General features: G+C 40.3%; 1 protein-coding gene across 2 annotated transcripts; it reads right to left on the bottom strand.

Annotated features, from left to right (window-relative positions):
• Positions 1-12,703: 12,703 nt before the first annotated feature.
• NET1 (neuroepithelial cell transforming 1) lies at positions 12,704-67,158 on the bottom strand. Of its 2 annotated transcripts, XM_059056802.2 has the most exons (12): positions 66,888-67,158; positions 52,377-52,443; positions 47,515-47,574; positions 19,717-19,824; positions 19,143-19,310; positions 18,684-18,746; positions 18,256-18,352; positions 17,817-17,893; positions 16,720-16,977; positions 16,106-16,276; positions 14,930-15,116; positions 12,704-14,619 (listed from the first exon to the last, which is right to left on the bottom strand). In XM_059056802.2, the coding sequence occupies exons 1-12, from the start codon at positions 67,013-67,015 to the stop codon at positions 14,213-14,215; spliced, it is 1,791 nt and encodes a 596-aa protein (XP_058912785.1). In that variant the 5' UTR covers positions 67,016-67,158; the 3' UTR covers positions 12,704-14,212. The 2 variants fall into 2 exon arrangements, with proteins under 2 accessions (XP_058912785.1, XP_058912786.1); XM_059056803.2 differs by lacking the exons at positions 47,515-47,574; positions 52,377-52,443; positions 66,888-67,158 and adding an exon at positions 24,879-25,343.
• Between the last annotated feature and the right edge of the window lie 4,931 nt (positions 67,159-72,089).

The raw sequence follows: 72,089 nt of genomic DNA, 5'->3' as shown, positions 1-72,089 counted from the left end.
GGGACCTTTTTAAAGAGTCAGCTTTCAAAACTTCTGATTCATTTCCAAAGGTTTGCAAAAACTCCCCGAGGTCTCAGGGAAGATGAGTTTTTGCTCATCAAGAAGAGCACCAGGGATCACTTCCTGCCTCGTGACCTGTAGGTTTCTATCCAACCCAAAGGGAGGCGGAGAAGCAGGGGCTGGGAGGGGGATGGGCACTGTTTGGCCTGAAGTGAGGAGAGGAGAGGGCTAGTTCTTCGGGGCCAGGGGAGGCGGAGAACGAAGGTTTGGTTCAGTAACTCCAGGAGGGAGTTAGGAAGGCATCCAGAAAATGTTCTCAATACAAATGAATAGGTGACAGCCGGCAGGTCATCTGGTCAACCTGCTCAAGCTCTGAAGCCAGGGGCTCGGCCAAGTCACTGCTGGAAGCTTCTAGTGTACACAGAAGTCTGGATGGAAGTATAGTGTGGACTGCCCTGCAGGCTCTCCTCTGCATCTCATTCTCCTGCTGAGCCTACCAGCACGATGGGGACATGGCTGCAGAGGCTGGGAGACAGCCCTGCTTCTGAGGAAAGGGTCTCTCCGGCCGGAGACTGGAGAAAGGACGTCTCCAGGGACTGGGTGGCAAGAGTCCTGCCCGGGCCTGGGGGTGGGTGGGAAGCTCTGTAGCTGAGTTTAAGGGGTCTCCTGGGGACCACCAGGTGGAACCCGGGGAAGATTGCAGACACCACCCAGGCTGGATGTTGAGTTACCTCCGCAATGAGGTGCAAGAGCCACCAGCAGCGTGAAGGACAGGCTGTTGGGGGAGTGACTACCATCTTATCCAGTAGGCGGGGGCAGGTGAGGCGTGGGTGAGGGAGGCAGTCGGCCTTGAAGCCAGTCCGTGGGGCAGTGCAGCCCGGAGCAGCTCGGCTGGAGTCAGAGGGACGGGGCGCAGCTCTCAACCCCGCGGACCAGTCAGTCCTCCGCTGTAAAGTCAAGAGATTGAGTAAGACCGGGGCTTTCAAGGTCAGCTTGTTTGCCTTGTTCAGTGGGATGCAGGATTCAGGGACAGAGGGCAGCAGGCCTTAGACCACAGCTGCGTCTGGTTGATGTTTATGACCTACTCCCCTATTTGGGGCCCTGGGAGACGAGCCTTGGTTTCTCTTCCTGAGATTTGGACTAACTTGCTCCCTCTGGTTTGGTCCAAACCCCAGGGCCTACGAGGCCCCTCGGACCGGGCTCTCCCCAGGTCTCCCCACGACAGCTCCAACCCAGCTCACCTATCAGAGTCTGTACTTACCTATCACTACGGTAAGAAATTCCGTAAAAACTGTTACTAAACCAGGCTCAGCCTGCGTTGCAGCCAGACACCGAAGCACTGAGGTTTGCAGCCGAGAAAGGGCAGAGGCAGCCAGGCGAGGAAACTGGAGAACAAACCTCAAATCCACCTCCCTGAACGGCGAGGGCCTGGGGTATTTATGGGGTAAGGAAGCAGCGTGGTCTGAGGCGTGGGGAGGGGCGGAAAGGTGATTGGAAATAAGAAAAAGGTGAGTTTCATTGTTGTTCTGAGCAGGTGTTAAGCTGCAGGCTTTTCCGCCGGAGCTTGTTCAGAAGATGGAGGAGTTAGCAGTTCTGAAGGTGGCATTTTGGGCTCCTGATGACAAAAGGTCACCAAGCAGATACTTGTGCATGCCCAGTCGGAGGGCCAGTGGTCCTAAGCAGCCTTAAGTGGCTGGGGCTTGAACTAGACACAGCTGACTCCAAGTTCCTGGAAAACAGCTCGGGTAAACCTCTGATTGTTTGGGCTCTGTGACATGTAGAGGACATTCAAGTCTTTCGTGGCAGCAATGAAAGCGAGCTTCATAGGTGAGGGCAGGTACAGGTGCAATGGACTTAACTGGCTGTCACCCTCGGCCCCAAAACCTTCAACACACACAATCTCGCAATTTCTCCAGGAGCAAATTAAAGAGCGGTTCTGGCCCAGCATCTCTGATGAGGTTGCAATCGATAAGCCAGTAGCTGAGGCTGCCTCATCCAAAAGCTTGGCTTGGGGCGTGAGGTCTGCCCCCCACCCCATGTCTCCCTCACGCTGTGGGCAAGCTGGTGTTGGCTGTGGGCACAAGGCGTCAGTTCCTCCGCCCGGGGGCCTATCCACAGGCCAGCGTGAGCGTCCTCAGAGCATAGTGTCTGGCTTCCTCCAGGACCGAGTAAGGCAGAAGTGGCTTCAAAGTCACATGCTGTCATGTGCATCTTATTCTGTTGGTCATGCAGACCAGCCCGGATGCATTGCAGGAAGGGGCTGGAGAAGGTCTGAATTCCAGGACCGGGGCTCATCGGAGGCCTGGCTGCCACAGGGCCCTCGCGGGGCTGGAAGTCTTCAACCAGATGGTTTCCTGTAACACTGACTCTTGCTGAGGCAGAGCTGAGATAAGTTAGCCTTCCTGGTTCATTCAGCAAACACGTCCGAGCACTTTCTCTACATCAGGAGAACTGGTGGGTAGGACACAAAGACCAGTAATCTTACAGACGAGTAGAGAAGGTGACGCTCACACTGGAAAGTGTTAAATGTCACAGGGGCAGCCATAGACCCCCGGTGGTGGGGACGTAGCGGGGGGATGGGTCTACAGGGGCGTCAGAGGCAGCTGCCTGCAACAGGGGAGGCCTAGCTGGGTCTGAAGGATCAAAACCGAGGGTGATCATTAACTAACTCCATCGCACCTGCCTTTACTAATCAAAGTTGTTTTAATTGTTGCTACAAAAAAACTTGCTTGTCCTCCAGACAGCATGGAGCCTAAACAATAAGATGCTTGCTCCAGTTTTTTTCCAGAAAGTTGGAGTCAGCTGCGTCTAGTTCAGCTGAGCAAGAGTCAGCTGTGTCCAGTTCGAACTGAGCTGGTCAAGACTGGGTGGGACCACTGACCCTTCAACTGGGCAGGGCGCGTGTCCACGTGGTGGGTGGAGAGGCCTGGAGCTTAGTTACGCCTGCACACAACGACCATCATCACACATTTTCCCAATCAGCTCTCCCCATGCCTCAGACCACCCTGCTTCTTGAGTCCTCATCCCTTAAGTGTCCTGGCCACTTGCCTTCGGGGAGCCAGATTGGAGATTTGTTTTCCTATCTCCTCGCCTGGCTGCCTTGCGAATCATCTCTCTCTTTGCTGCAAACCGTGGCGTCTCAGCATTTTGGGTTGCTGTACAGGGGGTAAAACAAGCCTGATTCAGGATGAGTAGGAGGTCACTAGACAGAGGGAAGGAGAGAGAGGGGGAGGGAGGGGCGAACAGCTTCCCAGGTTGGGGGAGCCAGCCTGGCTGCTGCAGGGGAGGGAGGCTCAAGGTGCCGGCATTGCAGGGTTACGGTGTCACTTTTCACTGCTCTGATTTCACACCTTATTTCTCATCCCTTGGACCCACGCTGTTCAGCAGGCATTCGCCAACAGCTGCGCTTGTTTGTTACTGCAACAAAGAAACTCACTGGAAAGTTCTCAGAGACCCAGCCCCGGAGGACCTAGCCGGTAAGTTAGAGCAGCAGAGAATGACTGCGGAAATAGTTTCCTCTTGTGGAAAAGATTGTTTCACGCCCCTGCCGTGCAGGCAAACATCATTTCGTGTTGCGGGGACTCTGCCCAGTTGCTCTCAGATGGGAGGTGCGGGAGTGTGTGTTTACTTGCCTGTGTGTCATTTTCCTTTGTTTTGGGCAAGTGCGCTGCCCGCTGGGATCAGGCATGCGTAGGTCCGAGGGAAACACACCTGACTCAGGCCTGCCGGTCCCCGGACCGCATGAAGGCTGTGCTGGGTTTCCAGCTACCTCCGCTGCCCTGTAAAAGGCAAGTACGCTACGGAAACATCACCTACTGGCTATTCGTCTATCCCTGGGGTTTGTGACGTTTGTCCCGTGTGGGTTTCATTGCTGGCTGTCTTGGGCCACACGTTCCTTTGGGACAGAGACTCTGTGAAGGTGCCCCTGCCCCTGTCCCTTGCCTGGAGGGCACTGAGTGCAGGCCCTGGAAACGGTAGAGGAGCAGGAAGAAAGTGGGGGCGAGGGCTCCACCCTACACCTCATTCGCCTGTATCTGCAGCGTGGACCTCGGGGAACCTCCTGCCCTTCCCCCTCCCTCTCTTCCCTGTCATCACAGCTTCCACGTGTTTTCTCTGATGATTGGGTGAAGAGCCGAGGGCTGAGCATCACACCTCGTGGTGGCCCGAGATGAGCATCCAGGTGGGCCCACGGGGGTGCCTGGTAGGGAGAAGGCGGACCAGCCTGAACTCGATGCTCGACGGTTGGCAAAGGTGCGCGATGTCAGATAACAGCCTTTTTCCAGTCCTGGGGCAGTTTCTAGGAGCGGAGGGGGGCCTGGTGCCAGCCTCTCAAGTCACGTTCAACGGGCAGCTATAGCCTGAGCAGCTGGAGGGGAGAGAATTACTTCAACCAGAGGGCTGCAGCCTGCTCCTTCCTCATCCCGTCCCCCAGCGCTGCCGGAGAGGGGGTGACTGGCAGCCCTGGGCCTCTGTCCACGGGGCACGGAGGAGAGGCCCCGCCTGGACTCCAGGCAGAGAGACAGAAGAGGCAAGGGCCTCTGCCCGGGGCTGGTCCACCCCTGCTCAGCTGGAACAGAGGCGGCTCCAGCCCAGACTCGACAGGGGTGGACAAAGGGCAGTTTGGAGCCCCTCCCACCCAGACTGCGGGCACCCCGGGCACGTGCCTGCCTTAGATCCTGACCCTTCAGGAGCTGGAGGTGCGGCTGCCCTGGGTGGGCGGGGCCTGCGATTAGAGCCTGAGACCTGGCGTCTGGGTGCACAATGTCCCCAAGCAGCCGTGGGCTGAGAGCGAGGGCTCTGGCCCGGTCACCCAGGCGGACGGGCCTGAATCACTGTGCTAGGTGCTCGCCGGCAATGTGTGTAGAACGTGTGCTCTGTCACTCCAGTTTTGATCTCTGTAGACAGTCCTTGAAGGTTGTGTGCTCCTAGTGGCACACTGGGTCTGGGTAATTTTTTTCTTTCTCTTAAAAAAAAAAAGACTCTATTTTCTTAGAGCAGCTTTAGGTTCATGGCCAAATGAGGTGGGAAGTGTAGAGTTCCTGCATCCCTTGTCCCTCATACCCACGGCCTCCCCCACCATCACCATCCCCACCAGACGGCACATTTGTTATAACTGAGGAACCTGCATGGACACGTCATCCTCACCCAGAGTCTATTGTTGACATTAGGGTTCACTCTTGTGTTGTATATTCTGTGGGTTTGGACAAATGTATGATGACGTGTATCCATCATTACAGTATCATTCAGAGTAGTTTCACTGCCCTAAAAACCCTCTGTGCCTCACCTATTTATCCCTCCCTCTCCACTAACCCCTCAAAATCAATGATCTTTTTACTGTTTGCATAGTTTTGCCTTTTCCATAACATCAGTATAGTTGGAATCATACAGCACGTAGCCTTTAAATTTCCTCCATGTCTTTTTCATGGCTTGACAGCTCATTTGTTTTTAGCATTGAATGATATCCCACTGTCTGGATGCACCGTAGTTTATCCATTCATCTACTGCAGCACATCTTGCTTGTTTCCAAGTTTTGGCAGTCATGAATAAAGATGCTGTAAAAGCATCCATGTGCAAGTTTTTGTGTAGACATAAGCTTTTAACTTCTTTGGGTAAATGCCGAAAAGCATGATTGCTAGATCACGTGGTAGGTTTTGTGGTTTGTAGTTTGGTTAGACTGCCAGAACTGTCTTCCAAAGTGGTTGCACAATTTTGCCTTCCTGCCAGCAATGAATGAAGGGTTCCTGTTGCTCCACAGCCTCGTCAGCATTTGGTGTTGTCAGCGTTTTGAATTTGGGCCATTATGATGTTGAATATCTTTTCATATGTTTGCCACCCATGTATCTTCTTTGGTGAGGTGTCTACTCAAGTCTTTTGAAACTGGTTTGTTCATTTTCTTATTGCTGAGTTTTAAGAGGTTCTTTCTAAGAGGTTTTTTTGTTTGTTTTTTTGGTATAGTTTTGGGTAATAGTCCTTTATCAGATGTGTCTTTTACAAATACTTTCTTCCAGTCTGTGGAGCCTGTGGGGTCTGAGATGAGGGTCTTCTCATTCTCTAGAGGCAATTTCTTTTTTATACTTTCCTGAGTTATCGAAATTTTCCATGATGAAAATGTATGATTTTATTCATTTATTTATTTTAGTTTGGGCTGCGTTGGTTGTTCGTTGCTGTGCTCGGGCTTTCTCTAGTTGCGGCGAGCGGGGGCTGCTCTTCATTGCAGTGCACGGGCTTCTCATTGCGGTGGCTTCTCTTGTTGTGGAGCATGGGCTCTAGGTGTGCGGGCTTCGGTAGTTGTGGCTCGTGGGCTCCAGAGCAGGCTCAGTAGTTGTGGCGCACGGGCTTAGTTGCTCCGTGGCATGTGGGATCTTCCTGGACCAGGGCTCGAACCCGTGTCCCCTGCACTGGCAGGCAGATTCCTAACCACTGCACCACCAGGGAAGCCTGAAAATGTATGATTTTTAACAACAGAAAAAATTATTTTTAGAGCTCTAACATTTTGCTTTGATATATATATATATATATATAAATATATATTTTTTGAAGAGCAAATATCAATTCTCAGAGGAAATAGTTAAATCTTCTGGATTGAAATAAGGACTATGCCACTTGAAACTAAATGTGAAAACAAGAGCAAGGAGTTAAAAAAAAAAAAAAAAGAGGATGTTTGTGCCTTACAAATAAAAACCACCCAGAGGAAGACCAGGAACGAACAGGAGAGCAAACATAAGGACTAGGATATACAGCTGGCATAGACTATCACTGACCTATTTAAAGAAGACTATTATTGTTATCTAGGGTAGAAACATGACCTTTACATTTATTATAAGACTAAGAAGAGAGCCTTATGTAGGAAATATACAGTTCAGCCCATCTCCAATTTTCCTTTCTTCAGGTACCATTCTAGCAAGTTGCTAAGATGTTTTGAAGGTGCATTTTAAAGGTTTCCCTTAAAGACTTAGTGTTTAGGATAATGGCCGTGTTGTTTTCATGAAGTGGAGTACACAAAACCAAGACATGTGGTAACTTATCATGATCTAATTCTTTAGAAAGATCATTCTGGTTGCTGTATGGAGAGTGGATTGAGAGTGGCGAGGACTGGAAACTAGGGGCCAGAGCTTACTGCAGCTCACCCCGGGTAGGATTCTGAATGTGATGTGAAGTCAAGGTGACGTGGCTCAGAGAGTGAGTGGTCATGGTGTGTGAGTGAAGTAGAGGAATCAAGGGTGGATGGAATCAAGGGTCATCTACTGAGATGGGGGAAGGTTCAGGGTGGCGGGGGAGAGGACTAGGGGTGGACAAGCAGTGGTCCTCTTGGGTCACATCAAATGTGAGATCTTAGATTTCCAAGTGGGCACATGGGAGAGGCTGCCATGCCAGGTGGTGAGTCTGGAGCTCACGGGAGGGGTGAGGGCTGGAGGTGTCCTTTGGGCACTGTCAGGCACTGGTGACAGTCAAGTCATAGGAATGGATCAGGTTTCCCAGGAGCATAGAAGAAGAGGTCTGGGGACCGAGCCCTGTGGCTCTCTGCCATTTCAGGTCTGGAAGAGAAGGGCCCAGAGGAGAGAAGATGTGAGGGAGGAAGGAGGACTAGGGGAATCTGCCGGCACGGCAGCTGGAGGATGAGGGCCTTCAGGAAGGAAGGTGGCACCTGCTCCCAGGGACCAAATCTGGAGAATTAACCCAGAGGGCAAGGCCTACCGGGGATGGGAGGGATGGTGGGTTTAAGTCGGCTCTTCTTAGAGGAAGCTGAGCAGTAAGGCACATGCTGCTTGGGGCCACATGGGTCGCAGTGCAAGCTCCAGGTGCTCAGGGCCAGCGTGAAGGGCGGACGAGCCCAGCCCGGAGGGGACTCCGGACAGTGGGAGCCGTGGGGACAGATGCATATGGTCCTCGAGCTGTGCCCGCTGGTCTGCTGGGGGCGTGGGGCTGATTTTGCAGAGTGCTCGGAGCACAGCAAGAACGAAGACTCTCAGGTCCCGTGTTTGGGATTTGGCAGAGTGGGGTGGGGGAGGCACTGGAGACACTCTCCACCAGGAGCGGCTTGTGTCCCGGAGGGAGCAGGCTGGGGAAAGGCAGGTTGGGCAGGATGGCGGTGGCCCATGGAGGCTGGGCAGGGGCGGGCGGGCACCAGGCAGCAAGTTGGGCCTGTATTCAGAGGGACGAGGGAGCCACCTGATCACATAGGTTGTGGGTAACACAGAGAATGACACCAGGCGCTGGTCAAACCTGAGGGTGCGGGTCTCTAAACGCACAGAGAAGCCGGTGTTTGAGGGGAAAGAAAGGGAGACAGAATGTCCAGTTAAGCCTCTGTTTCCTAGTTTAGGGGAGGCAGCACCCTGGTTGGAGGGCTGGGACCAACAGGCCTTGAGGCCTCGGCACAAGCAGAGAGCTCAGAGGCTGGGGCCGTGGAGCCCAGGTCAACCCACCCCCCATTTTCTACACCAGGGAAACGGGGTCACATCTTTTCTTCCCCTTCACTCCCAACACTTCTGCCAGCCCTGCGCCACCCTCTTCCCTTTCAAACTGAAAGAGCACCTGGGTGGGGGGACAGCGACAGGCCACCCTCTGCCACCCCTTCCCCGCACCCCAGCTTTAACATCCCCCACCCCCAGACCTCCTGGGATGGGAAGTTGTGAACACAGTGAGTGGAGTCAACAGCACCAGCAGCCTGAGCCCAGTTTCCAGCTCCATCTTTGTCACCTGCCAGCTACGAGGCCCTGGGTGATGCTTTGACTCTGAGCCTGCACCTGCATAACAAGGAAGATGGCACTGAGTCTGAGAAGTATAAGGCCTCAAGGCTGGAGACAGCTCCGGTTTTTGGTTTCCAATTTGAGAACAGTGTCAGCTCCTGGGAACAGAATGAAACCAGTTTCTGCAGGGCTGTGTGAACAGGCGAACTGACCAGGGTCGTACCTGCTGCCTATTCGAGCCAGACACGAACGAACCTCTGCTGTGGTCACTACTCATGACACACTCGTTTCCAAGGTCTGTGGGAGTCCTCCCAGGCGGGTCCTCTGCGCCTCCGTGGGCTGGCTGCAGAGGCGGCATCTTCAGGGGACACACACAGGCCGGCACAGGCCTTTAACCTCAGCTCTGCCACACACCCGCCGGGTGATCCCGGGCGAGTCATGTGATGTCTCCAGATCTCAGATGCCTCAGCCGGCGAAGAGGGGATCAGACTAAACTCTCTGTGTGAGGTTCCAGGCCTGACCTTATTGATTTGTCTCTCCTGGCCCTGCCCAGAGAAGGAGGGGAACAAGACCCCCACCCCTGCCCCCAGCAGCAGCTACAAAGAAATCTGTATTCCGTGGAAGGTTAGCTGAATTCTTCGAAGGTAGCTGATTTTGTCTCACCTTCTGGGCTACTCAGCAGCACAAACATTACCAGAGACTGTAATGCTGTCTCCTCTCTTAAGGGGCAGGGATGAAGTTAACCGACTGGTCCTTGCTGGAAATTCTCAGGGTCGGGCCGCATGGAATGGCTTCACTGGGGACCTGGGAACATCTTTCTCACTGCCTCAGCTCAGGGTGGAAAACACATTCGTGTGCCTGGGAAAGATGGCAAGTGAAGGAAGCAGATGATACATACAGGGAAAGGAAAGTAGAAGGAGGAAAAGGCTGTGTGGATTAAACCAGAATCCAGATTAGTCCGATCCTGTCGCCAAACTGTAACAGAGGACACAAATGTTGAATTTACGCAAAAGGTTTGTGTATCTGTGAGGGTAGAGAGCAAATCATCTATATTTGATAAACATTCTGCCTTTATTTTGAAAAGTGAAGACTGGGGGCTCAGAGTGGGTTAAGAGATTGAGAAGTCTGAAACATTAGGATCCTGGAATTTCATTAAGTTTTTTCTTTTTAACTTCTGCTTTTTTAGTGAAAACTTTCACTTATCTTCAAAAAGATATGCAAAGAATATAATGAATTCTCATGATCTCTCATCCTGCTTCAGCAGTTCTCAACTGCTGGCCAATTTGGTTTCATTTTTATCCCTAACCATGCTCCTGCCCTGTAATTTTGAAGGAAATCTCAGACCTCATACAATTTTATGGGTGCAGTGGCTAAGAATCCTCCTGCCTACGCAGGAGACACGGGTTCGAGCCCTGGTCCGGGAAGATCCACGTGCTGCAGAGCAACCAAGCCCGTGCGCCACAACTACTGAGCCTGTGCTCTAGAGCCCACGAGCCACAACTACTGAGCCCACGCACCAACAGCCTGTGCTCCTCAATAAGAGAAGCCCCCACTCGCCACAACTAGAGAAAGCCCGCGTGCAGCAATGAAGACCCAACACAGCCAAATATAAATAAATTTATATACCCCCCCCATATCTAGGGGACTTTAAATATCCAGTCTATCCTGGATATTTCGGATTGTCTTATTTAAAAACAATTTGATTTAGGATCCAAGTAAGTCCATACATTGCAGTGCTTTGACATGTCTCTAAAGTCAGAGATACCTCCATCTTTCTCTTTCAATTTTATTTTGTTGAAGAAACTGTCATTTGTCTTAATTTCCTGCAGATGCAACTCAGGCTGATTTTCTTGGCAAGACTGCTTAGGTGGTGGGGGGCACCGCTGTCAGGAGGTATCCCGTGTCTGGTGGTCTTTATTAATGGCTGAAATCTAGATCCATCAATCTACCAGGGCTTACAAAATGATGATATTCTATCATGCCTTCTTCATTGATTAGCTGGGCTACTGCTATAAAGAAAATCTTCCCTTCCTCAGCTGTTCAGTTACCCTGAGATACAGTTTGTAGAGGAAAGGGCAGAATAAATGCTTGATTTTTTTTATCAGTTCTCAAAGGAGTAGGTTGGTTTCATGAGATACTCCAAAGGCAATTTAAAAGGTTGTGCTTTTTCTTACAGAATCATTTTGAAGCCATAGATTTAAACATTTATTTGTTACCCTAGTGGATGCTCCCATTGTCTCAAAGCACGCATGCTAATAAATAAGATTACGTACCATGAGACTTGAGGAAACCACCATATCTGGTAAGTTCCTCAGACTTGCAGTTGGTTCTGGAGTTGCTCAAATATGCAAGCAAAACCCCAAACTCCTCTATCTAGGAAGTTCTAGACTCTAGGACTGAGGGAGATTTTCTTTGCTAGGTATTCCTCTCACAGGTATTAGCTTCAATGGACAAAGGAATGTGATTCTTTCAAGGGTGGTTCACTAGTGCTGATTAAGAAAAGCCCAAGTTTTCAGGTTGAGGTATCACCTACTTTGAATCCCAGGACTTCTACAGGCAATACTACCCACCAGCTTCCCCTTTAGGGACAGGCAGGAGTTCTAATAAGGAAGAGAACTGGAGAGATGCCCACTTTGGTCTGTACCTCAGTCATCAAGACCGACGGACGGGAGCTTTAGCCAGGCATTTGCAGGCGGCTGTAAAATGAATTCAGCAGCATTAGCGTTAGCCATGCATATACTGTAGAAAACCAAGTACTGTGCTGGGTCTGCATGTTTACTCAAGCACTAAACATAAAGTAGAGCTAAGCCAGCCCAAGAGTGGCGAGTCGCCTCCTGGATCAGCTGAGGAAATGCCAGTCTGAATAGATTCAAGGGTGATTTAGTGACACTGGCGTCCCACTGGCTGACAGTTAATCCAGATGCCCGAGCTTCCCCTCCCACCTGTGTGCACACATCCCAGGTTGAGCCCTCAGTTTAGAGAGACTACCCTTTGCTCAAAATATACAAACACACTCATGGAAAGAAGTTAAAAGAAAAACTGTACTTACTTTAACTCAGACTCTGAAGAGTTTAAAGGCAAACTGAGAAGCTAATAGATATATGTCAGTACTTACTATATAGCATTTACATAATGGCTACTGGCTAGATCAGTGATTACTAAGTGCTGACCTAAGGAATTCACTGTTATCAGAATCACTAGCGGGGAGTGTTTACAAATATAAATTATCAGCCCTCCCACCCCCCCAGATACTGACTCAGTGAAACAGGTGTGGGAATTGCGGGAGGGGAGCTAGGGGGTGAGGCCCAGTTACCTTTATTTTTTTCAAAGTACCCCCTCATGACTCTGATGCCCAAACAGGCTTGAGAACTACTAGGCTAAATCATCACATGTTCTCAAATATAGATGCAATTTATGAAGAGTGTTCATTCTATACAATTATTCAGTTTCTGGGTCTTATTTTTTCCCTTGAGTGAACCCAAGCAAGCTAGAGATTTCAGTAAAACATCATTTCATTAACAATATTAGAACTACTATTGTTTCTACAACTTGAGGCTGATCAAGGTAATTCTGGAAGAGACTGTCTGTATCTTATAACATCTCTAGAAATGATTAGAAATCTTGCTGATTTTTCAGATCACAACCACTGGTATAAGCTACACTAACTTTGAATTTCCAGAGTTAGAAACCTGAAATACCTAAGTTAAAATCTGAAATTAATCAAATTAATGAGGATGCTTTGCTAACAGCTTTACTATTGTATCCAGAAAGTGGCCAGGTGTTCAGCTGTCTTCAATTGCTATTTCTGATTATAATGTGTTCTAAATGGTTTAATAAGATTCAAAAAACTTGATCTAATTGAATCTTTCTCTTACTTTTCGATGAATTTCAAAGGTGTAAGTATTTATGACTTTTTAAAGAACTTTGTGAGGCTTGCCATCACCTCCTTTGCTATACCAACGCATTTTGGCAAACGTCCCCCAAACATCCACCAGCCAAGAAACCTTTAAGGGTGATTATGTGTGTGACTTTCTTTTTTTAATTGTATAATTCATTTATACAGAGAAATCATTTGGATGTAACTATTTACAGTCTTTTTCAATTTTCATTTCCACTGGCCAAATATAGTTCACATAATAGTCAACATTTACTTGAGCTGATCACCATTATAAATCTGCCATGACACAGGGCTTTTAGCCGCCCCCCCCGCCCGCCTTAAAGACTACAATCTCATTTGAACAGAAACATTTCATAGTAAAAGATTCACCAGTCTTTTATGAATACATCTGCCAAAACTGATCTCATATGGTCAAATTTTCAACACATTTTCTTTTCAAACCCATTATTTGCAAGTATTGTAAACCAAGGCAAATACAGTTCACTTCCCTCAAGCCTTCTACAACTTACTACACACTCTCAAGTTTAGCTTTTACTATCTTTCATAAATGTCTGACACAACCAGACATTTTTTACTTTAAGACAAAACTACACTCTTTTTCCCTCTTTTTTTTTTTTTTAAATACTTATTACCAGCCAACTTCCTTCCCTCTTGCTTTTCAGACAATATTAACTTTCCATGAAATCCTTAAGGTGGTTTTCTTTCAGTAGTCCAGAATATACTGAGTCATTTCATGTATGTTCTAACCCTGAAATACTACACTTTAAAAACTGCAATTTTCTTAACTGGCTCAAAAACAGTATGGCTTGATTTCACTTGGTAAAGTTAATATGATTTAAAAATACACACACACACACACACACACACACACACACACACACACACACACAAACACACACACAATTTTTAATCAAGGAAGAAAAATACTTTAAAGACATGCCAATTTGAAAAAGCATCAAAGTAAAAAAAAAAAAAAAAGCAAATACTAAAAACTACTTTACAATGAAAAATTAAATAACTGGCAGGTTAAATCAATGAAAAATGAGGAATGTGCAGTGAAAAACAAACTAATAAAAAGCATTCCAGTTGGGAGAATGGAAAACCTATTAAGTTTTGTTTTTCCAAGGAACTTATGTTTCAACATAAATTCTGAAATATTACAAACATATTCCAAGTAGATCTTAGATGCCGATGTTAAAATTTCAAATTCTGTATGCAAAGTTTATCAAATAAACACTGGTAAAATCCTGGTATTTGCAAAATTTTAAGCTTTGGCCAATATTATAAATATCACAATTGGTATTTAAAAGTCATGATGAATGCAGAATGAAGAGAAAACCCATTTCATAAGTATTTCATTTGATTAAAAATACCAGACTTACATGTTCTAGATGATCTGAGAAAAAAAAAAAAGACTGCAGTTTAACAGTAATCTGTATATATATCTCTAGCTGCCATTTAAAAAAATTAAAAAATAAAAAACAACCACCAAAACCCAACCAAAAACACAGAAAATGTGAAGACTGGTATTAAGTAACCTGCAACGCTCTCATACTCACATTACAAGAAAGAACAACTGTACACAGTTATAAATAAAGTCTCTCCCCTGGTCACCACAGAGCTTCCTTTACACCAGTGTCTCTTTCCGCTTGCCACCGACCTGGGCTTTGTCCCTGGCTTTTCGGACGCCAGCCTGCGCTCGGGGCGCTTTCGTGCCCTTAGTGTCGTCTGCTGTGTGCACCAGCGCGCCACTTTCGGAAGCATCTCCATTAACTTCCACCTGAGTCATGCTGGATGCCGTGGATGCCCGTCTCTGGGCCCTGGCATTGCTGGCAGGGGGGCAGTTCTCTCCGTACTCCTCGTGGGGCTCCGGCAAGCCCTGGAGCTCGGAGGGGCTGGTGGCCTGCCGGGAAGGGGCCATGGCAGCTCGGATACAATTGAACCACTGCTGCTTGTGGAACACATCATTGGCTTGTAGAGTGTGGGACTGGCCTGGAGAGGGGTCTTGGAAGCGAACTCGAAAGATATTTTTAGCTAGAAAAAAAAAAATTTAAAAATGGAAATCAGACTTAAAAAGTTTATTCTAGATAAAGTGAATATGAGTGCTGGTATTTATACAGCGTGCACATCTGTTAGGCAGATACATTACATAGTGCCTAGATGTTACTTATTAGGTACTTGTGCTGATGTCAGAGCAGAACAGCACCTGCCAACTCAAGGAGTGTAATAGGTATAGGATGATGGAACCCATTTCATTTTTAGTTTTTTTGTGTGGGGACAGAATTCTTAAAGATTAAAACTGAGTTTATGATTATTGAAACTATTTTAAAGCATGTATTTTTACCTTTATCTGAATTGCTGAAAGCCCCTCGAAAGGACCCTCCCATCCTCACATCTCCATCCTGCAGGTCTTCCAAGACCAGCTCCTGGATTGGGATTGGCTGCCGGTAAACCTGGTAGGAGTGACGCTCGTTTCGTGTAACAGGCCGAGTCAAAACCAAGATGTCTTGAAACAGGAAAATGTAGAGTTTCTGGAGAAATGAGAAATAAAAATGTTTCCTAAATATGGAACTTTGTGACTTTAAGTGACTGAAATCCATTGTAAAAACAACTTGATTTGATCTTACTAATTTCATCAAATTGATTTACTAAGATCCCCCTTACAAATGACTTCATAACGATGGTGATTTTAAAGCTATGCATGTTCTCCTTGGAGAGGTTTTGTCATCACAGACTATATGCAACTTTTTTTATCCGTGTGTAACATTAGATTCAGCAGCAGCTGAGCAAACGCTATGCACCACAAAGACCTGACTGTCGGTGGTAACGTGACTGGAAACACCAGGACTATACACCACAGTCTTTTAACAGGGTAAGAATTTAAAAATGTAAGCTGGTAAAAATGTTAATTGTTCTGTTTTGTCCCACATAAATTTAAGCTTTTATAGAACAATGAGGCCTCATGATAGAAATCAGAGATGAAAGATTAACTCTTTCCAAAAAAGAACCTCAACTTACAAATTGGGCTTCTGAAAAGCACGTAATGAAATAAAAATACCATTCCATGCTTATCCTTAGTTCTAGCAGGTACCTTTGTAATTAAGATTTTAAAAATAAGTTTGCTCTCATTCAATCTGCTGCAAAAATTTGTTTAGTAGTGCTAAAAACTACTATTACTATAAACTCTTCAAAAAATTTTTGAAGGATATGCTTTTTTATTTAACACCATAAAACTAATGATTTATTTAGAAAGAAACCCCTAACCAAACAAGTTGATTTATGCTTCAAAACTAAAAAATAAATGATTACTGATTCTCCACCAAGACATTTAACTTATTTGGTAATGACAGAAACCAAATGTTTGCTTTACCAAAGCTGATAACATAATATCCAGTTACCTTCTTTCAGTATGTGATGAGTTTATTTTGCAAACCTGCTTCATAATCAATGTGGAAAAAAATTAATCAATGGGAGAAGGGCAGTAGAGGCTCACTTCATGTTAGTGTCCCAAGGCACTTACATGTCCACTTTTGTTTTTCAGTTCCCCATGGCAAAGCAATACTTTGCTTGCTTCAATTCTAGGATCCTTCTGCTTTTCATCCAGATACTCCAGCTTGTCAATGTAATACTGGCATTCCGATTCACCTTTCTTCAAGTTGATATCAGAGAGAACTCCTTGTATTATCAATATCTAAAAATAAACAAACAAAAATATCAATGTAGCATTTTCAGCATATTAGTTTATCCTGTTTCCCTACAGAACTAAAATGTCACATTAAAATGATAAAATGTTAAAGCCTGAAGGGACTCTAGAAATGGGGTAATTCAGCCATCCCTTCATTTTACAGCCTCAGCCAAATGGGTTATTTGCCCGAAGTCACACAGCTAGCTGATAGGAGAGATCAGATTAGAATCCAGTCTTCTAACTAAAATATAAATATAAAATGTGTTATGTGTTACACATCTCTGTATTAGTGCACAGTGCAGTAACATATGAGAACTTAAAATGACTACAGAAAACTTCACTGTGCTGATTCAACACGCAGACAGTGTGAGAATATCATTGTATATCTTTCTCAGGCAAGCTAATATGTAAACTTGAAAAATATAAGAATCACTTATTGGACTACTTACAGCTTCCTCCAGAAGCTGAACATCAGAGTGGTCTTTTGGAGTGTGTCTAAGAATTTCTTTCAATAGTAAAGGGTATTTAACGAGGCGGCTTCGAGGAATATCTAGGAAGCTCCAAAGATCTAGTTTTCGACTGAAGGGAGACTCAAGACATCGCTGGAGGAAGTCTTGGACTCTTGGATCCTGTTTCTTTTGATCAAGAAGAGCTTTGGCTGCCAACTGGTTACTGCAGTAGCCTTTGTAGGCATTCAAGCCTGGCAACTGAAGAGTAATAAGAGAAAACAAAGTATAATGAGTTCCTGTTACAATTTAGTCCATTAGTAAGACTGTGGACACAAGACACAAAACATAAAACTTATAGCTATTCTTTTTTTTTTTTATCAAAAGCTTATTATATGATCCTTTGAGGTTTATCACAGTAGTTCAGAATCAGTTTAACATTTGAAAAACCAACATAATTTACCAAAGAATACTTATAGCTATTCTTGAAAGTTTTAACAAGCTGTGAAAATTCTCCTGCAGGTGATAATGGGGGCTGGATAGTATTTCGGGCCAATCTGAGAATGCCCTTTTTCAATTTCCCTAATATGGCTAAATCCAAACAAAGACTCATGCCTCCTACTTCCCCCAGCCTCAGTTACGTGCTGGTCTCCTGTATTCCCAGAACATCTGAGCCCTCCTCTCTCACATTCTTCACCAGCCTTGAGACTGGTTATTTACTGACTGTTCTCTCGACTATAAATGCAGAGACTATCTTTTACCACTGAATCCCTAGTCATCACTCCTAGAACAGTGTCTGGCACCTGGCAGGCACTCAACTGTTAACTGAAAGAATAAAACAGATAATTGATGGTATATAATGTGGGAATTCTGTCTAAGGAGGAACATATTCTTAAAACAAATGAAACTGCATCATTCATGAAATATTTTTTAAACAGAGACTATAACTTCTACAGCTATGTAAATTTGTTCAGTTTTAATGCCTTATTTATCTGATTTTACAATCCAGTAACTGGATCAAATCAATGTGATACTGATCACAAATGACAAGTCTGGCACATCTGTATAAACCTATCTGAAGGCAACAACTTGCTACATACCCAGTTCACAAGAATGTGACCAATCTGCTCTACTGTTCCACCAGGCTTGGTTGCTTCTCCTATCCTTGCCAACAAATCTGAAGTGTAAAGAAGCAGAAATGCCAAAAATAGGTTTATTTAAAAAATAATTCAGGGAGGAGCAAGACAGGGGCAGGGGATTAAGAGGTACAAACTATTGTGTATAAGATAAATAAGCTACAAGGATATATTGTACAGCACAGGGAATATAGCTGATATTTTATAGTAACTTTAAATGGAGTATAATCTATAAAAAATCTTGATCACTATATGCTGTACACCTGAAACTAATATAATATTGTAAATCAACTATACTTCAATAAAAATTTTAAAAATATTCAGCACTAAGTTATAAGTTTAGATTTAAAATTACTTGTTACTGCTGTTCAGAATCCTATGAAAATTAGGTAGCATATCTTACCTTCATGCAGGGGTATATAAGCGTCCAAATCACCAAATATCTGTGTGAGTTCCTCTTCTGACATAATAGACAACTTTAACATGGGGTCATGGTAGGCCTGTCAGAGGGGAGAAATGTGTCACACAAAGAGATCAAGCAAATAAAACATGATGAGAGATCTGTACTTGAATGCAAGCATGACTAACTATGTAAAACTAGTGTGGATTCTATTTTATACATAAAAGAAATTAAAGTATATGTTAAGCCCCAAATAGACTTACTGATATTCATATTTGAAGAGATGCATCTAATAAACCTCATCTAAAAGAAGTATTCACCAGTAGATATTCTCTACTTTTCAACTTCTAAAGGTAAGAAAATCATCCTTTAGAATCTGTGAAATGTAATTTTTAAAAACTATGGCACATGATAGAAAGTTATTTACTGACCTTTCTTGCAAGCTTGAGATCCTCAATTAAATCCTGTTCACCTCGGGACATTTCATATATTGCCTAAAAAAAAAAAAATCCAGCAAACACCATAGATCACTCCTCCCTTTGAGAAACAAAAATTATATACAATTGATATTTACCATTTAACTGACGTTTTGAACGGCACTTTTAAAATGACTCAGTCTGAAAACTGTAATTCAGAATGGAATCTCAGATTAGAGGATGCCGTAGGTTTCATAATGCTACCCCATCCGAGTTGTTAAACTGGATGACCATCCCCCATCACAGGTGCTGCTCAGCATGTGTTATGAATGGCACTCAAGTATAAAAATGCAAGTTTATCTTGCCATAGGCATTAGTTTGCTATTCTTCTGGCAAAACATATGTTTAAGAATCAGGGTCTATTTTTTTTAGTTTAAGCCAGTACACATGGTCTTGCTACTGAGAGTGGCACACCTCCTGACGTTTGATCTCTCTGGAGGTTAAAGACTGCTTCATGCTGACGTCTAACATCTCTGACCACAGGGCACTGCTTCTCCTTTTGGTGGGCGCCGGGACTGTCGATCTGCTGGATAACTTCTGGGCAGAAGCGGGGGATCTGTTGTCACCACGAAGGGTAAATGACTGAAAAGAAAAGAAAGAGGTGAACGAGAAGAAGGTTTGGAGGATACAGGAATTATTGTTTTTTTTTCTTAAAAAAAAAAACCAGACAAATTAAAAGCAAGGTTCTGAAAATTTCTCTATGCATAAAACAGTCATTTGTCCAAGCTTCTATCTAGCAGTATTCTAAAATATTTATCAGTCAAAATTCTCTCTGGGAATAAAAACTATCCAAGATCTTGCTTTGATGTAAGATACAAACTAATATAATGAGGTTTTATAAATATTGTTCCAGCAACAATATGCCTTACCAGCATATTCCAAAAAAGGAAAGTTATGTTTAATAGTACAAACCTGTTTGTATGACTCAAAGAAAATGCAAATTTTAGGCTTCTATAAAAAGTCCCCTCACTACATTACTTGTCCCCACCTGTATGGTTTGACCAAATCGTCTGACGGCTCCATTTCTTACAGGAGAGATTAAATTTGCCAAGGATGTGACCCGAGCTAGAGGTCGAACTCTTTTATTGCTTGGCTCCTGTGAAAACAAAAACAAGTTATACTAAATGTGTGTTTAGGTGTAATGATTTCAAACAAGTTTGGACAAAGCCCAGCCCTCTCAAAAACCAGATATTTGTACAGTATAAAATGCAGAAACATGGAACTCTGAAAATGAATGTTGTTTTTCATTGTTGAAATACAAAGAACACTAATGAATAACAGTAATTTATTAAATAATAAATGGTATAAGAAAGGCCAGTCAAATATCTGAACATCACTCTGAGAACATAACATACTATCATTGAACAGAAAAAAACCCAAAATTAAAACAAACAATTAGATTCTAAAATCCTTTAGAAGCTTTTAGCTTAATATAGAGAGTAACTTTTAAAAAACACCTCCTTATTTAGAAAAATTTCAAACATACACAAAAGGGGAGAATAGCATAATGGACCTCATGTACTTATCATTCAGCTTCAACAGTTTTTAGTATAACAATTTGTTTCATCTCTGCCTCTAATGAAATATTTTAAAGCAAATGCCAGACATTCTATCATTTTACTCCTGAATACTTCAGTTAGAGAATAGCTTTTAAATGAACACATCTGACATTGGAATGGGTCAGCTCTAAAGGCAGTGAGGTAGGTCCCTGTTGTGGAGGTATTCTAGCAGTTAGGACAGTGGTTAAGAGGACACTCAGTCTCTGGAATCAGACTGACTGGGCCCAAATCCTGGTTTGCACACTTGATAGGAAAAATCCTGGGTCCCAGATTTCTCATCTGTAAAATGGGGTTAATATGAGAACTTCTTTTATAAAGGTGTTATGAAGATTAAGGTATGTTTAAAGGGCTCAGAACTGTTCTTGGAGCATACTAAGTTTTAGCTATTACTAACATTCTTTCTTAGCAATATTTCCACTTACTATGTAAACGTTGGTATTTATAAATAATTAGATCCTCTTTTATACATTTAATTAACTTCAAGGAAAAATATATACAAATTCAGAAGACATATTATTTTACATGTATGGTTTTTAAAATAATAATAGTATAGCAAACATCATTTATCATTCAAAGATCTCAAACTTTTACAAATTGCATTACTCTAATTTTACTGCTAGGAAAATGGAGGCATACCATTAGGTGACTCACACAGCTATTGAGATAAAGAAGTCCAGATCATAAAACAGGCCTATCCTTTATGATGTCTATGGAGCATAATTATTTGTTTGTATTTGGTGCCTTTGACAATTGTGGCATACTTGACAAAATAATTTTAATGAGACTTCAGAAGGATATATGATAAAAAATTATATAAAAATTACCACTTAAAAATGACAAATAAAAAAAATTTTTTTCCTAAGAATTCTTTGATATGACCAAAGAATTGATTGGTCATAAAAAAGAGACGAGGAAAGTGAGTAAAAATAATTGCCTAAGAATAATTTAAAAGTAAAGTGGCAGAAAGGGTTAAAATCCTCTGGAAAGAAACTTAAATGATTTGAATATTCAAAGAAGCAGTTAGATTTATTGAAGCTCCTAAAGGTATATACACATATGAAGAGGGAATGTGACCCACTAAGGTAAGGAGACTTTGTGGACAACCAACAGAGTTCAGGCCCCTGAGTCCTTAAGAGGTGGTGCTGTAGACCAACCCTCCCCCGCCAAAATAATTAACTCCAAAGTAAAACTGTGACTATAAAGCCACTAATGTGCCAATGTTAAATGAACTGAAAAAGAAGCCTCTGGGATATGTAGTAAAATGACACACTGTGTGGCCAAGGCCATGTGTGGATGCCTTTACCAGACCCATCTGTGTGAGACTGAAGCGACACATGCATGGGCAGAAGGCGGCAGAAGGCATTCCTTTCTCTTGAGTAAAGACAGGACAAAGACGCTTCTGTTTGAATGGGGATATAATTACCTCACAAAGTAAGATATGCCAACACCAACTAGAAACAAAGCAGTTGTCAGAAAGTTCTGTTCCATAGTTTGGAAAGAGGTTAATTCCTCTTCCTTGTTTAGAGCATAACCAATTTGACTTCCTAGTAAATCACAGAATATTTAATTTCAATTTAAAAGTCTTTGGAAAGGTGCTCTTCCCAATGAATTTGAAAGGAAACAGTTTACCTGGAAGGAAAAGTATTTTTGATATCTAATTTAATACATAAAATTTAAAAATTCTTATCTTTGGATCAGTACAACTATTAATTTCCTGGTAACTTAAAATTGTGATATTTAAAATTAAAACTACAGAATTTAGATTCAGATAATTAAATGTAAATATAGCTAAAGCATCTTTCTGGAACTAAAACTCTGAAATGTGGATTTTGTCTCTTTAGGGTGGCAGGATATAATGCTAAGCAGTATTTTGTTATTAGATATGTTCCACAGTCCTTTAGAAACCCACCTATAATCTCACTTCTTCACAAAGAAGATGTTAGTCTCAGGACTGTATCTAATCTAAAACGTCTGGTAAGAGCGCTTGGCTAGCTCAGTCAGTACAGCATGATACTCAAATCTCTCTGTACCAAAGTAGTGCTGAATCAGGAAGTACATGGGGGAGGGGGTGGGGTGGGAGGACACCTTGTACTTTTCACACAGGCTTTTAAGATCCAAAAGTAACTTTCCTGCCTTACTAAAAGTTCATATGTGACGAATGTTTGGCAGACACAACACAAACTTTTAGCATATATATTTATTTCAAAAGTATGATGAAAAAAATAAAAATAAAAAAATTTTTTTTTAAAGTATGAAGAATTTTAATGAATAAAATAACTCAAAAAGTGTGACTGAAATGTAAAGGCATAATACTGAATATGGCTCACGAATTTCAGGATAAACACATTATTTGAAAAAAATCATACAGACAACTTTCGTGGAAAAGTTACGAACTACGCATTCATAGGTCACCTATAGGGTAGGGACAAAAAATTGTCTCTTTATAGGTTAGAATTTGGTCCATGTGAGCTACAACCAAAAGCAGTTTTTCTTTAGAGGTCTAGATGAGCCACTTTATCTTGGTTTGGTGTTTTGAGAGCTGAGATTTCGCCCACCTCTGCTCCTTTGCAGACACAATGCAGGTACAGGGTTTGGAGGTAAAGAAGGAAGAGAGGAGTAGGACTCTACCTATCTTACCATCACCCAGAATAAGGCTTTCATAATGGTTTTGCTGCTGTGGTTGTTCATTTTTGTTTTGGAGCATCGTTAACAGCATTATGGTAAATACAGGAAGCTTAAAGAACGAGTACAGATACTGAAACTACACACCCTCCTCAAAAGACAATCTGAAAACCTACGGGAATAGATAAAGAACACCAACAAGTTTTACATGCTCAAGGAACTTTCTACTGTAGGCAACCTTTCACCAGGGCTAGAGTTCACTTTACGAACTGTAATATTCATTTATGTTGTTTACTTAGGTTACCTTTTAACCACACTATCTAGTTTAGCCAGGCAATCACATGCACTGTTATAGGGAATCTGACTTGAGACCGAGTTTTAAATCAATCTATTTATTTTACTAATCCAGTTGTAGTCAGATTTTATGCCTTAAAATATTTTCTGTATATCTATAAACAGAAAATTGTTAACATCAATTTCAAGTCTTTTACTGGAATGTAGCTTGCACATAAAAGCAACAACATGGAAAAATTCTGTTGTGAACCCAGTTTTTTTGTAAAACGGTTTTTTTCTCCTAATGATGTCACATAAGAGAATATATTCCAGGAGGGTCTCTTCTAGAGTCAACCAAATCAAGACACACAAAAAAACATGTGTCTGGGTTTACTCATTTGGGTTACTAGATAAATAATTTTCTCCTCTACCTGGCAAGAACTTTAAGAAGAATGAAAAGAAAAAGTTATTTATAAAAAGATAAAGATGAGTTATCTCACAGGATGTCTTCCCTTTCCTCTTAGTAATAGAAATAGTCAAATTTAGTTATTTATTTAAGGCTGTGCTGCTAAAAACCTGACAACATTCCTGTTGTTTTTAATCTTTGGAATAAAGGTATGCCAGAACATGGCCGGTGTCTGATACCAAACAAAAAGACAAAAGTTCAAAAGTTCAAAAGACTAGTTCAGTTTTAGTATTTACACTGATGACCACTTTTGAGAAAACAGAAATGTAGAAACAAAAGCCAAAACCAAACAAATGGAAAAAACAAAAAACAAAGCCAAATCACAACAAATGAAAGCATACCTCTGAAAGACGGCAGCTATTCTAACTACCAAAAGGTGTGCGTATGTATGATACACAGCTATACTGAGATATACAATACACTACACATATTTAAAATGTATAATTAGATAATTTCTATATATGTATACAGCCACAAAACCATCACCCCAATGAAGATAATAAGTATAATAATATAGTATAACCATGGAGTGTATATATATTGTGGTGTGCTATATAAATAGAATGTCCACACAGTATTAAGTCAACTATCAAAATTAAATAAAATGGCATAAAAATCACTTATTTTGATAAATGTTCATAAAGACTTTAAAAAAGTACGACTTAGGTAATTAAAGCAAGGAGGGCAGAAGCACCTAAATAATGGTTCGTTGGCTTAAAAATTTAAAACATTTTGCTTTCTTAAGAACAAAAGTCACACACAATAAACTTATTAGACGTGGAAAGAAAAATGAACACTAGGTCAGATGGCATTTTGTTCACTTGCACTAACTTGCAAGGAAGGGATTCTTATTTTCCTCTTACTCCACAAAGCAGTTCTTAAGACTTACTAGGTAATATAAACAAATGCAGGTCAAAAACCCTCCAAAACCAAAAAACCCCAACCAAACAAAAAACTGTATTAAGCATCAGAAATGTGACCAATTTAACCAAACCGAACAGCATATACATTTAAAATGTTTTTCTTTTGTATAAAAGTTTGTGTACACTCAAGCTAAGCTATGCATAAATAGTTCTAAACACATTTCAAACCTGCATGTAAATCAAAGTCATACCTTTTAATACTCAGTGACATCAAAAGTTAAGTTTAACAATATACTGTTAATAAACTGTTAAACATCGTAAAAGTTCCGTGGAGTTAAAAACCTTCCTTTGGCTTTTCAAGTCTCACCTCCTGCTCTCTGAAGGACTGGTTGTTCACATCGAGGACTCGTATAGTCCTTTTAATAGGTAGGAGACCTCCGACCTCATCGTGCGCCACCATGCTTTCCGAGTACCCTCACGCCCCCAGCCCGAGTCCTCCCGGAGTCGGCCGCCTGCAGGGAAGTTCCCGGCTCGGCCCGGCCCGGCCCGGCCCGGCCCGGCTGGGCGCTCAGCTGCCCCGCGCAGCCATACCCAGCGACTCCGCCGTAGCGTCGGCTTCTGCTCTGCGGGCGCTCAAGACGCCAGCAGCACTCCAGGCTCTGTGGGCAGGGCCGGCTGGGCCGGGTCTAGTGGGCGGGCACCGAGGGACACGTGACCGCCCTTAACTGACAGCGGGGCACACCTAGGCCTCTCCGCTTTCTCTGCCAGAGAAAGCTCTTTATCAAGAGGTTTGGAATTTCTATAGTGAGACCAGAGGGGAAAAGGAAACTGGGTTACTGTAAGGCTTTTCCTGATTTAAAAAGCATTCCCAAAGACAAATGAATTGCGTATCTAGGTTACCTTTCTTAGTACTTAGCTGCACACAGGGATACTTTTTCTATAAAACCCTATTTCCTAGAAAATAATTTAGAATGGACAACTTGACAACTTTAAGAAAATTGTAATTCAGAGTTAAATAATGTATATACTAAAGAAAAGCCTAATTATCCAGGGGCCTTGCTTTTATATTACGTAAGTGCAATTTCTAGTCCAAAGCCTTGCCTCTATGAGGCAACCCTACTTCTGTTGGTTTGGTGGGGCTGCAACAAAGCAGATTTTCTTCTTTAACAGTAAGTACTGTATTCTATTTCGAAAAGTAGGATTTCCTCTTAACCATATGCTACTGTGAATGATATGATGCTGATAATTCGCAAAAACATTTCTATTCTTAGGATTTATTAGAGTCAGAGAAATCTGAGAAATCTATGTAGAAGGCACTATTCTAGATGCTATGGGTGATAGAAAAAAAATAGGTTTCATATACGCTCCTAAAGCGCTAACAGACCATTGTGTAAAGCTAGGCCACATGAAGAGAGAAGTAACGCAAGACAGCTTTTGACAAGTCCAAAATAAGCTGTACAGCTAGCAAGGAGTTCAGGAGAAGAAACCACTTCTGGCAGATGAGATAAGGGTGGCAAAGACACTAGGGAAGAGGCTGTTACATGTTGTTTCAGTGCCTTGAAGGCCATGTTATGTTTTTCAAAGGTCTGAGAAAGGGAAAAGTGCAAGGCTTTCCCAAAGGAGCACGGAAAGCGAACTCACAGCCTGAGGTTACAGGCTGTGGGTAAAGACAGACGAGCAGAGGGTTTTATTGAGCACGTGAGAGAGATAATGAGGGGTATGTTGTAAGGTGGTGTTTAAGATGGCTTGAAAGATGGCTGGAACCATAATGCAAAAATCAGTCAGGGATCAAGAACGTTGCCTAAGTGGGAAAGGAAAAGGATATATGCAAGAGACAACATATGCAAGAAGTCAAAGATGCCAACGACTGTAAGATTAGGAAGGGTAACTGTTAATACAAATAAAGAAATACGGAGGAATAAGCTTTGAAAGAAAATTCTGGGTTTCATTTTAGATATACTGAGTCTTCGGTGGTGGAAAAACATACAAATAAAACTATTGAGCTAGAACTTGGAAATGTTGGACAAGGACTTGAAGAGGTGAGAGGGTGGATTTAGACTGGGGAGTCGGAGACACAGGGATCAGAGTTGAAGCTTTGGAAGTGAATGAGATGCCTGGGGGAGAAAATCTGGACAAAAAGAAAAGAGGCCCAAAGATCTAACTTTGGAGAGATGCCAAGGGAAGAAAAGGTGTTAGTTATGGCAAAAAGATTAAGACGGGTAAGAAAAGATCCATGGATTTAGTGATTACAAGTTTAATGAAGACCTCAAGTGTGCTAGTTCAGCAGAATAAAGACAAAAGAGAAACCACAAAGGTTTGAAGAGTGAATAGAGCAGAGTTAATAGTGGGCATAGATTATAATGACAAATAATCTATAAAAAACAATTTACTAAGGTTCACAGGACAGTGTTACTTCTTGCAGGAGGGAAGAACGCTGACCTTACATAAACACCAATGTGTTTTGCATTTGGGATGATGTTAATTTGTCTATCTGCTTTTAGACTTTTGAAAAAAGTAATGGTGATTGGTTATATTTCATCAACTATTCTTTATTACCAGGTCACACCTGGTCAACATGTGTGATGCAGTTGGCCTTGAGAGGCTGTTTGTGGTAGGTAGTTCTATGCTATACAGCATTCAAGTGGAAGCACCTTAGAGATCATGGAATCCAGTTCCATAATTTTACAGGTAAGAACACTGATCTGCTCAAGCCCTCAGAGCTAATAAGAACCCAGTAGTCTGGTTTAGTTAGTTTCATCAGTTAAAAAATGGTTGCAAGTAAGGCCAATACTTTATGGCTACTTAGTTTCATAAGGGAATAAAGGATTTATGCAGAGTGGGAGTGAGGAAAGAAGTTGCTAGGGCATTCTCATGGTCTCTTACCTGATGTCTTTCTCCAAACTATGTTTTTCTATTTAGTTCTGATAGAGGTAAGGCCAAGGTAATGAGGGGAAAGGATCTCTCTCATTTCTCTCCTTCAGTAAGGATCCGAAGGGTAAAGGTAGAAGTCTTAAATGCAGAAATAGCCTGCAAAAGCCAAGTAGGGTCTAATAGTGATAGTCCCAGTCCCAGTCCCAGAAAAATCCCAGCTCACCAAACCTAAAATCTTAGTTTCATTTTGGATGTTCAGGTTTGTGGTCTAAATATAATTCAGACAACTGTAGACAGCATCTATAAAAGCAACAATGGACAAGGGATGTTCAGTTAGCACTCTGAGCCATGAGCCTGAGTGAATCTTGACTCTAACAATGCTCTATAAAATACGAGGGCTGAAAAGGTCCTTTGTGATCATTAATTCATCCTCCTCAGTTTTCTTAGGAGGAAACTGGACAGTGAGGAAAAAGAAAAAGGAAATGTGAGTCCTTACTCTGTGCTAGGAGCTTTATGCATATTATCTTTTTTTTTTTTTGCAGTATGCGGGCCTCTCACTGCTGTGGCCTCTCCCGTTGCAGAGCACAGGCTCCGGACGCACAGACTCAGCGGCCATGGCTCACGGGCCCAGCCGCTCTGCGGCATGTGGGATCCTCCCGGACCGGGGCATGAAGCCGTATCCCCTGCATCGGCAGGTGGACCCTCAACCACTGCACCACCAGGGAAGCCCTATGCATATTATCTTATTCAACCAACTTTATGAAGTATGTATTATTACCTTCATTTTACAGATGGAGGAGACTCAGAAAGTTTAAGAAACTTGTCCCAAGTTGCGTGGGTCATCAGTGGCTGGACAGGTTTGAATCTGGTCTGCTCAACTGTGGCTGCAACATCTCTTCCCTGTGAGACAATCCGTGTACCACCTTCAGCACTGTACAGCTCAGTGCTCAGGCACTGCTAGTTGTCATTCTATGAGTTAGGAGCAGAGCTGGGTTTAAAACCCAATCTCCTAGTCCCAGTCTAGTTTTGCTAAATAACTGCCAACATTTTATAGAGAGGGAAAGCATAAAACCACAGTAGAAAGATTACTTGTATTATAGGCAGGTAAATAAAAAGATAGTAACAAAATAGTGCCAGCTGCTTAAGTTTTAGAAGAGATGCTATTTCAATCAATGGTTTACTTTAATGAACATGTTATTAATAGCAATTATTTATATGGCTTTCTACAATTTAAACACAGATTGGTTGAGTGTCTTTTCTTCGTGTAGAAAATCCAGAGTTTATAACTTAAAAACATAACTGTGTTATCTAAAAATAATAATGCAGCTTTGTTTAAGAAATCAAGTTTTCGGGCTTCCCTGGTGGCGCAGTGGTTGAGAGGCCACCTGCCGATGCAGGGGACGTGGGTTTGTGCCCCGGTCCGGGAAGATCCCACATGCCGCGTAGTGGCTGGGCCCGTGAGCCATGGCCACTGAGCCTGTGCGTCCGGAGCCTGTGTTCTGCAACGTGAGGCCTCAACGGTGAGAGGCCCGCGTACCGCAAAAAAAAAAAAAAAAAAAAAAAAAAAAAAAAAAAAAAAAAAGAAATCAAGTTTTTGATAAAATTACTGTTTTCCAAAAACCAGGTTTAGTTATAGCCTCTGTTCTTCTGTTTGTATGGAGCCTTCAATGCTTCCTTTCCTAAAATTTGAATAAGGTGAAGAGAAAGATGTTTCCCTTCTCTACAGAAAAAGGACTATTACCCTACTTACCTTTTTCCTCCTTTTAATGTGAAATTAGAATTCTGGAATTTAGAAATAAATTAAAGCTGAAGAATAATCATTACTTTTTTTGGTATAGATATTTGTTTTTATTTACTTTTGTCTGGAACAATAACAAGCAATTGGAAATTAGGCTAGGAAAGCCTTATTATGGGTAAAGAAAAAACAAAAATCTAAGCTCTCTGCTGCCCTCTACAAGGGATATTGTGCAATGCAATTGCCAACCTACTTTTTTCCACTTTATGTTTGTAAGGACCTTATATTGATAGTAAAATTTTTATCTTTAGCCCTGTGTAGCTCTCATGTTTTATATTGCTAAATTAAACATATATTTAAAAATCATACAAGTGTATAAAAGATTCCACAGTTCACAAGAAATATTTTAAGGACTTTTTCTAAATATAAAAAAATGATGTTCCACTTTAAAACTCTAGAGTTCAAGATTACAAATAACTACTATGTACATCACTAAAAATAGGTTAGTTAAAAATAGAATTTCAAATCTTACTAAAAAAGGAAACACTGATTGAAATATTAACAAGATGGAACTTCTGAGGAATGAGAGTTCCAAAATATCTAGTAATGAGTTTAAAAACAACACCAAAACAGGCAGTTACGTTTGGATGAGTATGAAAGAAGTTAGTAATGAAGTTATATGTGGATTTGAGTTCTTAAAAGTCATTTGGATTAAAATTTGAGTATGTCCAAGCTTTCCTAAGAATTTACTTTGGGAAAAGATCAACTCAGATGAGTTAATACTATTAGAAAGACTATAAAAAGAATAGCTGACAGGCTAAGAAGCTTGGTGTTATCAAAACCATGGTTCTTTTTGCAATGATAATACAAGCAGCAAATAAAATTGGGTAATGGTGCTGTTAGTGGTGACTTTTTATTTCAAGTACACAGGGATCTTCCAGTATCATGTAAAGATCGCTTATACTTATATAACAAAATGGTGAGTGGGATTTTCTGCCTTTTTCCCCTGAAACTCAGCTAAGGTCAAAACCTGAGGACCAACAACACTGTCTCGTGCCAGGCCTCCTGTTTTCTCAGCCCGTTTCTTACTCCAGTTGTTGCTGCAGCAACCAGCTCCGCCTCCAACAGCTCCTGGCCTCAGCTGCGCCCCTCTTGCTTTCCACCCAGGGCTTCTCGGATGCCGAGTGTGGCATTTACACGTGTAGCCTGGAAGTGTGAGGGATTAACACCCCATGGGACAGCCATTGACTAATGGAGCACAGGAGCTAGTGGATAAAAGCCCCTCTTCAGACCCTTGAGAAGACAATTATGTGGTGTATTTTACATGGCTCTTTAGAAGGTTCCATAATTAGATGCTTGCATCAGCTGCCCCCTTGTTCCCTGGCACCACACCTGAAAACAGACTACCTGTCAATTATCTCGCGTCTCAGGCTCTGATTTCTGGAGGGAACACTGGCTAAGACACTGACACTGAGACTGGCCCTAGAGATTACACGCACCGGATGGGATTCTGGAACTGGTCACTCATTGATAAAATGGTGATAAGGACCAAGATATGAACTGGATACAGATGGAGCAGTGAAGCAATGGCATATGTAGCAGTGGTGACAAATGAACAACATGGGGGCAATAGTAAGGATTGCAGAATTGGCTGGCTTTTGTTAATTGCTTTAAAAGCCTTTAAAAGCAGGTGGTAACCTTCAAGTTCTCAGAGTCATTACAGAGGGAAAGGCCAAGTGGGAGCCCCTGAAATTTCACCCCCTACACCTGGGCCAAGGTAATAAACCGAAGCAGTATTGCACACCAAGAGAAAAAGCAGAGATGGCCATCAGAATTACAGCAGGTAGGAGTGGTAGTCTCTACTGTATCTCCATTCAGTTGATCTGTGTGCCTCGTGCAGCGAGGTGGACTGTGACGGCTAACAGTGGACCACTGAAAAATTAAGTGGTAGCTTTAATCTCAGCTGCTGTGCAAGATGTAGAACCTTTACTGGGACAGATCAACACATCTCTAGTATTTGGTATACAGCTATTAATCTAGCCTATGTGTTCTTTTCAATAACCATTAGTAAGGAGCAAAAGTAGTTAATCTTTTACATGGTAAAGACAGCACTCTACATTTCATGTCCTGAGGCTGTTAACATTTTTGTTCTCTGTCACAGAGTCCACAAGGACCTTGACATCCCATAGAGCATCATGTTAGTCTAGAATACTGATGACATCATACTAACAGGACATGGTGAATGGGAAATGCCAAGTATTCTGGACAGTCTAGGAAGTCAAATGCATGCCAAGAAAATTCAAAGGCTGCCATATTAGAAAAATTTTAATAGGTCCAATGGCCTGAGGCTTTCCGGGATCTCCCCTCCTAGGTAAAGGTCAAATTGTTGCACCTTGAATCCCAGCACTTAGAAAGAGGCACAGCACTAGGCTGGAGAGAGCAGATACTGCACTTGGAAATTCTGCTCTGACCCATTAATGAGGTAATCTGAAACGCTCACAGTTTTGAGTAGGATCCAGAGCAAGAGAGGCCACTGTAGCAGGTCCAGGCTGGGTGTCAGGTGCCCTGCAGGCCATGTGAGCCAGTGTATCTGATCAAGCTTGAGATGTCTATGGTAGACAAAGATGCTGTGTGACGTCTTTGGCAAGGCCAGGAAGAGAAATTCAATGCAGATTCCTAGGGTTCTGAAGCTAGGTATGGTTTCCATGGCAGGAAACCACTTGCTGTTTGAACAGCAGCTCCTGGTGTGCTAGCAGCCCTAGTAAAGACTGAGGGCCTGCCCACATTACATCATGTGACTAATGCAATTAGAGCTGCCCCAAATGAACAGGGCCAAGTATACCAACCGAGTCACAGGATTGGCCAGGTACCATGGAAATGGTCTATTTGGAATCAGGCCTGAGCCAGTCCAAAGGGCATAAGTAAATTACTGAACAGATTGCCATGTTACCCAATACATTACACTGAAACTTCCCCTTCAACTCCTCATCTGTTGGTGGGGGTGGGGTGGGGTTCTCAATAAGCAACTAACAGAGGAGAAAAACCTGGCCCTAGTTCACGGGTGGATTAGCTTCATCTGTTGTTTTGAGCACCATTACAGACCCATTTAGGAATAGTCCTGAAGGGGCATGGTAAAGGGAAATACCTCCGGTGGGTAGAGCTGTAAGCAGCACACGTGGCTGTTCACTTTATACAGAGGGAGAAAGGGCATGAAGTACTGATCCATACAGGCCCCTGAGAACTGGTGAATGGTCTGGCTGACTGGTCAGGGACTTGGAAGGAGCAAAATCAGAAAGATTGAGACAAAATATTTTGGAGAAGAGGCATGCAGATGGACCTTCAGAGTGTGCACAAAGTGGGAGAATCCCTGTCTCATGTTAATGCTTATCAAGAGTACAGAGGTGCTAGTATCCTGGAGGCACTAGGTAAACAGGATGATTTATCTCGTGTATATCAGCAGGTCTCTCCCCGGGACTATCCCAGCAAAATAAGAAAAGGCCTGAGAAATAAAGCTGTTGGTCTTTGGGGGCCTTCACTTTTCATGGAAAGAGATTATTCTCTCTTCTCAAGCCCTCCTTCCTTTAGGGATTCTCAAGAGCAGAGGGGGCCAATATGGCACTGACTCCACATGAGTTTCTGGTTCTACCAGTATGAGGAACACAGAAGAGACTGGGGAGATGGTCTTACTGGCATGGTTGCATCAGGGTAGGCAGACCCTACCCTAGGATGGTAGCATGCACTGGAAGGGCTGTTGGTATACTGCTTGCTAAGGTCATCAAAAAGATGTGGCTAAATCTTGCAAGAGACTACCAATACCTAAGGGAGTTTCACAGAATGGATTCCTCACTAGCCATCACTCATTCTCATTGATCCCACAGAGGGAAATTTAGAACAGAAGTTACAGACAACAATGAAAAGGATTGCAATCTCATCCAGTAAGGTAAAGAGACTATCTTATTTCCAGTCCTCTCTCCCTGCCTAACATCCTGGAGGAGACTGGGTCTTAAGGAGGTGAGGAGAGGTATTCAAAGAGTAGAATACAAGTCTCCCCCACAAATTTCTAGAGTCACAGACAGCTATAATCTATGCCCCCAACAGGATGTAAGCTTCATGAGGGCAAAGACTGTTTTGCTCTCTGTATCTGGCACATAATAGGAGCTCCAAAATATATTGATAGAAATGAATGAGTGAATGAATGAATGAAGACCGAATATGCTGGGGAGTGGAGAAGAACTACGCATCAAGTTTGAGATTAAAATTTTATCTTTAAGTACAGATAACACAGGCTTAGGATGGCTATATAAGTTATACATTCAAACAACTAGTAACACACAACTGATAAGTCCAAAAGTTAGAGTTCATAACTTCTAAACAAGCTTCACTGGCTGTAGCATAATTTCATTTGGTTTATGGCTTATTTTATATTAGTTAGTAGAGCAAACAGAAGGAGATGTTAAAAGAAATATAATTAATATCCCCAGAAAACTAAGAGAGAAAATATATTAATTTAAAAAAAGACTATTATGAGAAAACAAAACAAAGAATTAGAAACTGTGGAAATTAAAGAATTGTCAAAATTAAAATGTCAATAGTTAGGCTAAATAGCAGAAGAGACATTAATGATAAACTAGCAAATTAAGGAATTCTCCCAGAAAATACCACAAAAGACTAAGAGATGGAAGAATTAAAAAAAAAAAGAATAAATGGAAGAATAAAAGAGAGTAATAAACATATAAAGTAATTCCAGATGTTCCAGATATTCCAAAATCTTCTGAATAGGAGTTTAAGAAGCAGAGACCAGGGAATAAAGGGATGAAAATAAACTAAAAAACAAGAAAATTTCACAATGCTGAATTAAATATGAATCTTTAGATTAGGTAGGTTGGTAGGTTGTGTGTTTCTAGAAATTTGTCCACTTCATCTAGGTTATCCATTCTATTAGTGTACAATTGTTCATAGTACTCTTGTAATCCTTTTTAGTCCTGTAAATTGGTAGTAATATCTCCACTTTCATTTCTAGATGTTAGTAATTTGAGTCTTCTCTTTTATTTCCTTAGTCAATTTACCTAAAGGTTTGTCAATTCTGATCTTGTCAAAGAAACACACTTTAGTCGCATTGATTTTTCTCAATCTCTCTCTTGACTGTTCTATTCCCTGTTTATTTAAGTCTACTCTAATCTTTATTATTTCCTTCCTTCTGCTAGTTTTGAGTTTAGCTTGTTTGTCTTTTTCTGGTTCCTTAAAGTGTGAGGTTAGGTTGTTGATTTGAGATCTTTCTTTTTAATGTGAGCATTCATAGCTATGTATTTCTCTCTTAGCACTGCTTTTGCTACATCCCATTAGTTTGGGTATATTTTGCTTTCATTTTCATTTGTCTCAAGGTCTTTTCTAATTTCCCTTGTGATTTCATCTCTGACCCATCAGCTGTTTACTAGTATGCTGTTTAATTTTTACTTACTTGTGATTTTTCCAGTTTTCCTTCTGTTACTGATTTCTTGTTTCATTCCACTGTGACTGGAATAGTACTTTGTGTAATTTCTATCTTTTCAAAATTTATTAAGACTTTTTTTGTGGCCTAAAATATGGTCTATCCTGGAGAATGCTCTATGTGCACCTGAGAAAAATGTATTTTCTGCTGTTTTGAGGTAAGATGTTCTGTATTTGTCTGTTAGGTCCAACCGGTTTATGGTGGTGTTCAAGTTCTCTATTTCCTTATTAATTTTCTGTCTGGTTGTCTATCACAACAATTGGAAAAAGGTTTTAAATATTAATAAAATCCAGGGCTAACAAGAGTATAGGGATATGTTTATTATCATAGACTGATGGAGAAGTGAAAATCTATCAAATTTTTCTGGAAGGCAAATGAACAGTATTATCAAAACTGAAATTTGCAACCCAGCAATTCCACTTCTGGGTAACTGTATTAGAGACATAAGCATGGTCCCTCCTTTGTGCACAAGGAAGAGGTACATTAAGCATTATTTTTAATGTGGAAAAAAAAGAAAAATATACTAAAGGGCCATTTTTAAAGGACTGGTAAGTAGACTACGGTACTTTAATACTATGGAATACTATTTTTAAAAAAAGCACGAGGTAGCCCTATATGTATTGATAAGATATAAATAGCAAAAGCAAGCTATAGCATAGTACAGGATAATCATATATATGTTACCATTATACACACTGTGTGAAAGTAGGTAAATAAACAGAAAAGGACCTGGAACACATAAAATAATAACTGGTTACTTCAGAGGATGGAGGTGATAAGAGGCGACTTGAAAAAGTTGTTTTACTTTTGTACAAGGACAATGCATTTGTGTGTTACTTTTACAATTAAAAAGCACACAGAAGTATTTAGATACACATAGCAGTCTAGGAATGATTCACAGCTATCTAGGAATGATTAAGTTTAAGGATAAATAGCTCTGGATTAATGGCTTTTTAGAGCATTATCAGGAATAATTGTTTTATAGTTAATTTTTATATTTTAAGTTAAGAGGAACCATTTTGTTATACCTTTTGGTTTCTCTTAACTTTTATCACCTGTACCAGCAGTTGGCTTTATTTTCGGGACTTCGTCACAGAGAAACAATGTTTTATTATTTTACAGGGCAACCAGTAGAGATCACAAGTTATATCAAAATGCAAAGTGAAGGGCAGTAAGGTAGCCTTATTCAAAAGTTAAGTCACCAGCTTTTGTGTGCCAGCTAGCTTCAAACTTTTCAAATCTGTGCCCCAGGAAAATAACCAATTGCCTGTCATAGTTATTAAGAAATAAAATACATAAATTAGTATTATGTTTAAAAAATTGCAGAGTACAGCAATACTCAAAATATAACACTTCAATAGGCTTAACTTTTAAGAAAATGATATCCCCAAATCTGAACACTGAGAAAAAGAACGAACCATTCATATATTTTAAAAGATTTCTTCTGAAGTGTTTTGTTTGTTTTTTGATCATTGACTATCAGAGTTAAAGAACTTCAGTCATAAAAATATGACTCAGTATTACTCATCCCAGTATTATTTCACATTAATAAAGTAAACAGTCACTTTTGACTCTTCCTATAAGAAGAAAAAGGCAAGGTTATGGCTGCTAAGAAACAGAGCTGAGAAATACCTTTGGAAAACAAATACTGTGTTCTTTTTAAAATGAATAAACATACATACCACAGTAGTAAGACAACCTGATAAAAGATAGTGCTGAAATTTTACTTAGAGACAAATCTGATAAGCAATCACAGCTTCATAGCCAATGATGCATCACATGATAATTCAATTAACATTAATATTAAATTCTTCATATAAGATATCCTAGTCAAAATACATAACACAATGCTCATGTTACATCCTTACCCAAATCCAAGGTCTTATTTCATTTATTTGACCAAATTACTTATCTGTTCACTCATCAAACAGATGGCTATGAAATATAGAGGTAAATAAAGTGAATGATTTTCAGCAACAGGCATTAAATGATCATATGAACTGATTACATTTAGCTTATTACATACTAACTACTGTACTTAGATGAAAGCCCACGCAAAAAAACAGGGATTGGGGAGTTGACAGATTATCTATTTATTGGGGAAGGATAAGTTTAAGAATGCCATACTCTAATGCAGTAGTTTTCAACCCTGGCTATAAGTAACAATCACCTGGACATCTTAAAAACAAACAAACAAAAAAACAAACAAATTCCCTCCTCCCCAGATGTTCCTACGTCCCAATGTCACCCACCCTCATTCCTTACCCCATCACCCCACCTTCACATAGTCTGGGACAAGGTCCAGCAGCACATTTCTTCCCCTAAAAGCTCCCAGGGTGACTCTGTCCTGCCGCCAGGGTCAAGCACCTCTGTTTTAGCCGGTCATTATTTTCAAGGTATAAATACAGCTTAATGCTACTGTGAACTTCATTGCTAACTTCCTTCCTCCTCACGGAATCCTAACTTCCTCCTTTCCCCATTCAATTCTCCCTACCAAGGGGCATATAGGAGAAGTAGCCACCCTAGGCGGGTGGGGGCATAAAATACACAAAGAGGGGTAAGACTCTGGGAAGGGGTCCTGGAGATAATGCCTGAAGAGCGGATAAAGAGGCATGAGCCAAGTAAAGAAAGGGAATGAGGATGTGCAAAGGAAGGGGAACAGGAAGTATGATACGAAAAATTCTGGTGTAATGGATGGAGTAGGGAAGCTCATCATAAAGGGGTTTATAAGTTAAGTGAAAGATTTGATTTTTATCTTTAAAGCAATAAACTGCTTCTGAAAGAACTCAAGCAGGTACTAAAAAGACCAAGTTGTGGAGAAAGATCAATATGGCATCATAAAGAGGCTATAGGCAGGGAGGCCAGTTACAAACCCCTAGAGGCAATTGGATTAAAAGTTCTGAACATTAGGACTGTGATCTGGCTTAAGGATTCAGACTAGGAGTCCTCAGTTTTAGACAGCAGCATCTATTGAGTGAATGAGTTCTCTGAGAAGGATTAACTAAGAAGAAAAGATTGATAAAGATGCAACCTTAGGAATGCTGTTTTCATTTCCACAGCCATTACTCCAATTCAAGGCCTCTAGACTATACCAGACCATAACTAACCTATACTTTCTATACAGATGGAAAGACTATACTTCAGAAAATCATTTCAAGAATCCAGAATGTTGTTTCTGTTGATTTTCATGGGAGATCAATAAATTCTTCAGCCTATCATTTATAGCCTTCAACTAAGTGGCCAATTAACCTTCTGTACTTCATTTCTTAGTTCTTCTATATTTCTTTGACTCTTTCCAAATCATTTGTTCATCATTATATTAACATATCTGATTTTAATTCTTGGTATTTGTAGATTCCCCTTCTCTATCTGGGTTGGTTTCCCAAGTTCACGTTTGCTTTCATAAAAACCCAACTCCAAACCAAGACCTCCAAAATATCTTCTATTACTCTCATTCCTCCTTCTAATACCAACTGGTACTTCTGCACAGTCTATTGTAATCTATGCAGGTATGATTTTGTCAGAGGTTCTTGTTTCCTGTTTGTATATAATCTTATCTCTAAGGTCCAGTATGGTGCTTGGAACATTGTGGGTGCTCCATGAATGTTTGTGGAATTAAAAAAAAAAAGAGGGCTTCCCTGGTGGTGCAGTGGTTAAGAATCCGCCTGCCAATGCAGGGGACACGGGTTCGAGCCCTGGTCTGGGAAGATCCCACAGGCCGTGAAGCAACTAAGCCTGTGCGCCACAACTACTGAGCCTGCGTGCTGCAACTACTGAAGCCCATGTGCCTAAAGCCTGTGCTCCGCAACAAGAGAAGACACTGCAATAAGAAGCCCGCGTACCGCAACGAACACTAGCCCCCGCTCACCGCAACTAGAGAACACCCATGCACAGCAACGAAGACCCAGTGCAGCCAAAAATAAATAAATTTATAAAAATAAAGTAAAATAAATAAAATTAAATTTAAAAAAGGAATAAAAGAAAGAATTTAGACTGACCCCAGTGAAATTTTGAGTATACAAAGATGATACTCAGTAAATAATTATTTCAAATTCATTCTTTCCTTATTGTAGTCGTACAGGAATCCTTAGCTTTGGAAGAAACAGAAACCGCATATAATTGCATTATTCTCTTTGCAGATGGGCATGTGTTTAATGTAACCAAAATTTTATAAGGATTTCTTTCTGGAATATAATTACTAAATTTAAGGAAGTTTAACAATAATTTAAGGAAGTTAACAGTAGTACATGCAAAGGTACAACTACTGCCCTAAAATGTACTAAACTTTGAAGGACAATAGAAGCCTATCTTTGCCTAGTTGGTGAGTATTAGTTCATAATATAATATCTACCCTAAAAATTATAGTAATTCAAATAATTCCAGTAAATTCAATGTCAATAAAATCTGCTAAAATTATATTAGGTTTAGAAGAATGCTGAATTTGCCTTTCACCACACTGGGAACAAAATAACATGAGGCAGAATTCTGGGAATAAGGCGGCAGCAGTGGCATAGTTTACAATTTTTCCAAATCCTTCCATAAAGACATGTAGAACAAGGACAGCAAAACCAAAACCCAAAGTGAATGTGCACAGCACTCTGTAACAAGATACACATCTCCATGAATCCAAAAATACATGTTAACATGGATAAACTAACAACTCTAAGACCTATATGGTATTGGATGAGAAAGCAGAGAAAAATAACAAAGCATCTGCCAGATCTGAGTAGAGAAGGATCCCCAAAACTATTAACAGCTCCTCACTGCAGAGTGAGGCAAGCCATTCTGAGAATAGCAACTGAAACTGGAAAGGGTTTTATATACTCAAGGGTGACAGTAAGGAGTTTGTGATTGGAACACCTAAACGTAATGGACTTTCAAAGCTCATTCCAGGACAAAGCCCTACACCACGGAGCAAGTTCTGGGAAGAGATTTCAAATATAAACACAGTAGAGTAGAGCTGACAGATACAGGAAAGAAGAAGTTCAGACAAAAGTTGAAGAGAAAAACAGGTCCTGGAGAACTCAGAAAGTATATCTATATATTTATCATTTCTTTCTCTTTTTTGGCCACACTGTGCACCTTGTGGGGGTCTCAGTTCCCCAAGCAGGGATTGAACATGGGCCCTTGGCAGTGAAAGCGCAGAGTCCTAACAGAAGAGGAATTTTTAGAGTCATGAAGCTCTCCTGACTCATTCCTTCTGTCTAAAACTATTTTCATATAACAATGACCAAGAAAAAGAATCATAGTCAAATCCAATACAAAGTTTTTATATTAAAAAAAGATATAGGGGAAAAAACATCCCTACAAAAAATAAAGGCATTGGGGCTTCCCTGGTGGTGCAGTGGTTAAGAATCCACCTACCAATGCAGGGGACACAGGTTCAAGCCCTGGGCCAGGAAGATCCCACATGCTGCAGAGCAACTAAGCCAGTGTGCCACAATTACTGAGCCTGTGCTCTAGAGCCCATAAGCCACAACTACTGAAGCCCGCGTGCCACAACTACTGAAGCCTGCGCGCCTAGAGCCTGTGCTCCGCAATGAGAAGCCACTGCGGTAAGAAGCCTGTGTGTTGCAATGAGGAGTGGCCTCTGCTCACTGCAACTAGAGAAAGCCTGTGCACAGCAACGAAGACCCAACGCAAACGAAAAAATAAAATAAAAATAAAGGCATGGTAGAAAAACATACTCACAAAAACTATAATATTCCAAAGTTAGCTACGAAGGAACATAAATCAGAATTAGAAAGGCAATAAAATTAAGGAAAGAATGAGGTAGAAAATACCAAAACTGGAAACCAGACAAAAAGGACGCCCAAATGCTTTTTCATTAGATTATCTCATTTTCTAGGGCTGTGTACCTTTTTCTTGATTCACTATTTGCTATTAAGGTTTTTTTGTTACAACTCTGTAAGGGTAGATGTTAACTCTGTAGGGACTGATAGCAATGTAAATATATTTGGTAGGCAGACATGTAGATGAGGCTATTAATCTATTTTGTATCAAATTTAGCGATTGTACTCCACCATTCCTTTTTTCAGTGATTAGAATACTTCAGTGTTTCCTACAGTCCTCTGACCAGCTTTACCATTCTGTTGGCATACTCATCAATACACTAATCTTTGACAGGTCTTCACTCTTTAAAGAAAAAGAAAAGGCAGATAGAGTGACTACCGTAGCAAAACAGAAAACTCAATATACACCAAAAATGAGAGTGCTTCCTCCACACCTTTTGTTGGTCAGATGGAGGCAAACTGAATAGCTATGAGACCCACATGGTTTCAGCGTTTGTGCAGAGAGAAGCAAAGGGAAGGCAAATGGGCTTGTCTGATGGCCCAGAGAATAGGGGAACCCCCACAGTGGTTCACTGCGAACAGTGGTCTAAACTGGGAAGGATTCCAAGGATCAAAGCCTCACGCCATGGGCAAGAGCACTTCCAACTAACAAGGTTTATTGGTGCTGGAGCAGTCTGGGCCACAGAAACTCTTGAAACTAACACTGCACTGAGAAAAACTTCTAGGAGTAGGATCCAAATTGAGCAGAACAGGGTAACAGAAGCAAAGACAAGAAACAGTCCAGATAAAAGAGAAAGGGAGCAGAAACGAAAGATTTCAGAAAACATGAGGCCATACTTTTTTTTTTAAATAGATCTTTATGGGAGTATAGTTCCTTCACAATACTGTGTTAGTTTCTGTTGCACAACAACGCAAATCAGCCATATGCATACACATGTCCCCATATCCCCCTCACTCTTGAGCCTCCCTCCCATCCTCCCTATCCTACCCCTCTATGTCATTGCAAAGCACCGAGCCGATCTCCCTGTGCTAATACTGCTGCTTCCCACCAGCCAACTATTTTACATTCGGCAGTGTATATATGTCCATGCTACTCTCACTTCGTCCCAGCTTCACTCCCCACCCCATGTTCTCAAGTCCATTCTCTATGTCTACCTCTTTATTCCTGCCCCGCAACAAGGTTCATCAGTACCATTTTTTTTTAGATTCCATATATATGCATTAGCATATGGTATTTTTCTCTTTCTGACTTACTTCACTCTGTATGACAAACTCTAGTCCATCCACCTCACTACAAATAACTCAATTTTGTTTCTTTTTATGGCTGAGTAATAGTCCACTGTATATATGTGCCATATCTTCTTTATCCATTTATCTGTCGATGGAAATTTAAGTTGGTTCCATGTCCTGGTTATTGTAAATAGTGCTGCAATGAACATGGTGGTACATGTCTCTTTTTGAATTATGGTTTTCTCAGGGTATATGCCCAGTAGTGGGATTGCTGGTCATATGGTAGTTCTATTTTCAGCTTTCTAAGGACAAAGGAGGCAAGAACATACAATGGAGAAAAGACAGCCTCTTCAATAAGTGGTGCTGGGAAAACTGGACAGCTACATGTAAAAGAATGAAATTAGAACACTACCTAACACCATACACAAAAATAAACTCCAAATGGGTTAAAGACTTAAATGTAAGACCAGAAACTGTAAAACTCTTAGAGGAAAAACACTCTTTGACATAAACCACAGCAAGATCTTTTTTGACCCACCTCCTAGAGTAACGAAAATAAAAACAAACAAATGGGACTTAATTAAACTTAAAAGCTTTTGCACAGCAAAGGAAACCATAAACAAGACAAAGAGGCCATACTTTAAAAAATCTTTGTGAAAACAACATAAGAGGGGCTCTAGAGTCATGAAGCTGAAAACAGGCTACCATGGCCCACTCCTCTCACCTAAAAATACAGGAAAGGAAAACTGAATGTACTTCAGAAAAGAATCATGAAACCCATTTATAACTACTATAAGAAAACAAAATGTGGAGTAGAATAATGTCTTTATAGCCTAAAATAAATGAAAATTATAGAAGCTATGAAAGAACATAAAGTTCAGAAATTAGGTAAGTGGAGAAAGGAGAATTTGAAATGAGGTGATAGAAGGAAAGAATTTAAAATGATTTCAGAATGAAAAAAACCAATGACTAATGCATTAAGAGAAAAAGGAAGATGAATTTAAAAATAAAAAAGACAAAAAAATGTTTTAAAATAAAGTGATAAAAAGATACAAAAAGGGCTTCCCTAGTGGCGCAGTGGTTGAGAGTCTGCCTGCCGATGCAGGGGACACGGGTTTTTGCCCCGGTCTGGGAAGATCCTACATGCTGTGGAGCAGCTAGGCCTGTGAGCCATGGCCGCTGAGCCTGCGCTCCGCAATGGGAGAGGCCACAACGTACTGCAAAAAAAAAAAAAAAAAAAGATACAAAAAGAAGACCCAACCTAAGTATAAAGGGCAGGGAGGAGAGGTAAAAACAATAGAATAGAAAAAATACCAAAAACTATAATTCAAGAAATAATGCTCCTAAAATAAAAGATGACTTGAAACTATACACTTATTATAACTTTAAAACAGTGGCACTTTATACAAGAAAACAATGGAGTAAAATATTTAATATATTCAAGGAAAGAAAATATGAGCCTTAGGTTTCATATTCATCCAAACTAACCTTCAAGTATAAAGGCTGCAAACAAACTGATATGAACATTCAATAACTCAGGGAATACTGCTCCCATGAACACTTCCTCTGAATTTACTCAACTCTAGAGCAGGGGTCAGCAAACTTTTTCTGTAAAAAAAAAAAAAACAGTAAATATTTTAGCCTTTGCAGGTCACATGTCTCTGTCACAACTACTCAACTTCTGCCACTGTAGTGTTTTTAAAAGCAGCCATAAACAATATGTAAATAAATGGGCAGGTCAGATATGGCTTGTGGGCCACAGTTTGCTAACCCCTGTGCTAAAGAATGAGCTTCAGAAAACCAAAAACCTAAAAAGGTATAGATATAAGGACTGGTGCTGATCATTAAATATATATTTACCTGTAGAACTAAGTCTAAATGGTGGTTATCAGGGTACACAGCATAGTTTACAATGGCTGAATGTGCTGACCCTGGAGATACAGCAAAACTATTTTTTTTAAATGGAGAATGATGAGTGTACATAAAAGGTAAAATAAGCACTTATTACTTTAAATATATTAACTTAGAATAAAGAGAGATTACTTCAGTCAGAGGAGAGGAGAGGAAGGAGAAGAGGTGCTAGTTAATTAAAACAATGCTCACAGGAATGAACAAATCTACAACAGACAAAAAGAGGGAAGTGAAGGCATCATAGAAAGATAACCAACAGAACAAATATATGAATCTTCCTAAATACCGAAAGATATAACAAAGCTAAAACATACAAGTAAAACAAAAAGGAGAGAATAAAACAGAACACATAAGGAAAGATAACATGCTGTTGTTTATTCAAGAAAGTGCGATATACATTCAATTACTTATAATTTTAAAAAGTGGAAGGATAAACCATGAAATTAATAAAAGGAAAAAAAAAACATTTTGTATAGAAGAAAGAAGTAGGGTAGAAAAGCCAGGGATAGAATCAAGAATCTTGTAGAACTGACTTTGAAATTCTACACAATTTTGTTACATGTTTATAAGAAAAATTAAATTTAAAAAGCAGTAATTCTTAAAAATTGCAAATAAAGTGAGTTGGCATAATTACACATAGAAAAGAACTAGTTCAATAATTTTAAAACATAAAATTTATATATCCTCACTATAACCTATACATAAAAAACAAAAAATGTGAAACAAAATTTTTCAGTAATTTTATCATTTGTAGTAATGTGGTAGTTATTTGTAATAATGTAGATTTGTCTTTGAACCAAGGGTAAATCAAGTGAGTAATTATGTCAGTGCCCCACAGAAACCAGATTTTCAGTGCAGCTGAAAGAGATCTAGACAGTGAGATTAATGAGATTAAGTAAAAGATCCTTTAGCACTGAATTTAAAATATCAGTATAAACTCATAATTTATTTTATCTTAAAAATTATATATATATATATTTAGCTCTGTCCATTAAAAAGGCCTGAAAACAATGATCAATTGGTAGCAACAAGTATTCAAAATGCCCAGATTTTAGCCTCTAAAATCAGGGCTTTTAGAAATGACTGATTCCAGGTATGGAGCAGGAAAAAAAGAAATGTACAAGTTGGCTTGGAATAACTTGTCATTCAGGAAGAAAAGGAGGCCATTTAGCCTCTAGATATAAGGTGAGGGTCATGTCAAAAGGACATAGCGGGAGGGCTTCCCTGGTGGCGCAGTGGTTGAGAGTCCACCTGCCGATGCAGGGGACATGGGTTCATGCCCCGGTCCAGGAAGATCCCACATGCCACGGAGCGGCTGGGCCCGTCAGCCATGGCCGCTGAGCTTAAAAAAGAAAAAAAAAAAAAAAAAAAAAGGACATAGGGGGGCATTCCTGGTGACGCAGTGGTTGATAGTCCGCCTGCCGATGTTGTACACCTTAAATTTATACAATGTTATATGTCAATTCTATCTTAATAAAGCTGGGGAAAAAGGACATAGGAGCCCTCCTGAGGCAGAACCCAGAGGCCAAAGATGGGAAAATTTGAGCACAGTAAGAGTAATAATGAAATGTATCAAAACACAAAAAATGTGTTCATATCCATGAGTTCATAATAATATTAAAAAGAAAAATCATTAGTTACTTTTAGAGCATTTTAATGAATAAAACCCATTATTTTTGAAAACTGATAAAGGAAAGGAATCAAGCACTTATCCTACCTTTATCATAAATCAGTACCTTTGAGTAAACAAGGCTGATGAGGGGAATTTTCTCTTTACAGAAGTATTCCAGTTAATAAACAAAGGACTGATAAAGGCACAATATAACCACTTTGCAACCTCCAATGAATAAATCGATCTAGGCAATGATAATTAATGTTAGGAGCTTTGCAAAAACACATTACATACCTTCTGAGGGAAGTACATTAATATCCCCAAACACTCTCTAGATCTAACTACCAATTTATCAGAAATACAGAGAAAAGAGGAACACAGGAAATGATACCATGGGGATGCAGTCACAACTCCTCAGGCTGTGGAAAGCTCCCCAGGAAAAAAGACATGGTTTCCTCAACAACAAAAATTTGCAAGAAAACAAAGAGCGAGACAGAAAACCTATATATTAAAAGATACTAAAGAGATATAATCAATCTCACTGTATAGACCTTATATGAATTACAATTCAAACAGACAAAATGAACAAAAACAAAACAAAACATGTTTAAGGCAATCAAGGAAAGTGAGAATACTGAATATGATGATATAGATGAAATGATACAATGTCTAGGATTTGCTTCAAAATAATCCAGGGGAGGGTAGGTGAGTGGACAGATGATATGAGACTGATCTGATGGTATATTAATTATTGCTGAAGCTGGGGTAAAAAAAAAGGAGGATTGTCTTTAAGTAGATCTGACCATGGATTTTATTGTGGCAAAACTCTTACTTCTGCATATGATTTCATTTGAAGCATACCTAAAAATACTCAGGGTTGCCATTCACACCTTTTTCTTTCTTTGAAAACAAGATTTTTTAAATGTAACTAAAACTGTTTTGCAAAAAGCCTAACACTTAAAACACATAATTCTTCTATAAAGACATGTACACATACCCACAAAATCTGGATTGCCAGATTTGTTAAAATGTTGATGGGCAGACCTATAAAAATTTAATTTTTAGAAAATACCTTGTCTTTAAAAAGAAGCAGGGACTTCCCTGGTGGTGCAGCGGATAAGAATCTGCCTGCCAATGCAGGGGACTCAGGTTTGATCCCTGGTCTGCGCAGATCCCACATGCCATGGAGCAACTAAGCCTGTACGCCACAACTACTGAGCCTGCACTCTAGAGCCCACGAGCCACAACTACTGAGACTGCGTGCCATGACTACTAAAGCCCGTGCGCCTAGAACCTGTGCTCCGCAACAAGAGAAGCCACCGCAAGGAGAAGCCTGCGCACCACAATGAAGATCAGCCCCCTGCTCACCGCAACTAGAGAAAGCCTGCGTGCAGCAACAAAAACCCAACACAGCCAAAAATAAATAAATAATTAAATCTTAAAAAAATTTTTTTCTAAGTTTCTTCCTCTAAAAAGAAAATAAAAATAAAGAGCAGCAGCCGCCATCATTAAACGTGATGTCAAACATTTTTTTTAAATCTTACTTTAAAAATGTATAACTTTTTCATAACAATCTTTTTAAAAAGGTTCCTTAAAGCCAAGATGGTTCTGTAAAACTTGCCAACTGACAAAAATAAGTAATTTCAAAGATACCAGAGTTTTGGACTTGCAATTTTACAGAAGAGGGTTATTGCAGGGGGAGGGGCAGTTTTTAAAAATTATTATTACATTTTGCTTATTATTTAAAAAAATTTTTATTTGAGTATAATTGATACATAATAATTGTATATAATTGATACATTAAATATATTTATATAATTACTTTAAAATAATTATTACAATTATTAAAAATAATTATTTTTAAGTTTGCACTGGGTTTTAGTTTATCATAGATCACACACTGGAAACCCCTGGGCTACATCTGGCTTGTAGACAAGTTGTTTGGCTTGCATGGTTTTTTAGAAAAAATTTGATCCAACATTTAAAATTTAGGAGATTTCACACAAAACCCCAGATTTTAGGGCTAGAGCACAGGAGCAGCTACCTCTCTTGAGGAGAGGCATGGTGCCCTTCTGTTCACCACAGCCCCCCACCTACTCCTTTCTCTGCATAGACTACAGGCCTGGTCTCCTTAGGCATGTGAGTTTGTGTACACTATTATTTTGAGGGAGGTTTTCTACTTGTTCTTAACAAAGTAGTAGAACAGAAAAAGGAGGATATCTGTAACAGCCAATATTATTCAGTTTTGCACTTAAAAAAATGCAAAATGCAAAAACCCCAGCATTCATTATTTTTACAGCACAGAAATGAAATGCTATCTGCATACTCTTAAATGCTTTTTCTTGCCAGAGCAGTAAGGCTTACCTTCAGATCAAGGCTGCTGAGGCTTATGACATCATCATCTTTTGCTCTTCGTTTTCTTTTCTATAAAAAAGAAAAAAAATTATTCTTATATAGAAGGCATGCATGTTACTCCATTAAACAAAGACCACATACAACTAGAAAAATCAGTTTTAAAAAGTGAAGTGTCTTAGGCTGTATTCATAAGAAAATTATTTTTATGAGGGATGCCCATAAATTATTGCTAGCACATACTATATACTTTCTAAAAAGTCCCCTTTGACTAAATCATCCCTTGCTGTGAAGTGATTCCACCCTATTAAAAAACTTACTTATCTAAAGTTTTTCAGAACAGAACTCATGTAAGTCAAGTCTATATTTGTTAGAGAAAAAGTAAAATACATTTTATATATAAAGATAATAAATTTCTTATATATCCTTTTCTCATGGCCCAAGTAATTAAGATTTGTTGCCTGAAGCAGGATTTATCAGGTGGAAAATGAACATGCATGTACCGGGAGTACCTTCCAGTTATTATTCATCACCTTCATTCAGCCCTACTGGTGCCAGTAGTGACAAAACTATGCATATAGCTTTAAGTTCTGGTCCTTAATCAATACTGAAAAAGAATCCTTAAGTAACGTTTCTTCTCTTAAACCTCAAAATAACTTTTCAGATTACTGGTGATACAGCCTAGCTCTTGTGAACTCTCAAAACTGACAAGCCAGGGCTCCCTTCCAGGACCTGGCCCCACCTTGAGGAGAAACTGTTGAGAGCAGAATCAACATAGAGCAGGATGGGGGCATCTGAGAAAGGGAAAGATAAAGTCCAGATAGAAGTGGGGGAAATATATGGAGACTGGAAGTCTCAGAAGCAAGCCCCATGAAAACAACAACAGAGGGAACTCTATGAAGTTAGAAAAGCTATCTGCACCAAGCCTCTTTGTAAAAGTTCAGGAAAACTAAATTCATATTAAAATGAACAGAAAATTCCTCAAGTCAAATTCTACACAAAATAACTTTAAGAAAAAAGAGAGAAAATAAGGGGCAGAACAACATCCCTACAGGGAATGAAGTCACCTCAAAAGGAAATGCTCAAAGAAGCAGAGCAAACCTATAAAATACTATTTTAAATTTAGCTAAAAAGACATTAAGAAAATGATACAAGACATGAAAGAACAATATAAATCAGAACTGGGAAAAACTAAAAAATGAGGTGACAGAACTCAAGAAATCTCTATTGATTCTAAGGTTATATCCAGAAGATTCAGCAAAATATGAATAATATGATCCTAATTTTGAAAAGCAAACTAAACAAAAATCCTGCTTATGTGTATCTTATCTGTGAGGCTGTGTGTGTATTTGTAAATAATTATATGAGCAAAATATAGAGGGATACATAGTGTTGTTGACATGGGTTAGCGTGGAACTGGGGGAATGGAAGGACTTACACATGGGGAGAAGAGAGGAAAGGAGGGAGGAAACTGCCAAGCAAAAAGAAGATTGTACTGAGGGAAAAAAAGCATGTACAGGATCATACTTATGTATTTATATAAAATCTTTACATGTGTGGGCATATTATAAAGAAATTTAACAGATTTTAAAACATGCTACTGTATTTTCTTTTAACTATTTTAAAGTTTCATTTTTCATATCTGTATATTCAACCCATCTAGAATTTATTTTTGTATCTATGTGGTATAAGGTAATTTGGCCAACTGTCCCCACCCCTAACATCATTTGCTGAGACACCATTCTTTCATAACGCCTATGATACAATAAGTTCTCATAAGTCGGTTTCTGGGTTCTCTATTTCATTCCAATGGTCTGTTTATCTACACTTGTACCCATATTATGCTGTGTAATTTCTGTACCTTTGGAGTGAGTCTTAATAGCTTATATGCTCAGTCATAATGCTTCCTGATGGGTACACTACTCTCCCTGTCCTGGGCCTTCTATTTCTCTGCATGAATTGGGATCTATTACATTCTAATAAGATTTTTATCAGAACAGCATTACCTTTATGAATTAATTTGGAAAGAATGGACATTTTTATGCTATTGAGCCTTTCCTTGCATTAAATGGTATATCTGTCTATTTCATTAGCTGTCCTATCTTCTTTATTAATGCTTTCCAGTTTTTCCCATAAAAGTCTCACACATCTTTTCATAGATTTATTCCTAGTTTAAACTTTTTTTATTTCAATAAAAACATCTTTAAAAATTACATTTGTTGGGCTTCCCTGGTGGCGCAGTGGTTGAGAATCCGCCTGCCGATGCAGGAGACACGGGTTCGTGCCCTGGTCCGGGAAGATCCCACATGCCGCGGAGCAACTAAGCCCGTGAGCCATGGCCGCTAGGCCTGTGCGTCCGGAGCCTGTGCTCCGCAACGGGAGAGGCCACAACAGTGAGAGGCCCGCATACCGCAAAAAAAAAAAAAAAAAAAAAAAAAAATTACATTTGTTGGGCTTCCCTGGTGGCGCAGTGGTTGAGAGTCTGCCTGCCAATGCAGGGGACATGGGTTCGAGCCCTGGTCTGGGAAGATCCCACATGCCATGGAGCAACTAGGCCCGTGAGCCACAACTACCGAGCCTGTGCGTCTGGAGCCTGTGCTCCACAACAAAGGAGGCCGCTACAGTGAGAGGCCCGTGCACCGCGATCAAGAGTGGCCCCTGCTTGCCACAACTAGAGAAAGCCCTCGCACAGAAACGAAGACCCAACACAGCCAAAAATAAATAAATAAATATTTTAAAAATTACATTTGTTTATTACTAATATACATACATGCTATTGATTTCTTTTTATAACTTTTATAGCCTTGCTCAAACTCTTATTAGTCCTAATAGTTGCTATTAATATTCTCTTGGATATTCTATGTAGGCAATCATATTGTCTCTAAGTAATGAAATCAGACTGTCTCTTCCTTTCTAATTTGTGTACCACTTGTTTTCCTGTCCTACTGTGTCGGCTAAGAGCACTAGTACAATGCTGAATAAATATGATGACAGCATGCTTTTTTCTAAATTTAAAGGGACTGTCGCTGTCATTTTATCATTATGTATGTTGTTTGTGGTAGGTCTCAGGCTAAGGAAGTTCTATTCTATCCCTGGTTTGCCAAGAATTTTACCATGATTGGGTGTTGATTTTATTTTTTCCACTCTTACTTCTCCTCCTCTTTTCTTTGATTTACTCTATTGTTCTTTTTCTCACCTCTTGAGTGCTTAATTTTTGTTCTTTTCCCTTCTTAAACTATGTATTTAAAAAGTTATAAATCTCCCTCTTAGTATTCCTTAATCACATTCCAAAAGTTTTAATACATGAACCGTTAGATATTTCTTTTGTCACGGAGACCTCTACAAAAAGTGTTTTCCCAAGTGAGATGCATCTATCCCAGACGATATGCAAGGTATCTTTCCTGGAGTATAGGAGGAACATGTTAGAACTTCATTTTTATGTATTTCTTAATCCTTAAAATATAAGCTTTACTAAAATTTAATAGATGATGAGCTCATCATCAACCACATTTAAAAATGTGAGTTAGGGCTACCCCTGGTGGCTCAGTGGTTGAGAGTCCGCCTGCCGATGCAGGGGACTTGAGTTCATGCCCCGGTCCTGGAAGATCCCACGTGCTGCAGAGCGGCTACGCCCATGAGCCATGGCCACTGAGCCTGCGCGTCCGGAGCCTGTGCTCCGCAATGGGAGAGGCCACAACAGTGAGAGGCCCGCGTACCGAAGGAAAAAAAAAAAAAAAAAGTGAGTTAAAGATAATGGCAATCTTATAAAATCCATTTTAGAAGTCAGCCCCAAACTGAAATTATCCTGACTATTTGAAATATACATTTATGTCCACTATCATTAATCTCACCCTACGTGAGTACTGAGCTTTGAGATATTAGCTAATAAAGTTGCTACATACTTAAAAATTATAAATAAATATATCAGGGGCAATGCTCAAAATATTTTTGCTGATAGGCTTGCAAAATCAAATTTGGAGACACTTCTCTACTAGTTTTTCTGTTTAAGTTTAGGTTCTTCAACTAGTAAGGGAAAGGGACCAAGATGAAAAAAGTTTCAAAGGAAAATGTGGAACTGCATTAAAATCAGGAGACTCTTACCATGAATACTTTACTGACCACTTAATGTATGTAAATGCTATTATTCACAGAAATCTCCAACAGGAGTCCCCAACAGAAAAACAAATACAATAGAACAGAATACAAATGAAATGGCACATCATCAATACATGCACATAGGTAAAGTTTGGCAAACTAGAGGCAGAGGCAGAATCGTTTTTGCTACTTCCCCCAAATAAGAAGAGCATAAGAATCATGTTCTATTTGTATATACTTTATTTATATGAGTATTGTGAAGTAATGAGTTTTTAATTATAAAACCCCCCAATTTTCTGGTGTCACTTTGCACAAGATTAGATGCCTCTTTAAAGTCTCATTCTAAAAATAATGGAGTCCCTCTATACTAAGATGACTAATAACAGAAATGATTCATTCATTATATATATTATCTACAAGCATTTTTATATTTTCCAACCAAGAAAAAAGCTGTTGGAGTGTGTGCATAAAAATAGCCTCACGTTTCATTAATATAGTCTCTTAATTTTAACACGGGTAGGGATGAGAGAAAGAATTGTATAGAGTTAAAGATGAATAGATCTGATACTTTTCATAATATATTTTATATTTAATTGAGATAAAAATTTCTTTCAGTTTGTTAGCAGAAAAGAATTAAATTAGGCTGCCAAAGATGGTGATAGAAACTCTGTACTTTAAGGTTTTCAGAGAGGTACAGACAACTGAGCTGTACACCAGGCTGAAACACAACCCAGGAATTAACTAATGTCTTGAAATAAAAAACCTAGGTGTCTACTCACCAAAGTGAAGTCCCAATGCGGGCCAGGTGTTAAAAATGTGAAGGAGCTACCTCTCTGAAGGGAATATCTGTTAACAGAGAATTCAAACAATAAATACACTGAGAGTAACTTCAGGAAAATAAAGCACTAGACAGATAAAAAGCTATCTTTTTCATAGTTTCACAACTGTTCAAAGTAGCCTTATTAGTCATTCAATTGTAGAAATAAGAGAAAGTGTATGTAGAAATAAGAGAAAGGGTATGTAAAAAAAAATACACAAAAAGTAAAAAATCAGGGTACAGGTTCTGGTCACTTTCAGAAACTTTACAAAAATGAAAGGACCTTTATAAAATTAGTGAACAGATTAAGAGTATTTAAAGAAAATAATTCAAAACAAGCAGAGTTTATTCTAGGAACATACACATGGCTCAATAATATGAAATATATTTATACAATATACTGCACTAATAGGTTAAATAAAAAACAGTAAATGATGCAAAAATTACTTGATAAAATTCAACATTCATGCTTAATATTTTATAAATAAGAATAAAAGAATACTCTTACCATAATAAAACCTAAATGCATTTATTTTGTATTTCATGTTTAAATCTCTTCCATGTACTGATTTTTTTAAAAAATTATGATTTAATAAACCAAATAAAAAGCTTTGAATAACTATATCTGAGACAAAGGTCTCAAGTAAGATTAAAATTTGACTAGGATTTTGTTCTTTACTATTAAGTGACACATTTTTATTGTGTCATCTTGTCATTCAATGTAAAGAAACAAAAGAATCCTTATGACAAATCTGTCTTCACCTTTATAAAATATAAACCTCTATGTTTATAAAACATGTAGAAAATCACGAAACATAGCTAGCATAGGAAATAAATTTTATAAACTATACTTATGAGAAAAGCAAAGGCTATTTATTCAGAGCTAGCTATGGCAAGGGAGATGGCCACCATCACTTGCGTTTAGGCAGACGTAAAGGCAAGCTGAGTAATGAGAAAGCTTTAGAGTGGAAAATAGGGAAGGCTTCAGGTGCACCCTGACTGGCAGGGGGAAGCTGTAGGCAGGCTAACTAGGACTAGGGCATCCTATGTGATTTACTGGGTGCAGATTTGATTTGCCCTAGTTGGTTTTAAGTTGGAAGCAAGGACAAAAATTAGGGAAGCTGGTAGTTACCGATCAAGTCCTGGCCATCTTGGTCTGATTATTACAGAAGTTACTGCGCTTAGCTTCCTGCATTATCAGGCCACTGTCCACCTGTATATTCTGTCTCTCACCCTTGACCCTCATAAGGGGTCTATAAGTTACAGAAAACCACAGATGGCCATTATTTCTACAAATATTTACAAGCTTAAATCAAACACATGGGCTTTTATAGCTTTCTAAGCTAAATATAAAGCAGAAGTTTATTTGACAAGGAACACAAGTGAAAATGGCTACAAGGAGAAAGATAGCAAAATGGCTTCACAGAAGAATTAATACTTAAGTAATACTAAAGCTGAATCAAAGAGAAATAGCAATTAGCAACGCATACGAGAGCCAGGAAGGCTCTGTGGGGAAAGGGAATAGTACATGTTAAGGGGGAGTGAACTGAATTATATTCAGGAAACTGCAAGTAGTTCCTTATGTTTGAGTATCAAAAGAAATAAAAAAGGGCTAGATCATGATAAAAGGCCTCACATACAATCCTTAAAGAGTATGGACTTGATCTTGAATATGTACAGCAACTGTCAGCAACTGAGTTCTAAGAAACAAAAAGGCTGGATTGGAAGAAGGCCACACTGGTCAGGAAGACAAGTTAAGAGGCAGTTCCAATATTGCTTACAACAGATGGTAAGGGGCAGAGGGACAGCAGCAAGGTTAGAGAAGAAAAGCAGACGAGAGAGAGGGCTCAATGGCATAACTGGATGGAGAATTCTCCTTTTCCTCCCTAGGCCTGTTCAGTTACTATTAAGGCTCCTGGCATAGCGAAATAGGATGACACTAATAATAATTAGAAAAAGATGCACAAAGATCTTAAGATATCTAAAATAAACATTTCCTAAATAATTACTTGGAGTTCAAAAAACTTTTTGAGGGCCTCTTTAGTGCAGCAGAATAACCTAAGGAATTGATGATTTCTTGCCACTGCAGAAAAGTCAAGCAACAATGAAGAAAATAGCATGATTTTTGATAAAACACTAAGATATCAGCAATAAATTATAATTCATATGACTAAAAAATACATGGGGGGCTTCCCTGGTGGCGCAGTGGTTGAGAATCCGCCTGCCAATGCAGGGGACACGGGTTCAAGCCCTGGTCCGGGAAGATACCACATGCCGCAGAGCAACTAAGCCCATGTGCCACAACTACTGGAGCCTGCGCTCTAGAGCCTGCGTGCCACAATTACTGAAACCCACGTGCCAAAACTACTGAAGCCTGCATGCCTAGAGCCCATGCTCCGCAACAAGAGAAGCCACCGCGATGAGAAACTCGCGCACTACAACGAAGAGTAGCCCCCGCTCGCCGCAACTAGAGAAAGCCCACATGCAGCAATGAAGACCCAATGCAGCCAAAAATAAAAATAAATAAATAAATAAATAAATAAGAATACATGGATATAGTATTATAGTATACATAGATAATATCAATAATATTATAAGCAAATGCCAAAAGATTACAGGGAAAACAGGACCTTCATACCTTATAAGTCCATAGAGCACACTTTTAAAAAACACTGCTCTAGGTAACTGCTATCATATACTACATGGTTAAAAAGAGCCACCAGTAGGGACTGGGTTGAGAAGCAATAATTATGATTTCTCAGAAGATTATTTTTAATGTAATACAAATATTCATTACAAAGTAGTAATCATAGGGGCACTTAAAATAGTCAATAAGCACTTCCTTTCAGGTATAAGACAAGTATTAAGGAGAACACAAAACCAAAGCTATTCATTTCTTTATTCCCTAGAATTGTCCATACTGACCTCAGAATGAATTTGATGTTTGAAAGCTGGAAAGAATTAGCTGTTCGGAATTTTAAACAGGTCAACAAACTGGAAAAATATTTCCAATTGGATGGCAAGATTCTTTCCAGCACCAGTTGTAATCAGCTTTACAGTAATGCTATTTTTTCCTATTTCAATAACAAGTACCTATTTATTTTGAAAACTCATGTAAAACAGGAACCCAAAAAAACAAATTGTGCCCTGAAAGCATGTGAGTTGGTGCCAGCTTTCAAAAATCTTGGAAAGATATATAGTCATTTTTTCACAGGGGTCAGACTCAAAATGTAACACAGCTATTTTAAATCCTCGTGGGAAAAATTTTTGATTTCATAAACATTAAAAATGGACTTTCTAGAAAATACCCAGTACAGTCCATTTAAAAGGGAGCTCAAAGCTGAAATAAGAAGTGACAGTTCTTCATCTTTTCAAGAATTTTTGTCCAATCCCCTTTTTTTCATATATCCAAATAATTTTAACATTGAAAGCAAAAAATAAACTAATACCTAAAGGAACTAGCTTGGTATATTAATTGTGTTTCCTACTAACCCCATTGTGATTATTCCTTGGCCTCTAACACATTTCCTTTTGTATCATTTGGTGTGTTTTCAAACTATTATTTTTACACTAAGCTTAGTCTAAACAAAGTGTAATTAAAATGGCAAAGTTGATGTTCAAAAGAAAATCATCCTGTTATTTCATTCTTAAACCAAATTGTATTTTCAGAGATTACGACTTGTGTCACTGCCCTCCTCTATCATGGCAGGTAATTAAGAGCTGAATTGGATTTATAATGGCAGATTTATAAATGGCAACATTTTCATAAAGTGTACCAGACAATATAAGTGACTATTCTAATTAAAAAGGAAAATAAACCACAAAAATATAAAGATACTGGCTTACAATAAGATAGGTATTTAAGTTTTTACAATGAAAATAATCAAAATGAGTTAGCAAAGTAATGTTTTTTAAAGAACGAGCAAAATAAAAGGGCTAATGATAGGAGTATAGCAGAGGAGGTCATTGAAATTAGCAAAAAAGAAGACTTGAGGCATAGGGGCATTTGAAATATGACAAAGTATAACTGAAAAGTTTTGGGGATGCCTCCAGATCTGTTAAGAAAAATTACTTCCTATGTGAAAACAAGAAAGAACACAGTAGTACTGATATGCAGCTGTTGGGTGCAACTCAAACACATTTCTCAGCCTGATTACAAACAACTATACCTAACTCACAGATAGCTAAATTAAAAATGTGATCTGTAAATGCCAAGGGTACCATGTATGCATCAATCTTATAGAATGAATGGTGTAAACTATTCTTTATAGATAACATTTGTTGGTATTTGGGGTGAACTACTCAGGGTCTCAAGTGCTTTGCATATTAGACAAACAATGACAAAATTCACTCATTTGGGTCTAACTGAGGAAGCAGACATCTCCTACTGTTTTGACTGCTTAGCATCTTAAGGGATTGTCTCCTCTCCACCTCGGAAAGAGTCTGGTGGAGCTGATAATCATGTAGACTATCTCCTCTACCACACTGGGGTTTTCTCACCTCTATCTGAGAGTCCCAAATAACAGATACATCTTGGAACATCTCTAGTCCAGAACACAGATGAGCATCTAGAAACCAGCATGCACACACACATTCCAGACATCACAACATCCTACACTAATACCCAAGACTATCATTCAATGCCTTTGCGTTATGAATTTCTAATATACTTATCAGGTTGCCCTGCCCACAGCATCTGATTCAGGAGAGAGGGTACAGGGGATAATGCCAGCAGCAAGTAATAGTGAGGGAAGAGAAAAATATCTAAAAGCTACTTTGTTAAAAATTTAGTAGCCTTTGGAAAACAGTTTGGCAATTCCTTAAAAAGTTAAACATAAGCTTACCATATGACTCACCAATTCCAGTTCTAGGAATCTACCCAAGAGAAATGAACATATGTCCACACAAAGACTTGTATGTAAATGTTCACAGCAGCATTATCCATAATAGTGAAAACTGGAAACAATTCAAATCTCCAGCAACTGGTAAATGGAGTAACAAAATGTTGAATATTCATTTCATATAATGGAATACTATTTAGCAGTAAAATGGAATGAAATATTGATACATGTCATAATATGGACAAACTGCAAAACACAGAAATGAAAAATATTATATATTGTATAATTCTATTTATATGAGATGTCCAGAAATAGACATTTATAGACATGGAAAGCAGATTAGTGGCTACCTAGGTCTGGGGGGTAGGAGGAAGGACAAACTGCAAACAAACTTGAGGGAGTGTTTGGGATGATGAATGTTCTAACAGTGAACTGAGTCTATAAATTTACTAATAATCACTGAATTGCACACTTACAATGGGTGAATGTTATGATATGCAAATTATATCTCAATAAAACTGTTAAAAAGTACAGTCATTTCACTGTGGGAGGAAACAGCCTTAGGAGCTAGTGGGGAGCATCCTTTTATTTTCAGCAACTATTAATATAAATAGTAATAATAATGACAATCCGGGATTATCAAGGGTTGGCTCAATTTGTGTTTATATGCCTTAATTTAGTTTTTAAAATGTTTTGAAAAATAGTCCATCCAAGAAGTTAAATTCCCTTAAAGGCAACAGGAATCCTCAGCTCTAAGTTAACAGAAAAGCTAGCTTGGCTTAAGAATATACCTTTAACCTTGGATGTCCATTCTACAAATTCATCAGTTTCACTAGGAAAACAAAAGTCAAAGATCTAGCATTGTGCTGTTACCAACTATACTGTACCACCTCTACAAAAACTGACAACAGAGCTAATTGCTAAATATTCCTTGATAGAGGGTAAGTAAGTTATAGCTCTAGTGCTTCCTGCAGAAAACGAAAATAATGACACTTAAGATTTCTGGAGTATTTGCTGTGTCTAGGTACTATTCTAACGTTTTACTTGAATTACCTACCATAATTTTCACGACCTTATAGACAGATACAATATGAAGTGAGATTTAAAGAGATTAATCACAGCCTTATAAGATAGATACTACTAATGAGCTAGACACTATGAAGTGAGACTTAACAGAGATTAAGTCCTCAAGAGCAAGAGTTTGAACCCAAGGAGTCTGACTGTAAAGCCTAAACTCTTTAAACACTAATGTTTTATTTGGCTGTGGGTCACAGTCTAAAAGAATATACATTCCCAGAGAAAATAATTAGCTGAGTCAAAGCTGGGGCTAGAACAAACTCAGTGTCAGGAAAACTGGGCCAGAAAAGCAAGCCGCCTTCTGAGCTATGGGCCACGTGGTGGGGCCCAGGGCTGCCTGAGGACAAGACCCTGGCCTATTACTACCCAAAACAAAAACAGAAGGATGGTGGCGCAGGGGTTAAGACTCCATGCTCCCAATGCAGGGGGCCTGGATTCGATCCCTGGTCAGGGAACTAGATCCCACATGAATGCCACAACTAAGGAGCCCACCTGCCGCAACAAAGACCCGGTGCAAATTAATTAATTGAAATAAATTTTTTTTTTTTTTTTTTTTGCGGTACATGGGCCTCTCACTGTTGTGGCCTCTCCCGTTGCGGAGCACAGGCTCTGGATGCGTAGGCTCAAAGGCCATGGTTCACGGGCCCAGCCGCTCCGTGGCATGTGGGATCTTCCCGGACCGGGGCATGAACCCGTGTCCCCTGCATCGGCAGGTGGACTCGCAACCACTGCACCACCAGGGAAGCACTAAATAAAATTTTTAAAAAACAAAAAGAGAGGGACGGAAGAGGAAAAAGGAGTGAGAGGCCTACCACATAAGAGGCAGCCACACAGAAAGCTTACACCCCAGTGGATTCCAGATGTCTCCACTCTTTTCTCCCTAATTATCTTGCCCCTGCCATATCCTATAGTAGTCATCACACACATTACGTTCAAAAACTTCTTTTTTACCTCAGTGTGAAGCAATCCCCCGTATCAATATTTAGCAGAGGCAAATCAGCTAATAATCCATTATTTAACTTAGTACAGATTTAAAACAGTAAGCCATCTCTCCTAGGCTCTGCACATCCTAGCCATTTCTACTCCCTGCTCATTCTCTAGTCTAGCCAGTTTCTTGCCTGGATGGCTGGGATTAATAATTAGCAACGGATGTGGCTGGAAATGAGCTCCAACCACGTGGGTATGTTGACTAAAGGGCAGGCCCTGTAAACAGTAATATGCACGCAAATGTGTGTACACATGTACACACACACACACACACATGCATGCTGCCTAGTTTCACTTTGAATTCCTGACCACAAATTTCAAGTGATCCTCAGTTCTGCTCAGCAACACTATTAGATTTCCCTTGTCATTTCCTCGCCTACCCTCTGAAATAACTTATTTCAAACCTCTCTCTTTACTCTTCCAATACTCCTTCCCCACCCCCACCTCACTAACAGCTTTGACTCCGCACCTTATTATATCCCACATATTTACACTGTCCAGTCTACCAACCATAGACCTTTTCTTCTCTCTTGTTATAGTGGATAAGCTCTATTATTTAAGGCCAAGCCCTCCACTTGTACACTGGGTCATATCCTTGGTTCTCTACTCTTAAAAGCAGCCAGAGACTAAGAATAAGAATTAGATATTAAATATAAATGAATCAAGTGTAACGATACAAATTCCAGGGGAATAGCCCTTCTGAATAAGGGAAAATGGCCAGTGTAATAAGGTTGTCTTGAGGAAAAGCAATTGTGTAATCAATCAGGTTTGAACCAAATTAGCTTTGCAGAGAACAATATTTTTACTTGAGAGAATGACTAACAGATAAACTGTCATTCAGACTTGAGTATTTTGCGGACATTTATCTATAATGAAGTATTGCTGCTGCCAATGATCAAAATTTGAAATTTCAAATGAAAATTAGATTTTTTGAAAACTGTACCCATCACTATGAGCACGGCAACCTCCCAATACTTAAAAGCTGTCACATGAGGTTGGTGGTACTATTAATAATTATGATTTTCTGATAGCATGTAACAGAATGTATCAACCTTTAGAAGAGATGCTTAACTCCCTGTGCCAATATTTTCCAAATGACAAATGCATGTCACAAAATCAAGGATGGATAAAATAGATCTATTCAAAGTTTTAACAGACCAATGGATTTTAATGTAACAAAGAATGAAAAGTTCACTGATATGGTTTCAGATTCTAAATTGCAGCCACCTGTTAAGAAACTACCATTTGTCAAGCTCTGGTGTATTATCAAAGAATATCCTCAATTATCTGAAAAGGCTATTAAAGTACCCATGCCTTACTCAACTGAAAATGTATGTCAGGGCAGATTTTACCTATTAATATACTTCATTCTTTATATAATTCAACTTTATACACTGCAACACATTATATACAAGGCGATATAAGAATCCATCCCTCCTCTGTTAAGCTAGATTACCAGAGATGTCAAACTTATAGAACTGCTGCCCTAGAGAAAACCTGCACAAATGCACAGAGGAAATGTACCAAAAACAACAAAAAAGAAACTAAAAGCCAAATATACTGTATACAATATACCAAATACACTCCATCTGAATTATGAAAAGAGATTTTAAAAACTATTATAGCTAATGATATTTCATTGTATAAAAGTATAACGTATTTAATTTTCTCCTGTTTTTTCTAAATTTTACTATAAAAATGTGTTGTGATATACTTCCTTGTACATACATCTACATATGCTATGCAACTGCTTTCTTAAGATAAATCCCTATAATTGCTTGGTTTAAATATACACCTTATTAAAATGTTGTTTTATCTACCAGATTTCGCTCCAATATACATGCAGTGAGAGTACCAGAAGGAAAGGAGAGAAAGGAGCAGAAAAAAATATTTGAAGAAATAATGGAGCAGCAGAGCAGTGAGAGGAGGGAGCCTTCGAGGGAGGGTCTGCCCGGCACCGTCCCCCTCCCCACAATGCCCGAGCTGCCACCATGGCTGCCGCTGGAGGAGGAGCAGAACATGGCTCTACATTCAATATTTTGCAATAAACAATGGAAAAGCATCTGAAAAAGAATATATATGTATATATGTATAACTGAATCACCCTGCTGTACACCAGAAACTAACACAACTTGTAAATCAACTATACTTCAATTTAAAAAAAAAAGACAACCCACAGAATAGGAGAACATATCTACCTGCAAACAATGTATCTGATAAGGGACTTGTATCCAGAATAAAGAGTTCTTATATCTTAAAAATAAAAAATATAAATAATCCAATTTTAAAAATGGGCAAAGGATGGCTCACTAAAATTGGCAACATGATTCTATTCATGTGAAATGTCCAGAAGAGGGAAATTCATAGAGACAGAAAGTAGATTAGAGGTTGGGGTAAAGCAAGAAAGGAGTGTTGGGGAGGGGGATGAATAACTAAAGGGTATGGGTTTTCATTCTGAGGTGAAGAAAATGTTCTAAAATTGCCTGGTGATGGTTGCACACATCTGTGAATCTATAGGACAACAATGAATTATACACCTCAAATGGGTGAAACTATAGTATGTGAACACTGTTTTTAAAAACGGTGATATTTTCCTTTTCCTGTATGTTTTTTTGTCTTTCAAATTAGTGTATAGTGAGTTTGGCTAGAAAAAGTTTTAATATTTACATTGTCATATACATCAATCTTTTTCCTTATGATTTCTGGATCTGATGTTATGCTTAAACAGTTGTGTCTTGCCCCACTATTAAATGACACTATCTTGTCACACTTCACGTGTTCTTGTAGATGATCTTACATCCTTTCCCTCCAAGGTTCTTCTAACTTCATTACTCTCCTCATGCTGCCTCTGCCACCACCCTTTTCTCAGCTGACACCATTTCCAACCTCACACAAAAAACAGAACTCTGGTGGGAAAGCCCTCAAATTCCTACTTACAACATACTCCATCCCCCAAACTTACCTAGCTCTTAGCCAGGCTACATTCTCTACCCTTAATTTGGATTCCATCCTTTTCTGCCTTGCTGGTCAGTTGCTTCATCATCTCTTCTCTCTTGTCTCTTCAACCTCTCCCTGTACTTGCTTATTCCCCGCCGCCCCCACCCCATATCAAGTTCACCCCTTCTTAAGATTCTACCCCACAAGCTTGCGTTGCCTCCATTATTCTTTCTTGCTCTCCAGTTGCAGTGAGAGTTCTTGAAAGTGGAACCCACACTTAGCATGTCAAGTTCTCCTAGCTCATTGCCAGCCATCAGATTCAAACACTCACCTAGGCTACTGCAGATAGAGTTCCCACCAATTCATCATCTTCACTTGGGGATTTTTAACTTGGTATCCATAGTTGGGCTGCAAGGGTCCACAAATCTGAAATTTTATGTATATGAGCACTTTTTAGGGAAGAGTTTTCCTAAGATTTACTGTCATGGCACACAAGATCCCTTCATGATGTGACTTACTTCTTCAGTATAATCTCTCATCACTATCTCCTCTGGGTCTGAGTCCTCTCTCCTACACAACTAGCGTCAAGCCACAGTGAACTAGTTATGATACCTAGAACTCATCATGCTCATTTGCTTAAGGGCCTTTTAACATTTAACATCCTTCCCCCATATGATGTCACCCATTTACACCTACACTCTAAACTGGTCCTCCAAGACTCAGGGATTACTACAGGGAATCATTTCCTGTCTTCTCCAGGCAGGGTAAGTTCTCCTTTTATTTGCATCTATGGCATTATATATATACAGCTATAGTAACTGTTGTCATACACTATTATAATTATTAACTTTCTTCCCTATACCATTATAAGTTCTTCCGGAGTAAGGACAGTATTTTCCATCTCCATACTCCTAGTGTCAAAGGCTCACATATTTCCGGAACAAATCACACCTCATTCTCTTCTCAACCCACTACAAACATTCTAAATTCAATATTTTAACTGTTTCATGGAAACTATCCAAGGTCAATATGCTCTTCTCATTACCAGATTTAATGGTCTTTTCATTCCTTATCTAACTGAACTCTCCAGTCCTTCCTCATAAGTCACATCTGACATAGTTTACCACGTCCTTTCTCAAAATCCTTTCTTCCATTTGGCGTCCTGGATCCTGAGCTCACTTGGCTCTTTCTTACCTCACTGGCTGCTCCTCTGAGCATCCTCATTACCCCGACCTTTAAATGTGGGGAGTGCCTCAGGGTTAAGTTCCCAATCTCTTCATTTAAAAAAAATAAATTTATTTATTTATTTATTTATTTTTGGCCATGTTGGGTCTTCGTTGTTGCACGTGGGCTTTCTCTAGTTGCGGCGAGCAGGGGCTACTCTTCCTTGCAGTGCGTGGGCTTCTCATTGCAGTGGCTTCTGTTGTTGCAGAGCACGGGCTCTAGGCACACCGGTTTCACTAGTTGTGGCACGCTGGCTCTAGAGCGCAGGCTTAGTAACTGTGGCGCATGGACTTAGCTGCTCCACGGCATGTGGGATCTTCCCGGACCAGGGCTCGAACCCGTGTCCCCTGCATTGGCAGGTCGATTCTTAACCACTGTGCCACCAGGGAAGCCCCCCAATCTCTTCTTTATTCAGACTCACTATCCAGATGACTTCGCAATGCTGTGATTTCAAGTCTGCTTGCTGACAACCCCCCAATTTATACCTGGTTACACAGATGAATTCACTTTATGAAATTTCACTGAGCAAAACACCTACGATTCATGCCCTCTTTCATTCGACTGTTATACTTCAATAACGCCTTTTTTTTAAAAAAGAGAAAAAAGCAGAAAAAGAGAAAGGAAAAAAGAAACTGGTATGACGAACTCCTTAATAAGACTCTTATACCATATCCCAAGGAAAAACTTCTCCTCAGGTCTTTCCTTTGTAGGAACATGGAAACCCATTCTTCTGGTGCTCAGACCAAAAACCTTGGAATCATTCTTCATTCCTCTGTTTCTCTTAACTCCACATTTAATCCATCTGCAAATCCCGTCAGCTCTACTTTAAAAATACATCCCAAATATGAATATTTTCCACCACATCTACCACTCGGATGTCTCAAATGCAATAGCCTCTTAGTTGGTCTCCCGGATTCTATCCTTGCCACATAACAAAGCGATCCTTTTAAAAGACAGATCACATAATTTCCTACTGCTTCCCAACCACGGATTCAAATTTAAAGTCCTTTTGGTGGTCAACCATATACTACCTGATCTGGCCCCAGCCACCTCTCCGACCTCATCGTCTACCTTTCTGCCCTTTGTTTCACTCCACTCTAGTGACCCTGGCTTCTTTGCAGTCCTTGAACATACCATATAGGATTCTACTTGCACTTACTGCCTTTCTCCCCAAATATTCACATGGCTTTGTTCCTTAATTTCTTCAGATCTCTGCTTAAATATCATCGCTATCATCAGAGAAGCTTTTCCTTGTGATCTTTTAAATACAGCAACATGGGGCTTCCCTGGTGGCGCAGTGGTTGGAGAAGCCGCCTGCCGATGCAGGGGACACGGGTTGTGCCCTGGTCCGGGAAGATCCCACATGCTGCGGAGCGGCTAGGCCCGTGAGTCATGGCCGCTGAGCCTGCGTGTCTGGAGCCTGTGCTCCGCGACGGGAGAGGCCACAACAGTGAGAGGCCCGCATACCGCAAAAGCAAAAAACAAACAAAAAAAAACAAACAGAAAAAACAGCAACATGACCCTCTCCTTACCTCTATTCCCCTTAGTATGCCTCTTTACAGCATGACCACCTGATATTTTATTATTTATTTCATTATTGTCTTTCCTCCCCAAGCAGACTTTAAGCTTCAGGAGAGCAGGGAGTTCATCTGTTCACCAGAATTCCCAGTATCTACAACAATGTCTGGTACTAGGCAGGTGCAATGAATTTTACACTGCCCCACTTGATGTTTTTGAAATTCTATGTTCATTTTCCCTTAACTAGGCTTTCCCGATTCTATTTCTCAGTATCAGAGATGATGACATCTCTCATTCACTTCTTCTTAAAATAGGCTGTAATCAGTATAAAAGTTTCAGGCAAGGGTTATCGTAAACTTCAAAATAAAAATCAATATCTAATGAAAAAGATACTGTTCTCTCTGCAATAACTTACAATGAGTTTATAAATGCCTTGTCCACGAAAGTAAGGTGTTTTCCTTTCTCTCAAAAAGGGATTGGCAGACCTCCCTGGTGGTGCAGTGGTTAGGAATCTGCCTGCCAGTGCAGGGGACACAGGTTCGACCCCTGGTCCGGGAAGATCCCACATGCCGCGGAGCACTAAGCCTGTGTGCCTCAACTACTGAGCCTGTGCTCTAGAGCCTCTGAGCCACAACTACTGAGCCCACGCACCGCAACTAATGAAGGCTAGGCACTCTAGGGCCCATGCTCCGCAAGAAGAGAGAGCCACCGCAGTGAGAGGTCCCCGCACCTCAATGAAGAGTAACCCCTGCTCGCTGCAACTAGAGAAAGCCTGCAGGAAGCAACCAAGACCCAATGAAGCCAGAAATAAATTAATTATTTTTTTTTTTAAAAAAAGGGATTGGCACATCCAGGCATGACTGGAATGTAAATTATGTAAGGAACTGTAGTTTATCTCAAGTAATAATGTGCAGTGGACCATAGTGCTTCTGAAAAGATGGAGCAGATGTGGAATTATAGACAAAAATCGACAAGTAACAGTAAACATTTGTTGAGAGCTCTCTGTGTACAGACAGGGTTACACACATGACCTCACTGAATTTCACAACTTACAGGGAGTGGGTACTATTATAATCCCATTTGATGGATGAGGACACAACTTCAGGGATGTAAGGTCCAACTGCCAGTCACTGGAAACGCACTCCCCGCAAAACCGTGAGGGGAAAGCCACGCGTTTAGCACTTTTCCACCCTCTCCTCTTGCAGAGACAGACTCTGAAACCCCCGGCTAGTGTCCTTCCTTTGCAGACACACGGGATAGAGTGTGAAATGTGTCAACAGCTAAAAAGTCGGCGACCATCCTCTTCGCTCTCTTTACCCAGAAGGCTGAGGCCGTGAGACGCGCTGAGCACCGACTTGGCCAAGCCTCCAAAGGAGGGACTCTGACATCGGCAAAACTGTTCATATTAATGCTCGTTTTTAGGCTAAAAGTTTGGCGTCTGGTAGAAGTCCTCTGGCTCCAGGGACGATTCCTGTTCCCCGACCCAGCAGTTCCCCGTGGGCATTTAGGAACCTTCCCAGTTCCAGCCCGAAACCTGCCGGATGTGCGGAGGATCTCCAAGGCCCCCTGAGGGAGGTGGGGGAGGGGAGGAGACTGGAGGGAGGCGGAAGGGGAGAGGTAGGAAAGAGAGAAGTGGGAAGAGAAAATAAAGGACAAGGCAGAAGATGATAGGAAGAGGGGTAGGAGGGTGAGAGGAGGGGGAAGAGGAGGAGGAAGGAAAAGAAGGGGGAGAAGGAAAAAGAGGTGGGAAGGAGAAGGAAAAAGATGGGGGGAGAAGGGGGAGGAGAGTAGGCAGCCCGGCCCTCCCCTGCCCCTCCCCTCCTCCCACCCCCTCCCCATCTCGGACCCGACGCTAGGGGTCCCCAGGCGCCGCCGCCCCCAGCGCTCACCTGCCGTCTGGCCCCGGCCTGGGGGTGTCGGCCGAAGGCTCTGCGGCGCCGCCCGCGCTGAGTCCCGAGGCCCGGCGGCTTCGCCTCCGCGGCCGGCTCTGCTCCTGGGCCGCCAGCTCGGGCTCCATAGCGTGGAGGGGGCGGCGCGGTGGCTGGGTGCCCGGGAGGCCCGCTGGGAGCCGCTTCGGCCCGGAGAAGGGTTTCTGTCAGGAGGTCGCCGCCGCCGCCGCCGCCACCATCGCCATCTTCCGGGGTTTGAAAATGGCGGCCGCGCGGCGACCAGCCAATCAGGGGATGGCGCGCGGTTGCTAGGAAACGTGGAGTCCCGCCCCTCTCCTCCTACCTCCAGGCGCTTAACTTCATAGAAGCTAGAAGGGGAGGGTAGTCGAGGGGGTCGGCCTGCTGAAAACGCGTGACCTGGGATTTAGTTCTGACTCCATTCCTAAATCCCCAAGGCCCGATTAGTAGTTCACAGTTCATTAGGACTTTCACCACAAGCCAAGGCAAATTGGAAGCATTTTAGATCTTTCTTAGCATGTGGGGAGAGGTTGAAAGTAAAATGAGGTTTGCACACGCTGAATTATTCATGTGAGATAAATCCGCGGTCACCAAAGGTATTGGAAAAATGTGTTCTCAAGGCTGTCTCTAGGAAACCAGTAAATCTGATTATGAGACCTCCTGTCTCCTGAGCAGAAGAGAGTCCAAGTGCCTTCATCCTCTAATATAAGAAGGCACTACAGAAAGTAAAGGACCTTCTCAAATAAAAAAGAAAATTGTTAAATAGCACATTCTTTGTTTTGAAATACTGCTTTCTTTATGTCAAAGGCTTTAAAAATCACCTCCCCTTTCACACTCTGATTCCCTTTCTGGGAATCTATCCTAAGAAATAAAATTGTATATACATTGAAGGGTGGCAATATATGCCACCCCCAAACATGCCGCTTTGGCAGGAGGATTATTTTTAGCTGCAGGCACTTGAAGAACACCAGGTGCAAGAAGGGCCTTCTGACCTTCCCCTTTCTTCATGAAAGCAGGAGATAAATCTCCCCTGTGATAGCGGCCCTCCCCACATCAGGAGGATGGGGGGAGTCAGGGACAGAGAATTCTCTACAAACAGAATCTGTTTAAATAACTCTTATCTTCCTTTGGTCTCCCCGTGTACTTTACTTACTCTTCCACAGTTCCCTCTCATTGTCCAACCTCGTACATAAGCACTAAGGTTTTGCTCCTTCTTTGGGTTCTTATTTTCCTATGGAGGCTCCTATGTAAATGTAAAAATCTGTTAGCTTTTCTCCTGTTAATTCAAATTCTGTCATTTTAACTCTCATGCCCAACTGGATACCCTAAGAGGGTAGAAGTAAAGTTTTGTTTCTCCTAAAACATGAAGATATTAATGGCATTGTTGTTTATAGTATCAGATAAAACAAAGACGATCTAAATAAATAATAATAGGAAAATGATTAATTATGGTTGATCCACTGGAAAGAATATTTCATCCAATAAAAGTTAACTATGAAGTGTGTAATAGAATAGTATATTGTAATTTTAAAAGAAAAACATGGCATATAGAGGTATATTCAGTTAGGAATTACAGAGATTTAACAGGAAAAAGATGAAATCAATGTATTAAAATTTCTCTTGGGGGTCAGATTTGGGGTATTAAATTTCTTTTTTAAACTTTCCTGTGTTTTATAATTTTTTAAAATCATGAGGTACTGAACTTGCACTACAGTTATGACACAAGGAAAAAAGTTATAGTATTTTTTAAATTAAAATATAGTTGCTTTACAATATCATGTTAGTTTCAGGTATACAGCACAGTGATTCAGTTTTATATAAATATATAGTATATATTATATATATATTACTTTTCAGATTCTTTTCCCTTATAGGTTATTACAAATATTGAAAAAAGTTTTAGCTTTAAAAACGGTAAGAAGTTAGAGAGCAAGATGCCCATGGCTAAGAATCACTTCTATTCTATCTCCCCCTAAAAATTAAGGAAAAAAGTATTGCTTTGTAGCAGTTAGAGTAAAACAGCACAGAAATGTCATCTAGGGAGTTGGTCTCCACCAGACAGAGCTTCATAGGATGCAAGGATTTAGATTGTACCATATGAAATTGCTGATATTTGACCTTTTTACTCACAGAAAGAACAATTTCATCCTTTCAACCTAGTACTTATTTGAGAGCATCCGAAGTTAGAATCTGTCCTCAGCTCTTCGATGGTATAAAAGATGATCAGTCCTTTGAGAACTTGTGATAATCAATTCCCACAGTGATAGGTAATCCAGAATGTTGATGTGGGGATTATCAGTGGGAAGGGATTTCTTATCAGTGACTAGAATACTGTTGTTTTAGGCAGAGCATCCCTTTCCAATTTTCAGACACTTGTGAACTTACTATCTTGTTCAATTACTCACAAGTATTTTATTTACTGAATTCCTATTATAAGGTGCCCTGGCTTATACACTAGGAAAGCAATGAAGAGAAGACAAATTTTAATCAGAAAATTGCTCGGTACCATAGAAACAGAGCAAAGGATAGTGGATTATTCTGAGGGTTGGCTATTCAAGACATGAAAAGTCTGGTGAACTGTCTTGATCCTACAAGAGATCAATGTTCTAGTGTCTGAATGTCCCTGCCCCCAAATGCAGTCTTACCCTGCCTAGGATAGCGCTGAATAGATAACAAATGTTCCCTGACATATTAACATATTAACAACCCAGGTTTTGAGGAAACTGTTTAACATATTCTTCAGGACAGAGTTTGAGGAAACTGATTAAACTTCATTCCCTATCTATCTATCTAGCTATCTGAAATCAGACTCTAGATTTCCCTCCCTGAGAATATATTCCTGTTATCTTTTTTTTTTAATTAAAACAATATATTTATTTACTTATTTGGCTGCTCTGGGTCTTAGTTGCCATGCTCGGGATCTTCGTTGTGGCACGTGGGATCTTCAGTTGCAGCATGCGGGGTCTAGTTGTCTGACCAGGGATCCAACCCGCTCCCCTGCATCAGAAGCACGGAGTCCTAACCGCTGGACCACCAGGGAAGTCCCTCCTGTTATCTTAATTGGACCTAAAAGTTACCCAAATTTCTTTAACCATAGATTTACAAATATTCTTAGGGGGGGATTTCCTCAAAGATTATTTCCAAAATCTTCAGCAGTTTGCAATGACACCGATCACTATGCAGGTTGATATTACATGTATTCAACAACTAGTATACAGATACAAATTAATATGTAAATCAAGCATTCTAAAATCCATTCCCTTATATTATCTAAATAAATCAAACTCTGTTTTTGTAAAACTGCTTATCAAGCGATACATATGCTGGTTTTCATACATTCTTAGTACAAGAGGAGAATTCTTTCTTAAAGACATTTGTTATTTTCAACCTAGGTATACGTCGCAAGCAGATTTGGAGGATTCATCGGTAATTGCGCACAGGCTTTATCACAGGGTGTTCAGGCAGGCCCATCACAGCCCTTCTGACACCAGAGAATTTAAAAACTGAAAAGAGGCTGTGCTGCTTTAAGTGTCTCAGCCCTCAGGTGGAGTCACGTCCTGCCCTTTGATAAAGTTCACCTGGGTGGCTCCTCCCGTCAGTACCACTGGGCAGTGGGGCACCTGCAGATCAGCATGGTAAGTGGCTTCTATGTTGCTGACAGTGTTGCTGCCAACAGCTGTAGCAAATTTTTTTCATCATGTGTGTCTCTCTTTGCCCCCACCAAACAACTCTTCGTAGATTCCGGACACAAGAGAAGAAATTTTTAGAGGCATTTGTTTCTTTAAACATCTGTGTTTGGAGCAGATTTGAATCTGCTCTGAATCTCATCTGTTCATCTATAATTCTGCTGCTTTTAGGACAAGCTTTGTTGATTTGTAGTGGTTCACTGCCTTTAACGGAAGCACTGAGGCAAGATCCTCTCCTTCGTTTAGTTTTTACATTTGCTTTAGACCGCGTGTGCTGGTTTTTCTGTAGAAATCAGCGGCTTCGTTTTTAGTTATGCTTTCAGAGTTTCTGGGGACTTCAGACCCAGGTCACCGTTGCTGAGCTCATAAATGTGAGGCTGGGTGAAGGGCAGGGGCCTCTGTGTTGTCCTCTCTTGAGTCTAGTTCTTTGGGGACAATAATTAATACAGTTATTTACAATAATTCTGTTTGGGGACCACCTCTTACGATCCACTTTCCTTTCACTCTCTTGGTTTTTTTTTTTTAATTGATGTAGAATCGCTATACAATATTATATATTACAGGTGTGCTATATAGTGATTCACAATTTTCAAAGGTCCTACTCCATTTGTAATTACTATAAAATATTGGCTCTATTCCCCATGTTGTACAATGTATCCTTGTCACTTATTCTGTACCTAATAGTTTGTACCATTTAGTCCCCTACCCCTAAATTGCCCTCCCGCCTTCACTCTCCCCTTCGCTAACCACTAGTTTTTCTCTGTATCTGTGAGTCTGCTTCTTTTTGTTATATTCACTAGTTTCTTGTATTTTTTTAGATTCCACATATAAGTGATATCATACATGTTTGTCTCTGACTTATTTCAGTTTTCCAATTCCATCCATGTTGCTGCAAATGGCAAAAATTTGTTCTGTTTTAATGGCTGAGTAATATTCCACTGTGTGTGTGTGTGTGTGTGTGTGTGTGTGTGTGTGTGTGTGTGTGTGTATACACCACTTCTTTATCCATTCATCTGTTGATGGACACTCAGATGGCTTCCATGTCTTGGCAATTGTAAATAATGCTGTTATGAACACCGGGGTTCATGTATCTTTTCAAATTAGTGTTTTTGTTTTTCTCCCGTATTTACCCAGGAGTGGAACTGCTGTGTCATATGGTAGTTCTCTTTTTAGTTTTTTGAGAAAGCTTCAAACTGTTTACCACAGTGGCTGCGCCAATTTATGTTCCCACCAACAGTGTTATTATCTCTTATGTTCTAGTCACAGTAATTTTTAGTCTTAGAATTTTTAATTCTTAAATGGAAGCAAGCATTCAAATTGCTTTTTCATCTTTGATCTTCTCACCCCATTGGACTCTCTCTCCAACATTTTAAGGATGTTTATTTTATATTGTTTTGCTCTTAAAAATTATGCCTTCCTACATCAGGGATCCTTGCAGTAATGGAAATGCTCTGTCTTGACTGTATCAGTTTTGACATTCTGGGTGTGATCTTGCAAG

The sequence above is a fragment of the Kogia breviceps genome, chromosome 3, assembly GCF_026419965.1.
Source record: "Kogia breviceps isolate mKogBre1 chromosome 3, mKogBre1 haplotype 1, whole genome shotgun sequence".
NCBI lineage: Eukaryota > Metazoa > Chordata > Mammalia > Artiodactyla > Physeteridae > Kogia > Kogia breviceps.
This window is presented reverse-complemented; position numbering and strand designations above follow the sequence as displayed.

Bases quoted from the DNA above. Each gene is read 5' to 3' on its own strand.
- NET1 (XM_059056802.2), bottom strand. From the start codon at position 67,015: ATGGAGCCCGAGCTGGCGGCCCAGGAGCAGAGCCGGCCGCGGAGGCGA. The intron at 16,978-17,816 runs GTATGTAGCAAG...ATTACTCTTCAG, and splicing joins GTCACATTCTTGTGAACTGG to TTGCCAGGCTTGAATGCCTA. The intron at 16,277-16,719 runs GTAAGTAGTCCA...GTTTATTTTTAG, and splicing joins TTCAGCTTCTGGAGGAAGCT to ATATTGATAATACAAGGAGT.